This window comes from Narcine bancroftii, chromosome 2, assembly GCF_036971445.1.
Source record: "Narcine bancroftii isolate sNarBan1 chromosome 2, sNarBan1.hap1, whole genome shotgun sequence".
Classification (NCBI taxonomy): Eukaryota; Metazoa; Chordata; class Chondrichthyes; order Torpediniformes; family Narcinidae; genus Narcine; species Narcine bancroftii.
In genome coordinates this window covers 274,876,294-274,948,382 of record NC_091470.1, presented here as the reverse complement: position 1 = coordinate 274,948,382, position 72,089 = coordinate 274,876,294, and the positions used below count along the sequence as shown (strand labels likewise).

The 72,089-nt window shown below is 39.3% G+C and overlaps 1 long non-coding RNA gene across 1 annotated transcript; it reads left to right on the top strand.

Annotated features, from left to right (window-relative positions):
- The first annotated feature begins 30,554 nt into the window (after positions 1-30,554).
- On the top strand, positions 30,555-60,440 carry LOC138752684 (uncharacterized). Its single transcript, XR_011350835.1, has 3 exons — positions 30,555-30,937; positions 57,170-57,276; positions 60,277-60,440. It is a non-coding gene; the product is annotated as an uncharacterized lncRNA (long non-coding RNA).
- The last annotated feature ends 11,649 nt before the right edge of the window (positions 60,441-72,089 follow it).

Here is a 72,089-nt window from a genome sequence, read left to right as displayed (position 1 = left end):
CTGGATACACAGGCTATACATTACACCTCAAAAGTTAAATAAATGGGACCCAAAAGTATCTGACAAATGTTTTCGTTGTAAAAAAGAAATGGGAACAACAATTCATGCAATCTGGACATGTGAGAAAGTAGAAAAATTTTGGGAAGATCTAAACCAGATATTAAATAAAATTACAGAAAGCAATATACCAAAAAATCCAGAGATCTTCCTCCTAAGTAACATAAAAAACAAAGAGTTTGGAATTGATTTGGATGGTGCACAAAAAAGATTTGTTAAGATAGCTCTAGCCGTAGCAAAAAAATGTATTATGTTAACCTGGAAATTGGAAGATAATTTGAAAATACAACAATGGTATATAGAAATGAATAAATGTATTCCATTAGAAAAAATAACATATAGTTTAAGAAATAATGTTGAAATATTTGAACAAATATGGGAGCCTTACATGAAACACAATAGAGAAAACCTACCGGGGACATTCACTACCTAAATTAACGAAAGGAGAAGGAAATGAAAAGAATTGACTCAGTGGAATTTCTTGTTTATTTTTATTGAATGACATTGTTTGACTGGTTTAATGTATCTTAGATTTTGTACTTTAAATTGATGGGGGGGGAGGTAGGGAGGGTGGGATGGGAGGAGGGGGGGAAGAAAATGACACTGTATACATTTGAAAAGGAAAATGTATGTATCATGGTTAATGTGGTTTATAGTGTGAAAAATAAAAATTAAAAAAAAAGTTTTCAGAGAGATTTGTTGCTCGTTGGACACCCACAACTTATCCCTTTCAATCAGCCACCAGTGTGTTGCCGAAGAAATTTGCCCCATCAGAGTTTTCCAGATGATAACCTCTTTCTTTCAGGTTACCAGAGTTCCTTTTTGTTTCCCTTATTTCAAGTGAAACATTACACAGCTAGCCTCTTGTATGGACCACACGGGCTTTGACCAGGCTGAAATAAGATCTCACAACCCATCTTCAAAATGGGATTTTTTCCACAAGCTTGCCAGCTTGTCCTGTTCCAGTCCCAGCTGCTGCTGCTGAACTGCAGAACTGAATTCTCTCTCTCTCACTCACTCAGAGAAAACCACATGACCCTCTTAGAACAGCCAACTGCACTCAGACTGCGGCTCTGGACCTAATCTTCCAAGTTCGTTCATCTGTTGCTTTCCAAAACAATAATCCATTATGCCACAGCATGTCCAATTAACACCTACTTATGAAGTCCTTATAGGCATTCTTCAAAAGTTTTTGCAAAGGCACCCTGGGCCTGGACTGTCTGGCTTGAACAGAGCTCTGGCATTTTAAGTGAGGTCTGCTTTGAAGTGTTTGTATGTGACCTGCACTACAAAATCTGCCACAATTCATCTCCTTTAAAATTTATCTATATACAATATAAAATATAACATAATCTGTCACACTACCATCTGGCACCACCGGGGGTGAATATGTTGATACGACCACCAGCCTACTGCAGGCGGTGATTTCTGTACCTGCAGGAAGACCACCTAAGGGGCTGACTCCACCTGGCCAGCTGTCAATCAGCCGACCTGAATATAAACCTAAGCCAGTCACACGGGGAGCTACCAAGGCATGAACTGGTGTTCAGTCTTTTACTGGAATAAAGCCTGTTGTACGGTCTTTTTTGAGTTTGTGCTTGCTTGCTGCTACCTCAGTGCACCACACACACCTGGAGATCTTGGTATTCAAACCCTTTTGCTGTATGCTGGTCAGTTCATTTGCAACTTTACCATCTACAGATTTTATCTCTAGTTCAGTACAATCAGCTTCTTCTTGCACAAGAGAGCTATTAGTGGGACTGCCAAATAGCTCCAGGTCATCTTGAATCACATCAAGCACAAGAGAATCTTCTTTATAGGCCTTTACAATATCAGGCATCTCCTGAACAAAATGCTTCTTCTCACAGTGGCTTACTTTGTCTTCTCCTATTTGTATTACAACAAAAGGCTTCTTTCAAGATTTAAGTACTTGCAGGTCTTCTAATTAAGATAAACTCCTCTGAGCACGTTCCTTCCAGGGCTTTTCAATGTTGTAATTACCATCTGGACATAGATAATGAATGATCATTTACTCCCACACTTTTCAATTTACTCATTGTTTTCTGGAGCCAATAAAGGAAAAATTGCTTTAAATCCCTCACTTTCAGCTTGTTTACTGAGTTCAAGATGAGACTGGACATCTCAACCCTGCAAAATGCATTCTGATAAGCATGGTTTGCCACTGGTTGGATATTACTTACTTGCTTCAAGCATTCTTTGCTTAAAGTAGATTTATTCCAAATTATTTTGTGTCCTTGGCAGTTTAAGGCTGCTTTTGCTTCTGACCCATTGCACAAAATATCGTGGAGTTCTTGCCTTTTCTGCAATGCTAGTGTCTCAACATAGAGAGCAGATAGACTGATCAAATACAATTCACTTTTCCTGATTGGACATTTTATTCCTTCAGTGACCCAGTTTTTAATTTTAGAGCAATCTGGTACATCGTGTGCACCTTCTAACTCTCTCAACATTCTTTTGAAATGAGGTGTTGAACCGGCGGCTCTGGTCTACTAATCTGATCTTGCTCAAAGGATGTGCAATTGTTGCAACCATTGGTGGCTCTAAAATTGAAAACTGAGTCACTGAAGGAATAAAATGTCCAATCAGGAAAAATGAATTGTATTTGATCAGTCTATCTGCTCACTATGTTGAGACACCAGCATTGCAGAAAAGGCAAGAACTCCACGATGTTTTGTGCAATAGTTCAGAAGCAAAAGCAGCCTTAAACTGCCAAGGACACAAAAGACAACATTGAAAACAGGTAAACAACATTCTCAACTGACTCCAAATTTTCTTGATGGATGCAATCCTCAATAGGATACCACTCCTGATGTTGCATCATAATGCCAATCACCCATTTCTTCTCTTTTGCAAAACCATGCTGAACCAAACCAAAACTTTGTGAACAGTTTTGATCTCCTGAATAGCCTAATTCGAGCTCATGTATCCAGAGAAATAGGAATCGCCTTGACACAATTAAATTGTGAAACACAAGTTTTAGAGCGTGTATGCTCATTCATCTTTTGTTCCCAGCTTTCATAAGGTATTTTAGGTTCATGTAGCATTAACAAGCTAAAGGTTAGTAGTTGGTTCCATTCCTCTCATATCAGACAATGTTATTTCCTGTTCTAAAGAATTTCTTGTCATATTTGTTGAATTATTTTTTTATCCCAGTCGTAGTTTTGTGGCATGTACATTACCAAGCAAAATGTTTAGGATGGCAAGATAATTCTAAAGATTCTGTTTTAGAAGGAACTTCAGGAACATTTGATATATCATCCTTTTCAATATCACTTGATGGAGTATCAGACTCCAAACATACATTGGAGGGTTTAAGATACAGTATTCTTTTCTGAATTACTCCAGAGAGTTTTGTTGTCATATCATGCACTTTACAAACCCTGCTGACCTGTTCCTTTTGACACTTCCTAGTTTGGCACCTTTTGTGTTTGGGACCTATCATCTTTTTACTGGGCAATTCATCATCATCTTGATTAGAGAAGTCATATTTCGAAGACTGTGGGAGACAACCATGTTCTTCAAGCAGAATGTATTTATGCACATTAGCAGGTTTCATCATCCTGAAACATACAAATGCATTATATACTACTGACTTACATTTCATGCAATAATTTTTATTCCAATTATACTTTATTCATAAATAATTCAAATATTCAATAGACTACAACTTGTGTACAAGATTAACATTAAATCATTAATTTATCTTTTACGTACATGCCATAAATTTTTAGTTTTTGTCCCCTAAATATATTTTAACTATAGCATCCAAGAAATACAAATCAGGACAGGTCATTATACTCACCTTAATCCAATGTATTAACTTACAATTTGTCCACTTCACTATTGTTTCATCCTTAAGTACTGCATCAGTGAAATGTTTGAGAGGCTGTTACACTGAAATCAGCCTCTTAGTGCTCAGGGGGTGTCAATGCATCCTTCAGCTTGTACTCCTATACCTTGGAAAGACCTGTACTTGCACTAGAAGGCCAACAAGTTTCGGGCAGAATGAAGTGCATCTTTCACTGAGTTGATCTTCCAACAGAAGTAAGCATCCCCAGAAACAGCACATATAGCACAGAGATTTATGTCATCCACCTGCTCAGGATGAACCTTGACAAAAAACTTTGCCTTTCCAGACCTTGACGAATGCACAAAACACAAAGGGACTGATGGTTATCTTATCCAATCTGTAGTGACATCAAGGCTTCATGTGTTGGGATTGAAATTTCAGCTGTACACAAAGGATCTGATGGGAAGGACCCTGCCCACCAGTGATGGTTTAAGGGTTTTTTTTATGATGAGGCAATCTCCAAAAGCTGATCACTGTGTATACTTTTGAGCTGAGGGATGACTGGCAGGCTGACTTTCAGTAGCTCCCACAGGGCAGTGTGGGGTTGGGAAACAATGAGATTGGAGACTGTGCCAGGGAGATGACTAGAAGTGATGAGACAATGTTATGATAAGTTTTGGTGGTGTCCCTTTAGCGGGGTAAGTGAGGTAAAATGTCTGAGAGTGTCTTCTGGTATTGGCCAGAAAAGAGGTCATTGAGCGAGGCCTTAACACCATCACCCTTGCTTGCAGGTTTAATTGTAAGGTTGTGATTAGTGCAGAGAGTGCAGGGCAAGACATTCCAAGGGGGTGAGAGAGGTGGTGAAGTTGAGACTGTTAACGTCTGGAGTTCTGGAGCTACACCTAGAGTATCACTGAAGACATTGCATCCTTTTCTACTTCCATGAGAACACTGGGGTCTGTCTAGTTGTCTCAATTATGCTGCCAAAGCCACAAGATGGAACAATTGGCCAGAAATTCAGCATTGGTGGGAGCTGCTGAAAGTCATCCCTCAGATCGGAGGTATACACAGTGATCAGCTGGAACAGAACATTTCTGTAAGGAGACAGCTACCAACCATCTCTGACTCCAGTAAAACACAATCTGTTGGAGGAACTGAACAGGGCCTTGCAGCGTCAGCAGGGGAAAAAAGAATTGCCAGGCAAGAACACTTCATCAAGATTAAGAGTGAAGAAGGGAGGTGGCCTTCAAGGACAGGGTGGGAGGTGGCCTTCAAGGACAGGGTGGGAGGTGGCCTTCAAGGACAGGGTGGGAGGTGGCCTTCAAGGACAGGGTGGGAGGTGGCCTTCAAGGACAGGGTGGGAGGTGGCCTTCAAGGACAGGGTGGGAGGTGGCCTTCAAGGACAGGGTGGGAGGTGGCCTTCAAGGACAGGGTGGGAGGTGGCCTTCAAGGACAGGGTGGGAGGTGGCCTTCAAGGACAGGGTGGGAGGTGGCCTTCAAGGACAGGGTGGGAGGTGGCCTTCAAGGACAGGGTGGGAGGTGGCCTTCAAGGACAGGGTGGGAGGTGGCCTTCAAGGACAGGGTGGGAGGTGGCCTTCAAGGACAGGGTGGGAGGTGGCCTTCAAGGACAGGGGGGAGGTGGCCTTCAAGGACAGGGTGGGAGGTGGCCTTCAAGGACAGGGTGGGAGGTGGCCTTCAAGGACAGGGTGGGAGGTGGCCTTCAAGGACAGGGTAGGAGGTGGCCTTCAAGGACAGGGTGGGAGACGACTTGGGAACCAATTTACAGAACACCTAAACTCTGTCCACAATGGCCATCTGAGCTCCTACTTAAATACCACTTCAACTCCCCTAACCATATTTATCTGTCCCTCTTTGGCCTATTTTGCTGCCAAAGTGAAGTCCAACACAAACTAGAGTTGCAACACCTCATATTCTACCTGGCAGTCTGCAGCCCAATGGTATAAACACTGAATTAACCAATTTCAAATACCCTATTTTACGCATATAACGTGCAAATTATATGCTTTTTGTTTTACAATCTAGGTGCCCGCTCCCACCCCCCTGCGCATTATATGTGTGTGTACTATACTAGAATGTTTTTACATGTTGTAACAATGCGCACAATTTATAGTGGGCATGAAAAAGTCACACCGGCAATTTATAGCAAGCGTGGGAATGTAATAGCTGCAATGAAAGAACTCGTACAATTTATAGCAAGTGTGGGAATTGGGTACATACAAAATGGCAAAATTCAAAATTTTGATTTTGGGAATATCTCTTTGACCTAAGTGCTATGGTATTCCAAGAAACAGGATATTCTGGCTGGGGCATTGAACCTTATCAATGTTAATTGCTCAGACCCGTCCCCTGAGGGAGGAGATTAACACATCAAGTCACATTTATTTGTCATTTATTTGTAACCATTGCAGTGTACAGTGAAAACGAGATTGCGTTTCTCTGGACTGTGGAGCTGGTTGTTTACATGGCTAAATTACATCAGAAACTTTTTTATAAATAACATGTCGCTTACGAATGTCAAGTTACATATGCCAAGCCTGTGTCCCCGGAGTTCAGAAGCCTCACAGCTTGGGGGAGAAAACTTTTTTGCAATCTGAGACAACATTAGGATGATTCTGCCCAATGGCATCACTTTAATGATCCTCATTACATAAAAAAAAAACAAATTTCTCAATTGCACACTATTTTTAAACAAGGTATGGTTTCTTTTAAAGAAAGGCTTTTAAATCATGACAGAATTAAAATCCTGCTTAACTCTGAAGCTTATCTTTAATCTATTTGATTTCCCTCTAAAGCTTGTTTACATGTAGCAGGAGGATATCATCTATATAATGGGTGATTGACATCTCTGAGGAAGTTGAATGGGAGTAAATCACAGTAGATTAGCTGTGGCAGATAGTGGGATGGAATGTGTTTTGTCTCCTGACCCAAGTAAATGCAAATTGCTCTTGTGAGTCAGAATGTAGAATGCTACACCTGTGTGATATAAACATGTGCTATACAAAAATATTTTTACTCAATTTATAATTTACTGTGCATTATATGCATATTCGTGTTATATGAGTGAAATACAGTAATTGATTCATCCCCTCTCTTCTTCCCATTTTCTTCCTTGCTTTCCTGTTCCCCATTCACCACCCCTATCTGGCCTGCATTTCCAGCCACACCTACCTACCTCACTGACAAAAGGCAAAGGAGGAAAAACCCAACACCCAACCCCAACCCACCAATTTTCCCCTGCAACCGCTGCAATCGTGTCTGCCTGTCCCGCATCGGACTTGTCAGCCACAAACGAGCCTGCAGCTGACGTGGACTTTTTACCCCCTCCATAAATCTTCGTCCGCGAAGCCAAGCCAAAGAAGACAGTAATTGATTCATCCCCTCTCTTCTTCCCATTTTCTTCCTTGCTTTCCTGTTCCCCATTCACCACCCCTATCTGGCCTGCATTTCCAGCCACACCTACCTATTCTCATCTCTCCCTCTGATTCCATCTTATGATGCAGCTCTATAAATATCTGGTGAGACCATACTTGGAATATTGTGTTCAGTTCTGGTCACTTCATTGCAGGAAAGGTATGGAAGCTATAGAGAGAGTGCAGAGGAGATTTACCAGGATGTTGCTTGGATTTGGAAAATATGTCTTCTGAGGCAAGGTTAGTAGATCTAGGTGACTTAAGAGGTCTACAAGATTATGAGAGGCATAAGTAAGGTAGAGACTCAGCACCTTTTTCCCAGGGTGGGAGTAGAAAACACCAGAGGACATCTGTACAAAGTGAAAAATTTTTTCCCCACAAACAGTTGTGGGTCCTGGAATGTATTGCCAGGGGTGGTAGTGGAGGCTGGAACAATAGGGGGATTTAAGAGACGCTTAGACAGGCACCTGGATGAAAGAAAAATAGAGGGTTGTGAGGTAGGGAGGGTTTTTTTTGGTAGGTATATTTGGGTCAGTACAACATCATGGGCTGAAGGGCCTATACTGTGCTGTAGTATTCTATTTTCCATCTTATCAGACTCCAGTAGTGGCTCTGAACATTAAACAAAAGTGACATCTTTTTACTACTAACAATAGTTCTTCTTAATTACAGAGAGGTTTATTAATTATTATGAGATTAATACTCCACTTTTCATCTTCGAGGCAGAAACCTCTCAATTAATTTTTATTAGTATATTTTTCTTATAATATTCATTAGCTAACTTCCAGACAAAAATTTTTTACTTCAATTCCTCTTTTGAAACTCATTGGTCTAATGGATCTTTTGGTTAAATGCTTTCCAAAAACTACATTGGAATCTCTGATGTTGAAATCTGTCAGAATCCATCACATTAGTGGAAAACAAAGAATTGGCCTTACTTGAATTCTTTTGTTTAATCTTCATTCTTTGAACAATTGCTAGCAATGAGAAAAGAATAGTTAAATTTATGAACAGGATACAATTCAGACAAATATGACTATCCATTAAAGTTCACTCTTCAGAACATTAACTGCCTTTATAACGTTGAACAAGAATAATTTTTCTAGCAACTATTTGAAATTTAATTTTCACCTTTTTTTACATCCAACAGACTTTTGTACAAGTTTACAGAGTGATGCTTAGGAGAGGAAGGTGGAGAGGGTACATAGTTAGAGTCAGGAGCTGGAATGGGGAGTGGGACAGGGATGCTTGTAAGTCTAAGACATTTAATTTGAAACTCCATAGTGTGGCAAGAATCATCCATCCACATCAGAGTTTCAACTAATCAGTAGTCTGTCCACCTCTCCCATCTTTTGCCAATGCCCCACCACCTTTTGGACCCTCCCCAACTCAATTCCCCCATCATGTATGTAATATCATCCCTTTTTTACTTTAGTTTCAATAAAGGGTCCTGGCCCAAAACACTGCGTGGATGTCATCTGACCCGCTGAGTCCCTCCAGCACTTCACTGTTTGTTCAAGATTCTAGTATCTGCAGCCTTTAGGTTTTCTCTTCTTTAAAAGCAAAGTGCACAAGATTACAATTTCAGTCAAGGCACATTTGCATTTAATCGTACAGATTGCACCATTTCTTATAGGTAGTTTTAGAAGGCCTGAATATCATCCAATAGTATGATAGGTACAAAAGCTTTATGTTCTTCTTGCCTGACTTTGAAGCCTTTTATATCCGGATGCCTTCCTATCATCTTGGCCAGTGGTTCGAAAGCTAAAATAAAAAGCCCTGGGGACAAGGGGTATCCTTGTCGAGGGGAACACTGCTGACATCTGATTATTTGTTATTATTTTAGGTTGTGGTTTATGGTATAAAGTTTTTAACCAATTTATAAATGTTCTATCTATACCAAATTTTTCCAATGTTTTAAATAAAAAGGGCCATTCCAAAGAGTCAAATGCTTTTTCTGCATCAAGGGAGACTGTAATACTTGAATTATGTTCAATTTTAGCCATGTGTACTTTATTAAATAATCTTTGTAGACTATTTGAGGAATGAATTGTGACAGATTATGTTATGTTTGTACTGTATCTAGATATGTTTTTGGAAGATAAATTGGGGCAGTTTTTTTTTAAGTGTAGGTCACATATAAACACTTTTAAACAGATCTTATTTAAAATACTGGAGCTTTGCTCATGCTAGACAAGCTAGCACCAAGAGCCTTTGCAAAAGCTTTGGAGAGTGCCCAAGAGACATCACTAATGGATTGTTGTATTCAAAAAGGCAAAAGATGAAAGAATTCATCAGCACTGCAGGTTGTCTGGAGTGGAACTTGCTGTTCTGAGAGTCATGTGGTTTTGCAAGCAGAGAAAGTAAAACAGGCTTTCTCTCAGATAGAGAGAGAAAACGCGCGAAAGAGAGGGCGAGTGGGTGAGGGTGAGGGGGGCGTGGGCGAACGCGAATGGGGGAGGGCTTGTGGAAAAACCCCATTTTGGAAGACAGGCTGTGAGTGCTTAGTTTAGCCTGGTCAAAGCCCTTGTGGTTCATACAAGAGGAGAGGACTGGCTGCCTACGGTTGCTCTTGAAATAAGAGAAACAAAAAGGAACTCTGTGGTGACCCAAAAGAAACAGGTTATCATCTGGAAAACCCTGATGGGGAATATTTCTATGGCAAGACACTGATGTGGCTGATTAAAAAGGATCAATTTTGTGTCCCCAGGAACAATAAATCTGTCTCTGAAAACTGTCAAAAACCTTTCTAAGTTGTAACCATTTCATATATGAAATTGTGGTTTTTGCTGCTTTTGCCCTCATTATTGGGTCGAAGAAGAAATGAAAGTCTCCTCCAACTAATATATTTTGTCTTCCCTCTGCTATTTTTAAGAAGATATCCTTTATAAAGGCTTCATCATCATAATTCAGGGCATAAACATTTATAAATATCTATGCTTCTCCATAAATTTTACAATGTGCCATTACATACCTTCCAGCTTGATCAATTGAGGCATCTTCTATTAACAATGGTGTAATTTTATTAATTAGAATAGCCACCCCCTCTTGTTTTGAACCAAAGGAAGATGATATTATCTGTCCCACCCATCCTCTTTTTAATTTATCATGTTCCAATTTGGTAAGATGTGTTTCCTGCAAAAAAGATTATATTCACTTTTAATTTCTTTAAGAATGCCAAGACCCTCTTCCTCTTCAAAGTCCTGTTTATCCATTAACATCAAGACTAATAAACTTTAGTATTTAATCCATAATATTTTCACACAAATATTGTACAACAATATCATCTTCACAATTTTCTAAATATGGTCATAACATTTCCCTATTAAAAGACATTTCCAACACATACATTTTCCCTTTAAGGAACTCACACACATCCCTAGCTCTGAAGGTGATGTTGACATTAGTACCCAAAGGTCCACGGGTTTTTCTGAAGAAGAAACAACCCTCCCTTTGGCATCATCTTTTAAAATCGCTCCTCTCCTGGTGCCATCTCCCCACCACCCAAGTTGGAGTTAACACCTTTCAGTCTTTTCAGAACTCTCCATATAAACCAATGTTTTTTTTTCTTTTAACAATGAAAACAAGATGGCTCCGTACTATTAGCTTAAATAAAAAGATACATCTTTCAGTTGGTCCCGTTTTGAAATGGTCTTTTAAGCTGGTGACTTTAATCTTTTCATAACTTTCTTTAAAATTCTTCCACTTCTTTATTCTTGAAAATTCATCATCTTGAGACACCCACCCTCAGTGTTGCTGGATAAATCATTGAATATTTAAAGTTTTTAGATCACAGTTTTCTCTTTACTTTGTCAATTTCCTTTCTTTGTTTGACCAACGCAGGGCTGAAGTTCTGGAAAAACATTACTTTTGCATTGTCCACCACTAATGGACCATTATTATTTTTTGAATATTGATATGCTGCTCCCAAGATTACATCTTTCTCCTGGTAACTTAAGTCTTACCAGGACTGGTCGTGGTCACTGTTCGCCGGTTCTTCTGGGTCCAAGGGTCCATTGAGCCCTTTCAATTTTCAGCTTTGGATTTAACTCATTTTGTTCCAGCATTTGTGGGATCCATGTTTCAAATAAACTCACCGTGTCTTTTCCCTCTATTTCGTCTCTCAGTCCAATGATTCTTACATTGTTATGTCCACTAAAATTTTCCATATGGTTGATCTAGTCCATCGGTCCTTTCTTTTCTGTGTCCCATATTTTTGCTTTTCTTCCAGTGCCTTCAGCCTGTCTTTTGTTTTGTTCAGCTCAGCCTCTCAATGAGTCATTCATTCAAGTCTTCCACAACTTCTTTCATTTCCATTACCTTCTCTGATATACATCTCTCATCACTGATTCCACACTCGCAATCGACTGCATAAAGTTTTCATCATGTTCAGGATGGTGGATGCATCTTGGGCCGACTTCCCAGCTCTGCTGGCTTCAGCCGATCCCAAGGTCCCTGCTGAGTCACTCCTCATCAGGTTTCCACTCAATATTCCTGGCTGAGATGTTGCTGCTTCAGTTTTTGTTTGGGGTTGCTCCAGCTGTTTCGCACTTGTTTTATCCATTTTTTGACAATAAAATTCTGTTTTTATTTTGAGCTTTTAAACCATCTTTTTACGACTTTTTGTGGGGACCTCTTTCAAAACATTTCTGCTCATTAGCATGGCCACACCCCCACTTTGGTTGCTGATTGAAGGAAAACAGTTTGCTTGTCCAATGAACATCTCTCTGCACCCACCAAAGACCTTCCTGACTGGTAAGAACTTAAGTTAAGGCACCAGAGCCTGTTGAATGTAATGACTGATTAACTCTCTGCACAGTACCAAAAACTGCTGATACTAGTAAACTTGGAGAAGTGAATAGTAAATGACCGGACAGTGAAAAAGAACCATGTTGAACAAACTCACACACAGACACACACACACTTAGAATTAGGAGAAGTTACTATCTTACTATTTGGTGTTAAGAAAATAAAACCAGTTTTGTTTAAGTAGCTATCATCTTGGTGAATTTCTGTTACTGCTGGTTTTTGAGTCCTTAAGGCTCAAAACAACATCACACATGTACGCTTGACAATAAATCAAAAATCAAACAATTCCACTGTTCACAGAGGTGTCAGGTTGAGAGAGAAAACAAACAGGGATTTGTAGAAGCTATGAAATGAAAGTCAGAGCTGTTCCTGAGATCAGAAACTAAAGGGAGCATGCTGAAAATGACCAGATCTGATAATGTCTGTGGAGAGACTATCAATCTTACAGCAGAAATGGTTGGTTCTGATACAAACAATTAGTGAATCACCACTTCGCCTGAAATGATTGTTTAGATTCCTGTATGGTTGGAAATGATAAGATAAAAAGATCAGGTTATACATTTCCTTTGGATGCTAAGAAACCCAATGTAATAAGAGGAATGGTTGGTGGGGATGGAAAAGAAAACCTGGGAGTCATAAAAGGTGGAGGTCCTCTTCTACCTCCTCCTTAAGATCCACAGACAGGTATGTTCCATCATTTCAGCACCAAACTTATTTTTTCATCCATCTCCATTTTTTCTTCCCTGACCTTGTGCCTTCTCACTATCTCTGTTTCACCCTCCATCACTCTTGAGTTTCCAGCTTCCTTGCCTCACCCAATTCAACTTCACCATGTACATGCAAACCCCAAACATCTGTCTTACACAAGCATCGTTTAAGAGTTATCTATGACTTTCTTGAACTGTGGACAACCAATTCCCCTCAACCATCAAACTCATTTGCCTGACAAACTGTTTTCAGATTAATCATCTTCAACTCCATTCAGTTTTACCAAATCAAAAGCTGTAGCCAAAAGCACTCATTGTCCCAAACCACTTCTATTACTTTATGGAATTTGCAGAATTACCCTGGTTCAGTCTGATTCAGGCCCCTAACATCAACCTTTTCTCTAATGCACTGATGTCTGCATTGGTACCTCTTCCTGATTTTGTATAGAACTTGAAATTTTTGCTGTGTGCAAGGACTCCATCTTATTTTCCTAGTTATATACCTGTCTTCAACTGCATCACCTCTAATTCCACCTTAATTAACCTTTGTTATCATCTCACTTCCCAGAGAAAGAAGAATTACACAAAATCTGGTAAAAACACTGAAATGCTGGAGGAACTCAGCCGGTCTTTTCAGCATCAAAAGGAGACAAAGATACATTGCTGATGTTTCAGGCCTAAGCCCTTCTTCAAGGAATAAACAGAATATATCTTTGTCTCCTATAGACACTGAAAACATTGGCTGAGCTCCTTTAGGATTTTAGTGTATTTTTACTACAATCACAGCATCTGCAGACTTTCATGTTTCACACAGAATCTGGAGCAATTATCTGCCGGAGGAACTCAGCGGGTGGAAAAAAAATAAAGAGAAGAATTAGGCCATTTGCCCCATCAAATCTGCTCTGCAATTCAAATCATGCCTGATACATTTTTCCTCTCAACCCCATTCTTCTGTCTTCTCCCCATAACCTATGGATACTCTTACTGATCAATAAAATGGAAACTTCCATTTTAAACATACCCAATGACTTGGTCTCCACAGCCATTTGTGACCACAAATTCCATAGATTCACCACCCTCTTGCTGAAGAAATTTCTTCTTGCCTCTGTTCTAAACGGATGTCCTTTTATTCGGAGATTGGTGAAATTTCAAGCCAGAACCCATAAACAAGTCAGAGTGCAGAGGAGAGATAGCTAGATGTGGACAGGGTGGGAAGGGTTAGACAGATGATCCAGGGAGGGGAAAGGATGGCAGATCAAAGAAGTTGACTGGCAGATGCCAGACAAAGGCAAGAAAAGGAGCCAGGTATCATATCAAGTGGAGTGAGAAGTGGAAGCAAAGGCTGCTGGAACAGAAATCTGTTAAGAGAAGGTGTGATGGTGCTATAATGAATGCTATTGGGGGACAGCTATTTGGAAAGTCAGATGGGCCAGGTTACATTATCTCCTTTCTGTATTTGTAGTCTTGACGGGTTCTACCCTAAAACGTTGACAATTCTTTTTCTCCTACTGATACTATTTGACCTGCTGAGTTCCTTCAGCAGATTAAGATCAAGAATATTGTACTCACCTACCACCTCTGCAGCCTCCATCTTCAATGGTTGTCCTTTGACATTTCTGCCACCTTTACTATTAGGTCCACTTTCAAATCTACTAAACATTTTCCTTCTCATGACACTTTCCCAAGCAATTGAAAAAAGTCAATTCAAGTTATTTTTTCCTTCATCACCTTTCCAATATTCAGGAACTCAAATAGCCTTCCCAGGTGAAGCAGTCTTATAGCTGCAACATTACCTCACGTATCTTGAATTTGATCCCATGGTTAATGAAAGCCAACACACCATATGCCTTGTTAATAACATTCTGTGCAGCAGGTTTGAGTGACCAATGTACACAGTCCCCAAGTTCTCCTAGTTCTTCCACATTGCTCAGAGTCTTCCCATTAACATTATATTCTGCCATCAAATTTAACCTACCATGCTGAGATAGGGAGGGTGGTATGATGGTTATAAATAATAGTTGTCCGTAAAGATGGGGACAAGCAGAAGGTAAGATGTGGGAAATCTCTGAAATGCATTTACTTTAATGCTTGGAATATTGTAAGGAAGGTGGAATAGTTGAAGGTGTGGATAGATACTTAGCAGTATGACATGGTGGTGATTAGTGAGACGTGGTTGCAGGAGGGATGTGACTGGGATTTTGCTGCTTTAGGTGTGATAGAATTAGAGGGGTAAGGGGGGGGGGATGTGGCATTGCTTGTCGGAAAACATTACAGCGGTGCTGATGTGAGATAGATTGGAGGGCTCGTCAAGGGAGGAGGTATGGGTGGAATTAAAAAATGGAAAAGGAGAAGTTACAATTATAGGGGTGTATTATAGACCACAGTGGGGACCAAGAAATAGAGGAGCAAATTTATAAGGAAATAGCTGAGATTTGTAATAAGCTCAGGGTTGTGTTAGTGGTGGATTTTAATTTTCCAAATATAGATTGGGAAACACATCTGTGAAGGGGCTGGATGGATTAGAATTTGTAAAATGCATGCAGGATAGTTTTTTTGCAGCAATATGTTGAGGTACCCACTAGAGAAGGGGCAATGTTGGATCTACTGTTGGGGAATGAGATAGGGCAGATGACGGAGGTGTGTTTTGGGGAGCATTTCGGATCCAGTAATCATGGTACCATTAGTTTCAATATAATTATGGAAAAGGATAGGTCTGGTCTGAGTGGGGGAAAGCAAATATGATGAAATGAGAAGGGATTTGCAAGGAGTAGTATACGCTGATTTGTTTTATGGGAAGGAGGTTGAGGAGAATTGGAGGGTGTTTAAAGGTGAGATTTTGAGGGTACAGAATCTTTATGTTCCTGTTAGGATAAAAGGCAGGGCCAGATGTTCGAGAGAGCCATGGTTTTAAAGGGAGATTAAAAAGTTGGTTTGAAATAAAAGGGAGGCCTACATTAAATACAAGAAGCAAGGTATGGATTAGATGCTTGGAAAATACATGAATTGTAAAAAGCTTAAGAAAGAAATTAGAATAGCAAAAAGAAGGTACGAGGTGGCTATAGTGAACAGGGTGAAAGTAAATCCGAAGGGTTTTTACAATTATGTGAATAGTAAAAGGAGAGTGGAGAATAAAATTGGTCCTTTAGAGAATCAGAGTGGACAAATGTGTGCTGAGCCGAATGAGATGAGGAGTTCTTCGGTATTCTCTAGGGAAAAGGGTATGGAATAGTGTAGGATAAGAGAAGCAAAAGGGGTGATTATGGAAAATTTAGGGATTAGGAAAGAGGGGCTATTGGAACATTTGATGCAGATAAAGGTGGCTAAATCTCCAGGACCTGACTAGATTATCCCCAGGACCTTGAGAGAAGTCAGGGAGGAAATAGCACAGGCTCTGACAGTGATTTTTCAACAGTCACTGGAGGGGGGCATGGTGCCACAGGATTGGCATGTCGCAAATGTGGTTTCTCTGTTTAAAAAGGGCTCCAGGTGTAGGCCCAGCAATTATAGGTCAGTAGGTTTGACATCGGTGGTTGGTAAACTAATGGAAAGTATTCTTAGAAATAATATGTATAAGTATCTGTAGGGGTATCAAGGACACCCAACATGTATTTGTGCAGGGAAGGTTATGTTTGACAAATCTTGTTGAATTTTTTTGAAGAGGTGACTAGGAATGTTGATGAGGGTAGAGCAGTAAATGTAGTCTATATGGATTTCAGTAAGGCCTTCCATAAGGTTCTACTTGGAAGGTTAGTAAGGAAGGTTCAGGCACTAGGTATTAATGTTAAGATAGTCAGATGGGTTCAACGGTGGCTAGAAGGTAGATGCCAGAGTCATGGTGGATAACTGTCAGGATGGAAGCCAGTGACGAGCAGTGTGCCTCAGGGATTGGTGTTGGGTCCCTTGTTGTTTGTCATTTACATTAATGATTTGGCTGATGGAGTGGTAAATTCGGTTAGTAAATATGTGGACGATACAAAAATAGGGGGAGTTGTGGATAGTGAAGAGGGTTTTCGGGGACTGCAGAAGGATTTGGACTGCTTAGAAGAGTGGGCTGAAAGATGGCAGATGCAGTTTAATATCAATATGTGTGAAGTGCTTTATTTTGGGATGAATAATCAAAACAGGACATATGCAGTGAAGGGGAGGGTATTGAGGAATGCAGAGGAACAGAAAGATCTTAGAATAATGGTTCATCATTCTTTGAAAGTGGATTCTTAAGTGGATAGAGTGGTAAAAAAGAAGGCTTTTGGTATACTGGCCTTTATATATCAAAGCATGGAATATAGGAGTTGGGAGGTGATGTTGAGACTGTTCAAGGCATTGGTGATGCCAAATTTGGAATACTGTGTGCAGTTCTGATCGCCAAATTATAAGAAGGAGATCAATAAGGTAGAGGAGGTGCAGAGAAGATTTACTAAAATGTTGCCTGGATTGCAGTATCTAGAATACAAAGGAAGATTGAGTAGATTGAGCCTTTATTCATTGGAGCATAGAAGGTTGATAGAGGTATTTAAAATTATGAGGGGGGAAAAATAGAGTAGATGTGAATAGGCTCTTCCCCTTGAGGGTAAGTGAGAGATTGGTCATAAGTTAAGGGTTAGGGGGGAAAAAGTCTAGAAGTAACATGAGAGGGGGCTTCTTCACTCAGAGAGTGGTGGCTAAGTGGAATACCTTCCGGAAGAGGTGGTTGCAGCAGGATCAATTTTGTCATCTAAGAGAAGGTTGGATAAGTGCATGGATGTGAAGGGATTGGAGGGTTATGGACAGGGAGCAGGTAGGTGGGACTAGAGATCACTTAAATCGGTGCAGACTAGAGGGGCCGAGATGGCCTGTTTCCGTACTGTAATTATTAATAGTTAGATAAAATGAACCATTTCACATTTTTCTCAGTTAATCTCCGTCTGCCAATTCTCAGCACAGGAAATTGGAAAGGGCAAGTAGATGAACCTTTTGTGGATGAACCTTTGGGGACCAATGACCATTGTTCTATCAAGTTTAAGATAGTTATGGAGAGAAATAGGACAGGACAATGGGTTAAAATTTAGAATTGGGCCAAGACCAGCTTTGAAGTTATGTCAAGAATTAGCATTAATGAATTGAAACAGGCTGTTTGAAGGAAGAAGAACATTATGAAAGTGGGATTTTTTTTAAAAATTGCTGAGAGAGTGGGAGAACATCTAGGTCCTAGGATGTGCTCGTTTCTGTTAGAGTGAAGGGTCAGACATGCAAGCAAAGGGAAATTCAGGTTTTGGTCAAGAGCAAGGAGTACTTTAACTCAATGTTATTAAAAAGACCAGATTTTCGTAATTTTGCTAGAAGGCAAATTCAGATTTTCCTTGAGAATAATTCTAATTCGGTTAATGGTAAATTTATTTTATGGGATGTGATGAAAGAGCATCCAAAGGTTCAATCTATTAGTTATACCTCTAAAATTAAGAAGAATTATATGAAAGATTTGGATCAATTGGAAAAAGAGATAAAAGGTTTAGAAAAGGATTTGCAAAGACAGGCCTCTGAGGTAAAATGTAAAAGGCTTATAAATAAACTTTAGTATAAAACATTACAAACATATAGAACAGGGAAAGTAATAATGAGAACTAAGCAGAGTTACTATGAGTTAGGTTCAAGGGATCACAAGGTTCTTGCTAGGCAATTGAAAACAGAACCAGTTTCAAGAACTATTAATACAATTAAAACAGTGGAATGTGATTTTTTATAAATCTCATTAAATGAATGAAGCTTTTGTTACAGAGTTCTGTGTTGTGAATTGGCCTATGTGTTGTGTGGTTTTATGTTAAAAGGTGACAATTTGTCTTAGAGAGCCAAGGTGAAGGTGGACTGCTGAGAGAGTGGGAGACGAACTGAGCATGTGCAGAACAATAATCTAAAAATTTCTGGACTTGGACGATAAACCACCACTGGGGGTGCTGTGGAGTGGAAAAAGGCCCTGAGCATGAGTCATGGTCTGGAGGACAGTTTAGAATGTTGGGATTTCAAAAAGGATGAACATTCCGAAGGCAGCCAGAAGGACTCTCTCAGCAGTCCACCTTAACCTTGGCTCTCTAAGGCAAAATGTCACTTTTTAACATAAAACCACACAACACATTGGCCAATACACAACATAGAACTCTAACACTTTAAACAATTTTACTCTCATTTATATAAATCTGAGTCACAGCAAGATAATAATAAAATAGATTTTTTTGGTCACAAATAAGGTTACTGATATTGACTTTACAGGAGTAAATGGAGTTGGATGTTCCTTTCATATCAATGGAAATGGGGGAAAGCATTGAATTCATTACGAAGTAAGAAATCTCAGGGAGAGAATGGTTTCCTGTCTGAATTTTATAAAGAAATTAAAGACTTATTAACTCCTTTTATGGATGTATTAGGACAGGCAATGGTAACACATATGTTCCTGGCAACTTTCTCTACTGTGATAATAATATGAATATGATCGAGACCCTTTAAAGCCATCATCCTATAGATCAATTTCCTTGTTAAATGCAGGTTACAAGATAACTGCAAAAACTTTAGCAAATAGATTGTCAAAGTTTTTAACCCAAGTTGACAAATGTGAACCAGACAGGGTTTGTGAAAAAGATAAAACCTACAGATAATGTTACTAGATTATATTTAGTCCAAAAGAGAGGAGATTTAAGTGTGGCAGTGGCTTTGGTTGCAGAAAAAACATTTGATAGATTAGAATGGTATTTTTTGTTTAAGGTGTTTAAAAGATTTGGGATGGGGCGGGTATAAATTGGGTTAAAGCTTTATGTAATACTAAGGCTAAAGTTCAAATGGTTTTAAATTTGTTTGCATTAACTAGATCCAGTGAGCAAGGATGCCCTTTATCACCTGCTTTATTTATTTTAGTGATTGAATCTCTTGTAGAATTAATTTGGTCTGATTCAGACATTAAAGGGTTTAAGGTTAATTAAGAAGAATACAAAATTAATTTATTTGCTGTTGATGTTTTTATCTATTTGATAGTACCAATAGGTTCATTATGCAAATTATATTTAAGATTGGAGAAGTATGGCAAGATATAGGGTTATAAAGTAAATTGTGATAAAATTGGAATTACACCCTTTACTATAGGGGATTACACTCAGTGTCAACAAGATATCCAATTTGAATGGCTGGTGAATGGAATAAAATATTTAGGCATACAGGCAGATAATAAGTTAGAGAATGTATATAAATTGAATTATGTACCTTTACTTAAGAAAATTGGTGAAGATTTCATTAATTATAAGATATTGCCAGTAACATATCTGGGTAGGGTTAATTGTGTTAAAATTAATATATTTCATGAAGTACAATATTTATTTCAAACATTACTAATAACAATACCACAAAGTTTTTTCAAGAATTAAATAAATACATCAGAAATTTTCTTTGGGAGGATAAGATGTTGAGAGTTTCTTTCAACAAATTGACATGGAAATTTGAATTAGATGGTTTATAATGACCAAATTTTAAAAATTATTATCAGGCAGCTCACATGTGATTTTTGACCTTTTTTTGATGAGGAAGAAAAACCAGCATGGATTAAAATAGAAATTGATAAAATTGAAGAGATTAAATCAGAAGTCTTTATATATAAATGGGATTCAAAATTATAATCTGAGGAGAGGGAAGCACCCTTTTTGAAACATTTGATTAATATTTGAAATAGGGTAAATGACAAAATTGGAATGAGTGCTGTCCTGCCTAAAATATCTTTAATACAAAATCAACTTAATCCATTCTCAATGGATAATCAATTTTTAAATATTTGCTCTTAGAAAGGAATTAGATATATAGAAGATTGTTATGAAGGAAGAAATTTAATGTAATTTGAACAATTTTTTTAAAAAAATACAGGATACAAAATAATACCCTTTTTTGTTATTATCAATTATGGGCTTATTTACTGGTTAAATTGAGCCCAACAATGCTATTACCAAAATGTGGTGATGTAGAAATGTTGATACGTGGTAGATATAATCAATTAATTTATTTCAGCTATGTATTCTTTATTGCAGGAGACTTTTAAAGAAGGGACACATAGGTCCAGACAACGTTGGGAGACAGATCTAAATACCAATATTGATCAAATAAATTGGTCAGATTTGTGCCAGGAGAGTATGATATCAATACATTACACCACAAAAATTAAATAAATTGAAGTCAGATCTATCTGATCAGTGTTTTAGATGTGGTCAGGAGATAGGCACTTTTTTTTAAACATTCTACAAGGTCTTGCCCCAAAGTGAAATATTTTTGGTAAAACTTGGCAATTTATTTTGAACGGATTACTGGAATTAAATTTCCACAAAATCTGATGCTGTTTTTATTAGGAAATATTGAAGGGATAAAACCCAAATTGAAATGATCTCTGTATCCAAAAAAAATTCTGAAGATTGCCTTAGCAGTAACAATAGCAAGACAATGTACAGCAGTAACACGGAAATCAGATATCCATTTGGGTCTGGAGAGATAGAACACAGAAAGGCAATGCTGTGTTTCTTTGGAGAAGATTACTTATAATCTGAGAAATAAGTATGATGTATTTTTGAAAATTTGGCACCCATATTTACAAATTGAAGGTTTTAATTTATAGACCTTTTCCTTAAACTTCGAACCTTGTCAACCTCCTTGGACACATTAAAAGATACAATTGACTAATGCTGTGTGGTGAGGGGAACCCTCTGGCAACCAGGTCTCTACTCTTGCCTTCTTACTTTTCTTTATTCTTTTTCTATGCTTTTTCTTAATTCATTCCTTTTCTTTCTCTTTCTCTCGGGGTTTGTTTAAAGGGGGAAGGGGTTGGGATTTATATTATTGTGTAATGGATTTGACATTAATATTTGATTATATTTTATATCGGGCTATGATTACATGTATGGAAAACTTTTAAATAAACTTTAAAAAAAAACAAGGAGTATGTACAAGCAACTGGGATTGTGTATACTTGGAGGGGTTCCATGAAATCAGGACAGAAAAGGGACAAGAAATAGCTTTAACATTAAGGATAATCCCAAGAAATTTAAATAAAGGGAAAAAGGGTAACCAGAGAAAAAAAGTAGGATCTTTCTTGAATCATTGTGGCCAACTCTATGTGACGTTACAGGAGTCGGGGAAGGTCTTTAACTAGTGCTTCTGTTTTTAACTATGGAGAAAGACATAACAATTGGAGAACTTGGGACAATAGTAGTGTCTTGAGGTCAGTTAGCTGAGGAAGTGCTAAAGATCCTGATGCATATGAAGATAGACATCTCCTGGGCCTGATCAAGTATATCCAAGATCATTGTGAGAAGCTAGAAAGGAAATTGCAGGTGCTCTGGCTGAGATTTATGAGCCGTCATTAAGTACAGGTGGGTTGTCAGAAGACTGGAGAGTGGCAAATTTTATACTTCTATTCAAGTAAAGTTGCTGGGGAAAAAAAACTGGGAACTACAGGCCAGTAAGCTGAACATCTGTGTATGTTATTAGAGAGTTTTCTGGGGATGTAAGGATAATTGGGATGATTTTGTAAGTGGGAGATCATGCTTCACAAATCTGAGTTTATTTGGAGATATGACTATGAAGGTGGACAAGGGCAGAGTTATATAAAATATATATGTGGATTGGCTGCGCTGGAAGTTTAGATTGCTTAGAATCTAAGGAGAGATTGCAGAATGATGATAATTTTCTATTCATGATAGAAATAACAGGGTAATAGTAGAAGATTGTGTTATGGAACATTCATGTGTGTGATGTCAGATACAGCTTTGTATTGGGGGACACAGTAAAACTATTTTGGATTAAAAAAAGAACACAAAGGATTAACCACGTCTTGTGTGTTCTACAGAGAGAGGAATACACAACAAACTAGCAATGAGGATAAAAATAAATGTTGTCCCAAACTCCAAATGTTGGAGGGGGAGAACAGAAGGTTTTAAAGTGAAACTACAACGACTTCAAGGTGCCGAAGCTCATTCACAGTGAAACAAAGGAGAATTCAAAAATGACAGAAGGACGTTTTGAAGAGTACAAGGAATCAGAAAACTGGAATGAGTATGTTGAAAGATTCAATTTGTTCTATACTGCCCAGGGAATAAAAGGTACAGAGTAAAATTTAAGAAAACAGGCAACATTTCTAAGCGAAGTGGGAAGCAGGACATATAGCCTGATAAAATTCCTAGTGGCACCTGTAAGCCTAGATTCTATGTCATCTACTGCTCTGTGTGTCATAGTGGGAGGGAATCAGTCTCCAAGACTAATAGTGACGGCAGAAAAATACCAGTTTTGGACTAGAAAGCAGAAACCAGGCGAAACCGTGAACCAATATATGGCTGAATTGTATAGGTTATCGAAAAACTGTGAGTATGGAATATTCTTAAATGAAGCCTTAAAGGACATGCTGGTCATCAGTTTGGCCGACCACAACAATTATGGAGTAAAAGATTTTTGATTAGACATTGACACTGACATGAAATAGCGCTGAGTTTCGAAAAGGTCAACTGCAATCAGGGTATTATACAAGGAGAGCAGTGGGAACATCAAATAAAGAAAATGGGATGCTGAGAATGTTTCTGCTGTGGGAAAAGTAATCACAGTCCGAATAAATGTTTCTTCAAAAAAGTCAAATGTTACCCATGCTACAAAAGCAGCCCAAAGAGGAGGGGGAAATAGGCAAAAAAGAGGATCGTCCCAAGGAGGGAAATCAGAAGTCGAGAAATAAAACACGCAAGGTGAGGAACCTCAAGGAGGAAGAGGAAAGTTCCAACAGAAGTCTCAGCAACGACCCAAGTGGCTCTGAAGAGGACAAGGTGCTGGAAGTAATGCCATGTTAATAATGTGCGAAACCACATTTTGGAAATCTTGATTCCTGTTAACATTAACAACAAACCAGTTCAGATTGAACTGGTCACTGGGGCCGCAGTGTCCTTATTCCCAAAGATCTTAAAAATCAAGAGTATTACTCAATCTCAAGGTGGGACAATCCAACGTGGTGTTGAAAACAGTCACAGGAAAGAAAATCAAAGTACTGGAAAAATGCAAGTTGACATTGAATACATCGGACAGACGTCTAAAAGATTGTCCCTTTATGTCGTGGACACAGAAGGACCTGCTTTAATTGGAAGCGATTGGATGTCACAAATCCAATGGGATTGTAAGGACACTGGGCCAAAAATCAAAAAGTGCTCCAAAAGTACCAGATAGTATTTTGAAAAGACCTGATGAAAATCTAATGAGTCCAGGCCAGACTACATATGAAACTGGAAGCCAAACCAAAATCCTTCAAATCAAGGATGATTCCTTTTACGATGAAGGGAATTGAAGCTGAACTCAACAGAATGGAAAACGAAGGAATCATTGAGAAACTCCAATACAGCAATTGGGCTGCCCTAATAGATCCTGTTAGAAAATCCAATGGTGAAATTTGAATTTGTGGTGACTACAAGGTCATCATTAATCAAGCTTTGCAAGTACTCCAACATCCAATTCATAGAATGGAAGGCTTGTTTCAAACATTGAATGGTGGGAAGAAATTCACGAAATTGGATTTATCACAAACGTATCAGCAAGTTGAATTGGATTCTGAGTTGAGAAAATATATGGCAATCAATACTCACTTAGGATACCAGAATTCCGTATGGAATATCAGCAGCACCCACAATATTTCAATTGATAATGGATAAGTTGTTGCACAGAATAAATATGGGATGTTACATAGATGACATTATCATTGCTGGTTGCGACGATGCAGAGCACTTGCCAAACCTGGAAAAAATACTAACCTAACTGAAGGAAGCCAAGGTCAGACTACAACAAGACAAATATGGGTTTATGGTACCTTCAGTAACGTTTTTGGGATTTACAATCGACAGTGAAGGAGTCCGGGTGAGCACAGCAGGTACCAAAGCTGCCCACAGGGCACCTTGCCCCACAAATTGAGTGGAATTACAGTCATTCTTAGGTTGGGTGAACCATTATCGAAAACACATCCCCAACATTGTGCAACCCGCTTAACCAACTACTAAAGAAGGAACAACAATGGTGTTGGACTACAGAAAGAAAGAAAACATTCAAGGAGTTGAAGAAAATGCTGACCTCTAAAGAAAATGTTCTTATTCACTATGACCCAGGCAAAGAAATGACCCTGGCAGATGATGCATCACCAGTGGGTTTAGGAGCAGTATTATCACAGGTCACAGAAAAAGGTGAACAATCTGTAGCTTATGCTTCTTGCTCTTTAACACCCTGTGAACGGAATTATGCATAACTGGAAAAAGGACTGGCCATAATTTTTGGTGTCAAAAGATTTCATCAACACCTATATAGTAGAAAGTTCACCTTAGTGACAGACAACAAACTGCTGAGTTTTATCTTGGGCCCAAAGAAAGGTATTCCAGTTCTCGTGGCCACAAGAATTCAAAGGTGGGCAATGCAGCTCGGAGCATATGATTATGATTTAAAACATAGTCCAGAGAAAGAAAACTGCTATGTGGATGCTTTGTTGCACCTGCCTCTACTAGAGACAGAACAAGTAGAAGGATTGATCAACTGGACAGCAGACGCCACAGCCATTAATCAAGAGCAACTTTGATATTTGTCAATTACAGCAAAAACTATCGGTAAAAAGGTACGAAGTGAGGCGACCCTATCTAAGATCCTGTACTTCACGTTTAATGGATGGCTCAAAGCCAAGAGGATTAGGCCTGAAATAAAACCTTCTTATATTCAACGCAATGAGATATCGATTGATGAGGGTTATTTATTGTGGGGAACAAGAACAATCATTCCAAAGAAATGGCAAGCAACCACATTAGCCGAACTCCACAACAATCAAATGAAGTCTCTAGTGCGCATGCATGTCTGGTGGCCATCAATGGACATGAACATTGGACAGACCGTGAGAAGATGTCACATTTGCCAAGAAATGACACCCAAAGCTAACACCTAGAAATGGCCTTCTGATTTCACTGGCCCATTTATGGGCACAAACTTTCTGATTGTGGTGGATGCACATTCCAAATGGCCTATAGCATCCCAAATGCAGACAACAACAGAAAAAAGACAATTGAGAGACTAAGGAGTATTTTCACAAATTAGTTTGCCAATAGAACTGGTCTCCAACAATGGATCACAATTTGTGTCTGATGCTTTCAACCTGCAACAACAAAAGACACATCAGCACCCTATCATCTGATTACCAATAGAGAAGCGAATGCATAATATAGACTTTTTTTAAAAAGCCATGAAGTCATCAAACAAACGTGGGATCACAGAATTGAAAATTTTCTGTTAACATAAAGGACAAGCCTCCTCTCTACAACAAAACACACAACAGCAGAACTGATGTTTGGACACATCTTGAGAACCATACTTTCTGTAGTACACCCAAACATGGGGCTTCGTATCCAGCAATCAGCATCTCTTGGTAAACCAACCAGAATTCTAGACGTTGGACAACAAGTACTGATGAGAGATTACTGAGAGAATAAAGAAAATGGATAAGAGGAATGCTTCTGTACAAGTGGGAGAAATTGTATGGAAATGACACATCGACCAACAGATACATCAGGCTCCGTTTCCAAGGTGCATGATCTATTTGACACATCAAATCCAGAGTGGGTTTATGCCAACAAGGACACATTGGATCTGATTGCGCTACCATTTCCGGAGATACCCTCGCTGTTGGGTACACAGGAGAGTGATGAGCCGCCATCAGATATCCCACCAGTAACTACCCAATCTCTAGGGTCAGCTGATAAGGAAGCGGTACATTCTCCTGCGAGATGAAAAGTTTCCCCACAAAGACCAAAGGATTCTCCTGAGAATTCAAAAAGTCCTCCAAGTCTTCCATCGCTGAGATCTAAATGTGAGAAGTGTCCTCCGTTACACTTGAAGGACTATGTCCCATGATTGATTGAGAACTACAGTGCTTCGTAATTTACTTTTTGCCAATGACTTATATTGTTGGTATTCTTAGTTTAGTTTTTATTGGGGGGAAAACAGTGTGACATCAGATAACAGCTTTGTATTGTGAGACATGGTAGAACTATTTTAGGTTAAATAAAGAACACAAAGGTTTAACCACATCTTGTGTGAGTGTGTTCGACAGAGGAATATACAACAGGCTACTTTTCAGGCAAGAGCCTGTGAATAGTAGCTTGACCCAGGGTTCGGTGATGGACCCATTGCTGCTAGTTATTTATATCAATGGTTTAGATGAAAACATACATGCATAATTAGCAAATTTGCAGATGATACTGAAGTGTCTGGATAGGATAGATAGTGAAGACAGTGGCCATAGATTATAGCAGAATCTTGATCAGTTGGACAGATGAATGGTTGATGGAATTTCATGGAGAAAAAAAATTCAAGAATTGAAATTGAAAATTATAAGTAAAAGAAACATGAGAACTGCAGGCAGTACAAATTTTATATATACATATACATTAATTTATATATTAATTTTTAAATATAGATATATACACACATACATGTGTGTGTGCATGTCTATGTATATTTAGATCACTGGTGTTGATGCATAAGAACATTTGTGTGGTAATTATCTGAAGCATAATTTAAATACAGGGTGTCATGATAATGAATATGTATGAGATGTACCGGAAGTCATGTGGTATGAGAGAGAGATAAGAGCACAAGCAGGAGAACAAAGGAAACTGGAAAATAAAGCCACTGAGAAGTTTACCTGATAAAACTTGTGTTTAATGTTTTAATAACTTCATATTTCGGGCCACAAATGTGACATTGGCGACGAGGATGAAAGAAGCTTGAAGAAAATTAAAGACTAAACAAGATTACAGAGGATTACAGACAACTTCAAGGTGATAAGAATTTTCTCTTGTCTCAGTACTTTTGGGGCTGGAATATTTCCTCATGGCTGGTGCAGATGGTGACTTTCTAACAAATAGTGGAATTGCTCATTTTGACCCAACGGGTGATGCAAGCACTGTAAGTGTGAAGTGGAAGGCATGGCTGGAAGAATTTGAATCCTACGCCGACAGTCGTGGCCTATTTCTAGATACCAGTACGGTTGAACAAAAAGCCCAGAGAAGGGCGTTACTTCTTTTCACTGCTGGACCTGCAGTTAGGGAAACATTTAAAACACTTTTGAATACTGGAAGAAAGGATGAGTACCGGAAAGCGGTAGATGCATTAAATGCACACTATGTAGTGACACCGAATGCTACATTTCAACGCCATTTGTTTCGGAGAACGAGACAAGAAGATGGCCAGACAATTGCTCAGTACGTGACGAGACTACGTCAGCTAGCTGTTGGATGCAATTACACGCCAGCTGATTTGGACAACCAATTATTGGATCAAGTCGTACAGCACTGTAGATCAGATAAACTCAGAAGACGTCTACTGGAAAGAGGGAGTGAGTTGGAACTCACTGATGCTTTAACCATTGCTGCTGCATTAGAGGCTGTTGAAGGGCAATTTCATACCATGACCCTGAAAGACAACTCAAGCCAGCAAATTAAGAGGCTCTCACATCGCCATAACCAGCCAAGATATACGTCGACACAGGACGTGGAGTGTTATAGATGTGGAAACCGAGGTCACTTTGGAAAAGACCCATATTGCCCGGCCAAAGGCAAAGTTTGCAAAGAAGTGCAAAAGCAAGTCCAATGCAAACCAGAAGAGGAAGAGTACAACTTCCAAAGGCAAAGCCTGGGGGAAAGGAAAGTATCCTGGAAAGAAAGATACCATTCGCCAGGTAGACGGTGATGATGATGATACCCAGGAGGAACAGAGTTGTTACCAATTTACGTTGAATGAAGTACATCATGAGAAGGTTCCAGTGATCATTGGTGGAGTGACAGTGCAGGTCATTGCAGACTCAGGCAGTGACAGTAATATGATTGATTGACATTTATGGGAGAAGTTGAAAAGGAAAAAGATCATCTGTACCTCAAAGAAGTGTTCCAAGAAACTGTATCCATACACAGCAACCAAGCCATTGCAGACCATTGGATGTTTTACTGCAACTGTTGAAGCTGGAGATAAGTACACCGAAGCAGAGTTTATGGTTATAGAAGAGAGGGGAGAACCATTGCTGAGTAGAAGCACAGCGCAAGACCTGGCAATACTTCATATTGGAGCTTGTGTCAATTCAATTCAGTCATACGAGGATATGAAGCAAGAATTCCCCGCAGTCTTCCAAGGAGTAGGAAAGCTGAAAGGTCGACAATTGAAGCTAGCGGTAGATGAAACGGTCAAACCCAAGGCACAACCAATGCGCCGAACTCCGTTTGGACTTCGTGGGAAAGTCGAAGCCAAAATTAAAGAATTGATTGAACAAGAAATTATATAACCGGTGGAACATTCGACACAATGGGTCCGTCCCGTAGTGATTGTGCCCAAACCAAAGGGTGACATAAGACTATGTGTTGACATGAGAATGGCCAATGAAGCTATAATTAGAGAACGACACCCTATACCAACAGTGGAGGAAATACTTCAAGAACTAACTACCAGCAAGGTATTCTCAAAAATTGATCTGAAATGGGGCTATCATCAATTAGAGCTGGATCCAGGTTCCCGAGATGTAACAACATTTGTGACTCACTGTGGATTGTATCGTTACAAGAGACTATCATTTGGAATTAATGCAGCTTCTGAGATCTACCAGTATGAAATCCATCGAGAGATTCAAGGCATTCCTGGAGTTGCCAACATTTCTGACGACATCATAGTCCATGCACCAACGAAGGAAGAGCGTGACAAACGGTTGAGGCGTGTACTATCTAGACTACAGGAGGCAGGCCTTACTGTGAATGGAAACAAGTGCCAGTTTGGTGTGTCAGAAATGGACTTCATGGGACACAGACTTACACGGGAAGGACTAAACCCTGCAGAGGCCAAGGTGAAAGCGATTGCAGATGCACGTGCACCTCAGAACTCAACAGAGGTGAGGAGTTTCCTGGGATTGGTCAATTTTTGTGCAAAGCTCATTCCTAATTTCGCTACAGTGGCAGAACCACTAAGGAAACTAACCAGGAAAGGTGTACCATTTCATTTTGGATCTGAGCAGAAGAAAGCGTTCACAGCGCTGAAGCAAAGCCTGACAGATGCAAAAACTCTTGGATATTACGATCCGGCGGCATCAACCAAAGTCATAGCGGATGCCAGCCCGGTTGGTTTAGGAGCCGTGTTGGTCCAGATGCATGATGGGGGACCAAGAATCATTGCCTATGCCAGCAGATCGTTATCAGATGTGGAAAGAAGATACTCTCAGACAGAGAAAGAAGCACTCGGACTTGTATGGGCCTGTGAGAGGTTCCATGCATATTTATACGGCATTGAATTTGAACTCATCACAGATCATAAGCCATTAGAGGTGATCTATGCACCTAGATCCAAACCATGTGCCAGAATAGAGAGATGGGTACTCAGACTACAACCCTACAAATATAAAGTAATCCACATTGCAGGGAAAACAAACATTGCAGATCCGCTGTCCAGATTGGTGAAGGATGGATGTGGGGGGGTGAGGGAGGGGCCGTGGGGGGGTGAGGGAGGGGCCGTGGGGGGGTGAGGGAGGGGCCGTGGGGGGGTGAGGGAGGGGCCGTGGGGGGGTGAGGGAGGGGCCGTGGGGGGGTGAGGGAGGGGCCGTGGGGGGGTGAGGGAGGGGCCGTGGGGGGGGAGGGAGGGGGTGTGTTTAGATAAATAAAAGCAAATGAATTAACTTCAAACCTAATTTATTAACTATATACATCAAGGATGCAAAGTAACAGAACATGGCCACTTCAGTGCACTGGCGTAAAGAATCCCCCAGAACTCCAGTTACACAGATATACAGGATATGAACACAGTATCAGGTCTACATCCCCTTTCCTTAGGGGACAGTAGGGCCTGTGATGACTCTGGTGCTGGGGACTAGCATTTCTGCTGTCCCCAAGATGAGTGGGCAGCCTTCGCTGCTACAGCGAAGTGCGCCAGGCTTGGTTGAATGGAATGATGGCACTGAAGAAGAAGAAACTGGAAGTCAGGCCAGAAGTCGGGTGGGCCCATCCAAGTCAGTGTCGGAGGCAGAGGTTTTATCTTCAGGCAGTGAACATGAAGATGATTTATAAGAATGTACAAGCCGAGCCAATTTCCCAATTAAAGTAAGTAATGTAGACATATTAAAAGAAATTGGAAGTAAGAGAAATGATATGAATGATGAAATGAAAATAAAATAAATAAAGTAACAGAGGTTATAAATAAGCTGAAATAATTGATGAATTAAATCAAGAATTGAAAACAGTAAAAATAAGATGTGGAACAAGTTAGAGTATCTCAGATAGAAAACAAAAACATTGTCAAAAAGTGGAAAATTATAGTAGAAGAAATAATATTAAAATAGTGGGTCTGAAAGAGGGGGTGGAATAACAAGATATGTCTAGTTTTTTTTCAAAAATGTATTCCGGAAGTACTTGGACAAGAGAACTTTGTGGTAGATATTGAGATTGAAAGGGCTCACAGGCCCCTTGGAAGAAAACTAGCCCCAGGGAAGAACACACGTTCAGTTCTGATAAAATTCCTGCGATATCAAGACAGAGAAAATGTTTTGAGAATTACCGCTCAAAAAGTTCAACAGAAAAAAGGTCCACTTGAATTTGAAGAAGATAAAATTTTATTTTATTTAAAAGGAGAAAAGAATTTAATCCTGTGAAAAAGACCTTATGGGAGAAAGGATATTGTTCATTTTTCCAGCACCCTGCAACCTTGAAAATCTTTTTGCCAAATAGCCAGAACAAATTCTTTGTGAGCTGACTGGAAGCAGAGGGATTTGTCCAGGGTTTGCCAAGATTATGGACTGGATTAAGAACTTGAAGTTTGTCTGCGACATTTAACTTTCAGAATTAATTTTTTTTAATTGGATTATATATTTCAGAAATATCTGAGTATGTGACAAATTTCAGGAGGGTGGGGAGTACTAACTTCTGCTGATGCATGTGTGTATATGTGTCTTCTGTCACAGCCCACACAATGGCAGGTAATAGGACAGAAGTCTCAAAATGGCAGAGGTAAAGTTTGGAGATTTGTGGAGTCTGAAGAAAAACTGGTTTAATTATGTAGAAAGATTTGATCAAATATTGATGAGGCACCGCCTGTAAACTGAAAGCGATGGCTGTTTTTGAGTCTAATGGGCAGTAAGACGTTTGATCTATTCAAATCTCTGCTAGCACTTGAGTATATGGAAATGAAATTGTACACACAGTTGTGTACAACAATAGGGGCACAACTCAGTCTCAAACCACCGGTTATGGCTGAAAGACAGACTTTATGATAGAATGCAAAGAACAGGCAAATCTGTAAGTGAATTTTTGGCTGCATTACGTAGAGTACCAAAGCACTAATCAATCCTTAAGCCAACTGTTATGAGACCATTTATTAAGAGGGTTGGCTGACTGCAATGCCAAACAAGAGTTATTAAGTATGGATGATATAACACTTGATATAGCCTCTGGTTCAGAAATGGCTGTTTTAAAAACTTGGACATCTGCCAAAGAGATCTAGAGGGGAAACTTTCCCACCAAGAATGCTTCCACTGTGGAAAATACGGACGATTGTTATTTCAAGAAATCCAGATATCATCTCTGTGATAAAGAAGGACACCATATATACAAAAGATTGGTGTGGTTACTTTATAATTAATCATATTAGGATTATTAGTTAATTTTGGGGTAATCTGTCACTCCCTGTCCTCATCTTGTGCTGTAATATGCTTATTTTATATTTTATTCCATATTGAAGGTATAATTTACATTTATTATAATTTTTGAAATTTCTATACATATTATGTACTTATTGTTAGGTTGTTTTACAGTGATATCCAGTATTATTATTAAATTAGTTCTCTCTCCTTTCTCTTTTTCCTTCCCCTTTTTTTCCTATTTTCTTTCTTTGGGGTTTTTTTCTGTGGGAGCGAGTGGGTGGGGGGGGTGGATAAAAATGCAAAAAAGCATGTATGTCTTTTCTTGACTAGATTAACTTTGATATCTGTATGTAATTTTGAATACATGTGTTAATAAAATACAAATTGAAAAAAAATCCAGATGTCACCTCTGATAAAGAAGGACACATCAGGGCCAGATGGCCAATGGGGAGAATAAAAAAGAGAAACTGGATAAAAGACAGAAACCAAAACACTGAAAACGCCCATCCAGGATAAAAACTGGAAGAAAAGGATGAAAGCCCCAGTACTAGCAAGGAAACAAACAACTTGGAGGAAGACAAGAAATCGAAGATTATATATGTTTTGCGGATTAAAAGATTAAAAACCCTGCAATCTATGACCAGTTGAAGATCAACAATGAACCTCTTTAAATGGAGTTGGATACAGGGACAGCAGTGTCACTAATGCCACTAGTTTTAAAACACCAACTGCTACCCTGTTCCCCATTAAAATAACCAGTACTATTTTAAACACAGTCACAGGGGATAAGGTCACAGTGTTTGGGAAGTGCAACATGAATGTACAATATAAAGAGCTTCCACCAAAAAGATTACCCCTCTACCTTGTGGACACAAAGGGGCCAGTGCTGTTTGGAAGAAACTGGCCAGCACACATTCAGCTAGACTGGGTAGAAATTGGATCAGTAATGAATTTAAGCCAGGAAGAGAAAGCCCACCCAAAACTGGAACAAGTTCTCAATAAATAACAAACGGTTTTTTAAAAAAAATACCTAGGAAAAATCCAGGGAGTCCAGGCTAAATTACAAATTACAACTGAAATTAGTGTAGAACCTAAGTTCTAAGCCCAGAATGGTACCAATTGGAAATTAATAGATTGGAAAATGAGAGAATAGTGGAACGAATCCAATGCAGTGATTGGGCAGCTCCCATCTTGCCAGTGCGAAAAGTCAATGGAGAAATCTGAATTTGTGGTGACTACAGAGTCACCATTAACCAGGCTATGCAGATACCTGAAGATCCTATGCCCAAAGCAGAAGAATTATTCCAGGCTCTGAATGGGGAAATAAATTCACAAAACTGGATTTATTGAAAGCATATCAACAAATGGAATTAAATGAAGACTCGAAGAAATATGTGGCAATAAATACTTACTGAGTGTTATTCACCAATACCCGAATCCTATATGGAATATTCGCAGCCCTGGCAATATTTTAAACTGCTTTGGACAAATTATTACATGGCATCAATGTAGGATGTTACCTCAATGACATAATAATTACAAGTTGGTAGGACTCTGAGAATCTACCCAACCCAGAAAAGGTCCTAACTCAATTGCAACAAGGAAACATCTGTCTGTGACAGGACAAATGTACATTTATGGTACCCTCCATGATATATTTGGGCTTTACAGTTAACAGTGAAGGAGTCCGAATGGACTCTGCTGGTACGAAAGCTGTCCGCAGAGTATTATACCCAACAAACTGAGCCAAATTGCAGTCATTCTTGGGTTTAGTTTACCATTTTTGGAAGCACATTCCAAATATGTCAATGCTCTGCAACCCACTAAATTGATTGTTGAGAAAAGACCAGAAATGGTGCTGGAATAAAGAGACTAGTAATGCAGTGAATCACTTGATAGAACTACTGACATCCAGCGACAATGTTCTCATCCACTGTGACCCTCTAGAAGAAGTGTGACCCTTGTGGTGTTTGCTTTGCTAGTGGGATTAGGAGCAGTGTTGCCACAAGTAACAGGAAAAGGGGAACAACCAGTGTTTTATGGTTCCCGGTCTTTGATGACTTGTGAATATAATTATGCCTAGCTGGAAAAAGAAGGGCTTGCCTTAATTTTGGTGTCAAACAGTTCCACCAATATTTGTATGGTAGAAAGTTTACCTTAGTAACAAACAACAAACCACTAAGTTTGATTCTAGACCCTAAAAAGGTGGGCCATGCTGCTAGCCGCATATAAATACGATATGAAACATAAACCAGCAACCTAAAACAGTCAAGTGGATGCTGTATCTCACTTACCTCTACCAGAAACAGAACAGGAAGAAAAAAAATAATTAAATAGTCAGAAGAGTCTACAGCCATTAATCAAGAACAGCTTCATCGTCTACCAATTATGGCAAAGATAATCAGGAAATAAGTACAAAAAGAAACTACACTGTCAAAAATTCTATTCTTCACATTAAATGGGTGGCCTGAGGCTGAAGCTATCTCTGTGGAACTGAAACCATATTATACACAACACCATGAGATATCAATTGAAGAAGGTTGTTTATTATGGGGGACAAGGATGATCATTCCTGAAAAAGCCAGAGGGCCATATTATCAGAGCTCCATAACAACCACCCAGGAGAGCTTAGGATGAAAGCGTTAACGTGTATGCATGTCTGCTGGTCCTCAGTAGACATTGATATTGAACAGATGGTAAGATGTACCACTTGTCAAGATATGCAACCCAAAGCTCCTCAAGCCGAAGCTAACCCATAGAAATGGCCATCACAACTATGGAATAGGATTCACACTGATTTCGCTAGTCCTTTTATGGGAGAAAACTTCCTTATTGTTGTTGAAATGACCAGTAATATCACACATGAGAAAAACAACAACAGACTAGACAATTGAAAAACTATGAAACATATTTGCATCATATGGATTACCTATTGAACTGGTTTCCAATAAGTGGCCACAGTTTGTATCGGATGCCTTTAAGGAATTCCTACGCAATAACAGTATACGACACATTTTATCAACAGCCTACCATCCAAGCACTAACGGGGAAGCAGAATATTTTGTACAGACTTTCAAAATGGCCATGAAAACTAAGAAACTCCAAAACACATGATGGAGTCTGTTAGGTCTGCTTTGTTCATGAATGAGTGAGACAAACACCAGACTGAGTCGAAATCAGGGTTCTTTGTTCTTTATTACCGGATTGTAACACTTGCAACTAACCATGTTAGTCGGAGAATGCATTCTGCCGTTATCAGCAAAATGGTGATTTTTTATACCCTTGGATATGTGCTTAGAACATCATATCATTACTTGTCCAATGACTAAAACTGTTGCTATCCTTTCCCTGCTAGCTTCCTGCCTCTCAATCCATCAATGTCTCTCTTATCTTGTAAGTACAAGGATGCATTCACATCTTGTTACAGCCCTGCACATTCCCATCTCATGATGTTTTACCTTACAATCCCTCCTTTGTCCTCTTTAGAGGACAATCTCGCCCTGACTATGCTACCACCGCGTTACATTAGTTCGCCTATTATTGCCAAGCTCTATACGGGTTCTGTTCACAGGGCAGTTCGGCGAGGGCTCCCCCAACCCTCCTTTGCGTACACCCCCCATCCGTCACCCCGATCCCATTGCCCGTTTACAAGTTTCATCCCATTTGCCCCCAAGCAAAAAACTAGCTAACCCCCCGTACATTAGTAAATTCCCAAGTTAACATATGGTCTACAATCTAATTCATAATACTTGTTCTACAATCTGATTAATAATGTTTGTGTTACAATCAATGTTATAATATTTGTTCTACAAGTCACAAAATCACAGATTTCCTGTTAGGATATAGAAACACACTGCACTCTACAACTAAATGAACACCAGCTGAATTAATGTTTGGGGTAATTTAAGAACAATACTTTCCACAGTGCACCTAAACATCAGCCTTCACCTAGAGCAATCAACTTCTCCAAATAAATTTACCAGGTCTCTAGAAATGGGATAATGAGTATGGGACTATAGGGAGCTGTGGGTGAGAGGTGTGGTACTTTAAAAAAAAACTAAGTCTGTTCTTACTCTATACTGGTGGGAACTAAAATATGGAAATGGCACATTGACCCGTTGAAAGCAGAGGATGACCCATGGCCACGCCACTGCTCACGACCCCATTGAAACTCCAGATGAGATTCCATGGCCTTATTGTACTGTCTACATTCCAAAAATATCTTTGGGAAGTGAGTCCCCTTCTTTGTTGACTGCTCAACCGAGCAGCCCTCAACCAACCAGCTCCATGGCTCAACAGAACACCTATACTACATCTTGTTCAACAGCGCAGTCCTATACAAATTCCCAGTGGGGTTCACCAAAGACTAAGTTCACAGTCCTTGCCACCAACTGAAGTACTACCCCAGAAGCAAAGAGCCCAGTAAAGTCAAATTATCCTGACAGATTCTACCTTTCTGAGACAATCCAAAAGGGAGAAACATCTAGAATGACTGAAGGACTATGTACAGGGATCTGTGGGTTTATCATCTCATACTTGTGTTATACTCTAATTGTAATCTTTGCAGACGATGCCGCTTTAGTTGCCCATTCAGAGCCAGCTCTTCAGCGCTTGACATCCTGCTTTGCGGAAACTGCCAAAATGTTTGGCCTGGAAGTCAGCCTGAAGAAAACTGAGGTCCTCCATCAGCCAGCTCCCCACCATGACTACCAGCCCCCCCCCACATCTCCATCGGGCACACAAAACTCAAAACGGTCAACCAGTTTACCTATCTCGGCTGCACCATTTCATCAGATGCAAGGATCGACAACGAGATAGACAACAGACTCGCCAAGGCAAATAGTGCCTTTGGAAGACTACACAAAAGAGTCTGGAAAAACAACCAACTGAAAAACCTCACAAAGATAAGCGTATACAGAGCCGTTGTCATACCCACACTCCTGTTCGGCTCCGAATCATGGGTCCTCCTCCGGCATCACCTACGGCTCCTAGAACGCTTCCACCAGCGTTGTCTCCGTTCCATCCTCAACATTCATTGGAGCGTTTTCATCCCTAACGTCGAAGTACTCGAGATGGCAGAGGTCGACAGCATCGAGTCCACGCGGCTGAAGATCCAGCTGCGCTGGGTGGGTCACGTCTCCAGAATGGAGGACCATCGTCTTCCCAAGATCGTGTTATATGGCGAGCTCTCCACTGGCCACCGTGACGGAGGTGCACCAAAGAAAAGGTACAAGGACTGCCTAAAGAAATCTCTTGGTGCCTGCCACATTGACCACCGCCAGTGGGCTGATATCGCCTCAAACCGTGCATCTTGGCGCCTCACAGTTTGGCGGGCAGCAACCTCCTTTGAAGAAGACCGCAGAGCCCACCTAACTGACAAAAGGCAAAGGAGGAAAAACCCAACACCCAACCCCAACCAACCAATTTTCCCCTGCAACCGCTGCAACCGTGTCTGCCTGTCCCGCATCGGACTTGTCAGCCACAAACGAGCCTGCAGCTGACGTGGACTTTTACCCCCCCATAAATCTTCGTCCGCGAAGCCAAGCCAAAGAAGAAGAATCCTCACCATTATTCTGGGGGAACCACATAGATATCGTAGTTTAATTTAAGTGCTGCTCTTATGCTACTTTCACAAAGCATATATTTTGTGGGAGGGAAGTGTTATGGTCCCAGAGGACTCCAAAACCCAGCAGCAATAGAAATTCACCAAGACAAATGGTTACTTAAACAAGTTGTTTTTAATTATCTTTAAACATGAAAGCAGGGTCAAACTCTAATTTATTATTATTAACTTAACCTAATTTAATCCCCTTCTAATTCTAAGTGCACATGTATGTAATGTGTGTATAAGTTCAGAAAAGTTCTTTGATTCACATTTCAATCTCACTTCTCACTCCTCCAAGTTCACTGGTATCAGGCAATTCTTATACTGTGCACAGAATTTAACATTTATGAAGTTCACCAGGCTTTGCTGCTTGAAAGATAAATGGTTACCGCTCAGGAAGGTTCTTGTTGATTTTAGAGAGAGATTTGTTGCTCGTTGGACACAAACTGATTCCTTCTGATCAACCACTTCAGTGTCTTGCCAAAGAAACTTGCCCCATCAGGGTTTTCCAGATGATAACCTCTTTCTTTCAAGTCACCACAGTTCCTTTTTGTTTCCCTTATTTCAAGTGAAACATTACACAGCCAGCCATCTCCTCTTGTATGGGCCACAAGGGCTTTGAACAGACTGAACTAAGAACTCACAACCCATATTTGGGGTAATTAAAAAACAAAACTTTCCACAGTGCAGCTTCTGCTGCTGGACTGTAGAAATGAATTCTCTCTCTCTCTCTCTCTCTCTCTCTCTCTCTCTCTCTCTCTCTCTCTCTCTCAGAGAAAACCACATGACCCTCTCAGACCAGCACTCTGCACTCACAGACTACGGCACTGGACCCAATCTTTGAGTTTGTTCATCTGTTGCTTTCCAAAATAATAATCCATTATTCCACAGCATGTCCAATTAACATCTCATGGGCATTCTTCAAAGTTTTTGCAAAGGCACTCGGAGCCTGGACAGTCTGGCTTGAGAAGAGCTCTGGCATTTTAAATGGCCTCAGATCTATTTTGAAGTGTTTGTATCTTTTTGTGACCTACACTAAAAAAAATCTGCCATAATTTATCTCCTTTAAAACCTATCTCTATACAATAGAGATAACACTCTTCCCCCGTGACAGATTATGTTATGTATATACGCCTGGGTGCATATGACATCATCATGTCATATTGTGTGCTGTGGGAAACCAAGTTCAACTTGTATTGAACCATGAAAGAAGCATCATGTCTCAGTTGCTGATATATTACTAAACCACAAATACATAACACCGGGGGAAAGAGAGGATGTGAGGCAGGAGGGAAAGGGGCATGGAGGACAGGAGAAGAGAGCAGGGAGGATGAGGAGAGAAAGGGAGCAGGGAGGATGGGGAGGGAGAAAGCCGCTTTCAGGTGGCCAGAATACTCCAACATAAAGCCACATAAAATACCTGAATGCGGGTGTTGGGAGCCCACCTGAAAGTGGAGAACCCTGTCCTGAGGAGTACTTACCCAACCCTCCTCGCATAGGTGTATTTTCTGCTTCTGAGCACTCCCCGTAGGTAACTAAAAGCAGCAGGACTATGACCACAGTTGACAGGAGCCGGCATTTGCTCCACGGCACCTTTTCCTGCTGCAGAATTTTCAGGTTCCAGAACAGGGCCTTCAGTGCTACCACCTGAATGTTGCTTCGCACACACCCGCAGTCGGCACCGGAGCCACATACTCTCAGCTATTCCACCTGAAAGCAGCTATAGAAGGGGAACAGGGAGGATGGAGGGGGAGAGAGAAAGGGAGCAGGGAGGTGGGGAAGAAGGAATATTGGAGGGAGAAATGGAGGAATGATATGTTGGGTGAGCAGAGCAGGGATGTAATGCCTTTTTGCCATCTCTCCCTCTAGCCACTTCATCTTCCCCCCCCCACCACCCTCCCCCCCCCCCCACCACCCCCACCCCCAGTCTAGCTGCTTCATCTCCCCATAGTTACAGAAGGGAGCATATGACCTATTGTTTCCATGGCCATTTGAAAATAAAACCGCCCAGCCTAACTCCTTTCCAGCACGTACTCCAGAACTAGTAGTTTGAGGTCAATGACATAGCTGAATGTTACTTCTTCCACTGGTTGGTATATAAGAGAATATAATGTAACTGTCAGCAAAAAAATATATAATAACTTTAGGAGAAATATTAGAGGATGCTTTTTCATTCAGCGAGTGGTGACAGAATGGAATGATCTTCCATTTGAGATAGTTGCAGCAGGGTTCTTTCTATCAATTAAGAGAAGGTTGGATGTGTACATGGAGATGAGGGGGTTGGAAGGTTATGGGAGGAGAGCGGGAGGGTCGAGCTAGTGGAGTTGTTCTAGTGAATCGGTGCGGACTTGAAAGGCCGACTTGGCCTGCTTCCGCGCCGAAAATGGTTATATGGTTATTAGATATCATAATTGTAGGCGGAAAGTTCAATTTTCCACCTCAATATCGTTGTGTTGATTTTACATTGTTGCTGGTTGTTGAACATGAAAGCCCATGGAATGCAAATGATCTTAAAAAAGAGGTATGGCACACCTTAGGCCACAGGGAGAAGTTGCTCCCGATCTCATTTAACAACAATGAATCTTAGAACAGAGGTTGGTTTCACTCCCTGAAAAAATGATTGCAGTGATGTACTCGCTCCACGTTTCTACCTATATTTTGTACTCCATTCATATTCCTTGAATATGAAGAATTCACATTCTTCTCAATCTTCAATTTGAAATTAAAACATGGCCCAGTTTCACTTTTGCTCCGTGGAAGAGAATTCCAAATTTCCTTTAAGCTTTACGTGTGAAATATTTTGTAAAGTTATTCCTGAATTAAGATCCTATTTCTGAGCTACCCAGATAACAAATAATACATCTTAAGCTATCTGATGTATTTGATGGCTTAAAATGATCAATTCATCCCTTAATCATCCATCTACCAGGTAATGTAATATTTCAGTAAGATCTCAATTTTTAAAAAAATAATCTTTGGAGTCCAGCTATCATTTTGATTAATCTACGTTTTGATGTGGTTTAGTCCCTAAAGCTTCACACAGAGCTTTAGGTGGTTGTAAAACCATGGCTTTAGCAGTAGCATAACCACTACCCCTTATTTATAAAGGTTTTGACCACTATGCAAGAAAAACATTATTTTACAGATACAGCATGATAACAGGTCATTCCAATCTATGAGCCTGTGTTGCCGAAATATAGCAATTAACCTGCAAACACTATACGTTTTTAGAAAAATGTTAAGCCTGCAAACAAAGACAGAAATCAAAAGGTTGCTCCCAGTGAGAACAATGTTCTGAGTTGCATCTATTTCAGTGTAAGGAGTAATGTAGAAAAGACGGATGAGCTGAGAACATGTGGAATTATGAGACTGAGGTCATAGTGAGACATGATTACTGGATTGACAGCCCAACGTTCCAGGAATCCATTGGTTTAGATGTGATGGAGAGGGAGAAGTGAAAGGATGTGGGGTGGCATTGCTAGTCAGGGAAAATGTCACAGCAGTGCTCAGATAGGGCTGACTAGAGGCTTTTTGAGTTTTATTTTTGATTTTTTTTCAAAAAGATACATTATTAAAATTTTCAATATCACAATATATTAAACTTTTTCTTACAAACAAAAAAAAGCAGTCTCTCCCTCCCTCCCCTTCCATACATATGAATTCACACACTGTCAGAGCTTGCATATCTTTTAAATATATGTGGGAAACCACATTTAAATATATATAATAGTTGCATTTATAGCCCTTTTTCTTTTTTATTACTGTATTTGGGCTCCTATGTGCTCCACGTATGGCTGCCAGACCTTTACAAAAGTGTCATATTTATTCTTAAAATCATATGTTTTTTTTTCCATAGGTAAACAGCTGCTCATTTCCACAGTCCATCGTACTGTGAGTAAAGGGGAGTCAGACTTCCAAGTGATCGCAATGCATTTATTTGCTACAACTAGTGCTATTTTTATAAACGAGATTTGATATTTATTCAATTTGTTGCTTAATTCCATAAAATTACCTAATAGATATAGCTCTGGGTCACCCATGAAGGCCACTCCTGTTATCCTGGTTAATTTTTCTGCAATGTCCTGCCAAAATGGCCTCACCTTCCTGCATAACCACGTAGCATGTAGAAAAGTTCCTATCTCAGTCTCAAATCTGAACCACATCTCTGATATTTCTGCTTTTGATCTATGCAATTTCTGTGGGGTAAGATGTAATTGGTGTAAAAAAAATGATGCTGAACCAATCCATATCTTGCATTTATGATTGGTGTCATGCTGTCTTTACACCAATCTGACCAGCTTCTTTCTGAAATCACCACACCCAAGTGTGATACCAATTTTTCTCTTGACCTCTGTAATCCTGGTGTTTCACTTTTGCTCTGGAGAGCATAGTACATTTTTGTTATAAATTTGGTGTATTCCCCATCCAGGCCATTCATTCAGTTTCACTAATTTCAGGTGGGGTCAACATTGGTCCCCATCTTTCTCTTAAGAACGATCTAAGGTGGAGAAAACAGAAGAACGTCCCGTTGGCCACTCAGTATTTGTGTTTTAATTGTTTAAAAGTTCCTTCCGTGTAGCAGTCTTCAATATATCTTATACCTTTGTCATACCACAAATTTAATATTCTATTGGCCATGTTCTTAGGCAATAACACATTTTTGCACAGTGGTGCTTTTATTAATATCTCTACTTTTTTCCTATATATTCATTAATTTTTTGCCACATTATAATCATATGTATTAGTATGGGATTATCTTTTTTTTCTAGTGATTTGACACTCCATTTCCTTTGCTTCCCCCTCCTCCATTGAGTACATTCCCATCCTTTTTCAAGAAGGGGTTGGGGTTGTCTTCAATGAAGAAGGCTGCGAGAAAGCTGTGCAGCTAAGTAGTATTTTTTTTAAATCTTGAAGTCTAAGTCCTCCCAGCCTGTAGTCCCATGTCAGTTTTTCCATTGTAATTCTTGGTACCTTATTATTCCATAGAAACTGTCTAATGTGATTGTTTAGTAGTTTAAATAAGTTTTTAGGTAATGGAATAGGCAGCGATTGTAAAAGATACAATCTTTTCATTTTAGATGGAATTAACCCTTCCCACTAAAGTAATCAGTAAGCCTCTCCATTTCTGCAGGTCCCTTTCTAACTTCCAAAGAAGAGGAACATAATTTAGTTTGTACAGATTTTGTAAGTTATTGTCAGTCGCTATTTCAAGATATTTTATTCCATTTGTCTTTTATTTAAGCTTACTTCTTTTTTGGTATCTTTCATATTTAAAATTTGTTAATGGCATTATCTTGCTTGTGTCCATATTTATTTTATAACCTGATATTCTTTCATATATTCTAGTGTTCCTTGTAATTTTTCCAAAGTTTTAGCCAGGTCTGATAGGTATAGTAGCACATCGTCAGCAAATAGACTGATTTTATGTTCTTCTTGTCCAACTTTGAAGCCCTTTACATCCAGATCCCCTCTTATTATCTCTGCCAGCAGTTCAGTCACTAAAATAAAAAAACTCTGGGGACAGAGGGCATCCCTGTCTCCTCGATCGACTCAAGGGGAACACTGCTGACATCTGATTATTGTGTTACAGAGTTCTGTGTTGTGCATTGGCCTATGTGTTGTGTGGTTTTGTGTTGGAAAGTGACAGTTTGCCTTTAAGAGCCAAGGTGAAGATGGACTGCTGAGAGAATGGGAGACGGACTGGACATATGCAGAAAATGATCTAAAAATTTCTGGACTTGGAAGAAAAACCACCACTGGGTGTGCTGTGGAGTGGAAGAAGGCCCAAAACATGAGTCATTGTCCAAGAGGCAGTTTAGAATGTTGGGTATTTTAAAAGGGATCAACATTCCGAAGGCAGCCAGAAGGATCTGGACCAAGCCATTGTTTTCTCTCTCTGCAAGCAACACAAGAAGACAACTTTGAATTTTGTGCTCTCGCTCTCTCTCTCAAAGATCTTTTGGCTTCAGTTTACCAAACAAACTGAATTTTGTTTATGATCTTTGCTTTGGTTGAGATTGAAGTTTTGTGAGTCTTGTGTGTTTTGTGTCTAAGTTTTTCTGTGGGCTGGTTGGAAATATAACTTAGACTTTAATTACATATGTTATATTTAGACTGGGGAATTTATTAGTTTTACACTGTTACAGAAATTTGCATAGTAACCAGTGGGCATTGTTATAAAAGGGGGATTTAATTTTAATTTATCGTGTTCCAATTTGGTAAGATGTGTTTCCTGCAAAAATATTATATCCACTTTTAATGCCTTTAGCATACAAGACCCTTTTTCTCTTCACAGACATGTTTATCCCATTAATATTAAGACTAATAAACCAGAGTTTTATCCATACCATTTTTCATACAAATATTGCGTAACAATAAAACGTTTCCAATTTAAAAAAATACTGTAACATTTCCCTTTTAAGAGACATATACATTTCCTCTTTAAGAAACACACACACATAAATCCCTAGCTCTGATGTTGATATTAACAATAGAACCTGGAATCCCGCGATAAAAGCCCATGGAATCTTCCAAAGAAGAAGAGCCTCACCCTTTAGCACCATCTTTTAAAACTGCTCTTCTTCTGGTGCCATTTTACCCCTTAAATTGGAATTCCCATCCTGCTACTTCCTTCACCACTTTCCTTTCTTTCCAGAGCTCTCCATGTAAATTACAATAATTTTTCTTTTAGCAGTAAAAACAAGATGGCTTAGTACTACTAAATATAATTTAAGAGAAAGATGCGTCCTTCAGTTAGACCCATTTTGAAATTGTCTTTTCAGTTTTCTCATCTGGCAACTTTAATCTTTTCATAACTTTCTTAAAAATTCTTCCATTTCTTCTTTGTTCTTAAAATTTCATTGATTACCTCAACATCACTGGGTAAGTAATTGAATATTTCAAGTTTTTGGATCGCAGTTGTCTCTTTACTCCATCAAATTCCTTTCTTTGCTTGACCAAGGCAGGGATAAAGTCTTGAAAAAACATTACTTTTGTATTGTCCACCACGAATGGGCCATCCCTCTCCCGGTAACTTAAAAGTCTTACCAGGACTGGTCATGCTCGCTGTTCACCGGTTCTTCTGGGTCCGAGGGTCCAGTGAGCCCTTTCAATTTGCAACTTTGCATTTAATTTGTTTTGTCCCAACATTTGTGGGATCCCTGTTTCAAAGAAGCTCACTGTTTTTCCCCTCTATTCCTTCTCTCAGTCTAATGATTCTTACATGTTATGTCTGCTGAAATTTTCCATATAATCGATCTTGTCCATCAGTCCTTTTCTGTATGTGTCCCATGTTTTAGCTTTTTTTCCTAGAGCCTTTAGCCTGTCCTTTGTTTTATCCAGCTCAATCTCCACTTGAGTCATTTGTTCTATTAAATCTTCCACAATTTCTTTTATTTCCAATATCTTTTCTGATATGTCTCTGATCGCAGATTCAACACTCATGAAACGAGTGCACAAAGTTTCCATCTTATTCAGGATGGTGGCTGCAACTTGGGCTGACCCCCAGCTCTGCTGGGTTCAGCCAATCCCAAGGCCCTTCCTGAGCCGCTCTCCTCATCAAGTTTCACTTGATGTTCCTTGCTGAGTTTTTAATTTTGGTTGGTTTGGTCATTTAGCAATAGTTTTATCCATTTTTAATGGTGAAGTTCTGGCTTTTGAGCTTTCAGACCATCTTTTTAATACTTTTTATGGAGAACTCTTTTAAAACCAGTCTGGTCAGATCCTCAGCATGGCCATGCCACCAGACTGACTAGAGGCTTGACTACTCAGGCTAAGTGGGTGGAACTGAGGAATGACTACATTAATGGGAATATAGTAACAAGATGAACAGCTATATGGAATCTTGGTTTTTGAAAGGAGGTGCATAGCAAGGAACAAATGAGGTACTTGAATACAAGAAATGCAAGAAAACACTTAAGTAGGAAATCAGGAGAGATAAAGAAAGCATGAGGTTACTCTAGCAAATAAGGTGATGGAAAATCCTAAAGGGTTCTACAAAAGGATAAAAAGGAACAAAATTGATCCTCTCATTTCAGAGCGATAACCTTTGCATGGCACTAAAAGAGATGAGGGCATCTTAAATTGCTTCATTTGTGTTTACTTACACAGAGTCAATCTAAGTTAGGCAAAATATCAATGAGGTCCTGGACCCTATACAGATGACAATAGCATCTGCTGTCTTGAGGCAAATTAGGGTAGATAAATCCTTAGGGCTTCTCAAGACCCTCTGATCTTGAGGAAGGGCATTATAGGGGCCTGGGTAGAGGTATTTAAATGTTCTTGGCCATGGGTGAGGTGATGGAGGATAAATAATGTTCCATTGTTTAAGAAAAGCTCTAAGAATAATCTGGGATGTTGCATACCAGGCCGGTGAGCCTGACATCAGTAGTTGGTAAGTCATTGGAAGGTATTCAAATAGATCTGATATACAAGTACCTGTATTTATAACATAACATAACAATTACAGCACGGAAACAGGCCATTAGGCCCTTCTAGTCCGCACCGAACCAAACACCCCTCTCTAGTCCCACCTCCCTACACAATGCCCATAACCCTCCATCTTCTTCTCATCCATATACCTGTCCAACCTTTTCTTAAATAATACAATTGACTCCGCCGCCACTATTTCTCCTGGAAGCTCATTCCACACGGCTACCACTCTCTGAGTAAAGAAGTTCCCCCTCATGTTACCTCTAAACCTCTGCCCCTTAATTCTTAACTCATGTCCTCTTGTTTTAATCTTTCCTCCTCTTAACAGAAATAGTCTATCCACATCCACTCTGTCTATCCCTTTCATAATCTTAAATACTTCTATCAAATCCCCTCTCAACCTTCTACGCTCCAAAGAATAAAGACCTAATCTGTCCAATCTCTCCCTATACTCTAGATGCTTAAACCCAGGTAACATTCTGGTAAACCTTCTCTGCACTCTCTCCACTCTGTTTATATCCTTCCTATAATTAGGCGACCAGAACTGCACACAGAACTCCAAATTAGGCCACACCAACGTCTTATACAATCTCAACATCACCTCCCAACTCCTATATTCCATGCAATGATTGATAAAGGCCAGCATACTAAAAGCCTTCTTCACCACCTTATTCACGTGAGTTTCTACCTTCAGGGAATGATGTACCGTTACTCCTAAATCTTTCTGCTCTTCTGTATTCATCAATGCTCTCCCATTTACCACGTATGTCCTGTTCTGATTCTTCTTACCAAAATGAAGCACCTCACACTTATCAGCATTAAATTCCATCTGCCATTTTCAGCCCACTTTTCTATGCAGCCCAAATCCCTCTGCAATCCTTGAAAACCTTCTTCATTATCCACTATTCCACTATTTAGATAGACAAGAACTGATTTGAGACAGTCAGCATGCCTTTGTGTGGGGTTGGTCATGTCTGACCAATTTGATTTTTTGAGGAGGTTTTATTTATTAGGAAAGTTGAAGGCTAAGCAGTGGAAATTGTAAACATGGACCTTAGTAAGCCCTTTGACAAGGTAGATTGGTCAAGGAGGTTCAGGATGAGGTAGAACATTGGATTAAGTGTTGGCTTTGCAGAAGAGGTCAGAGTGTGCTAGTAGATGATTGTCAGTGTCTCATAGTGTCCTTCAGGAATCAGTGTTGAGTCCATTCTGTTTGCCATATATTTCAATGAACTGGATGATAATGTGGTAAATTGCATCAGCAAATTTTCAGATGTTACCGATATTGGGGGTAATGGACAGCAAGTAAGGTTTTTAAAGTTTGCAACGGCATCTGGACCACCTAGATAAATGAGGTGGAAAAATGGGAGATGGAATTTAATGCAGATAAATGTGAGGTGTTGCACTTTGGGTGGGAAAGCCAAGGTAAGACTTCTACAGTAAACATGACACTGCAGAGTGTGGTAGAATCAAAGGATCTGGAAATTCAAATGCATAATTTTGTGGAAGTGGCATCACAGATAGATAGGTTGTAAAGAGAGTTTTTTGCACATTGGCCTTCACAAATCAAAGTATTGAGAATAGGAGTTGAGATGTTATGTTGAAGTTGTACAAGACATTGGTGAGGCCAATTTTGGAGTATTGTGAGCACTTTAGGTCACCAAACTATAAGTACATCAATAAAATGGAAAGAGTGCAGAGAGAATTTACTGCTGGGTATTGCCAGAACTTGTGGAATTAAGTATAGGGAAAGGTTGAATAGGTTAGAACATTATTCCCTGGAGCTTCAGAGGATGAGGAGTGATTTGATAGAGATGTATAAAATTGAGGGTACAGATCAGGTAAATGTAAGCTGGCATTTCCACTGTGATTGGGTGAGTCAAGAAGTGGGTGAAGGGTGAAAGGTGAAATGTTCCCCTGAAACATTTGGGGGAATTTCTTCACTCATGGTGAGAGTAGAATGTTTTGCCAGTGGAAATGGTGGATGTGACTTTGATTTCAACATTTAAGATAAATTTGCGTAGGTCCAGGAGCAAATCGATTGGATGAGGCAAAATAATTGTTTGCCATAGACTACTAGGCCAGGGGGTCTGTTTCTGTGCAGTAGTGTTCCATGATTAAATTTTAAATTTAAATTTAGATATACAGCATAAAAACAGGCCAACTTACACCCAATTAACATACACCCCTGGAATGTTTTGAACAGTGAGAGTAAACTGGAGCCCCCGGGGAAAACCCACGCATGCATGGGAAACATGAACAAACTCCCTACAGACAGCCCAGGATTTGAACTCTGGTCCTGATCGCTTGCCCTGTAAAGCCATGTGCTAACCACTATGTCAACCATGCTACCCAGACCATGATTTTTGTGAGTCCATGGTTCTCATTCAATATCCATATCCATTTCCTTGGGACATCCATGTACTGTTTCATTTCCATAAACATTAATGCAAATTAATTATTCCAACATATCCATCATTACTTTTATTTGTACTACCACTGTTTCGGGCCCATTGTTCATGGAACAAATAAATATTTTTTAAATTTCAGAAATTATAATAATAACTTTTAATGATTCTGATATTATTTTGAATTAGGATTATCAATTTGACCAGAAGTTCTCATCACGTGACACAAATTCAAGTTACCACATCATATACTCCCACCACATGTTCACAACATCTGTTAAATCCATATTGTTATCCACTTCAGATTCATGATCCAATCAATCAGCATTTCCGCAGGTTGCTTGCCACATTGTCCTGGAAATTAATCTTCTAATAGACTGTAGGTCTACGGTAAGGGAACCTACTTGGATGTAAGGTAATTGCAAGTTTTTTTTTACAAGAAATGTGACGGAAATGCTAAATTAAGAACTTCTAGGCACAAAGCAGATGATAATACTGCTTTACATAAAAATGAAGTTGGGTTTGCAGAATAATCATTTACCATTTTTCTTAAGACAAATTAAAGGATCATGTAATATCGGGATGTATAATTCTCTTCATTGATAAGAATATGAATGTAAATCATTATATTTGATGCCCATAATATTGTTACTCGATTGGAACAATTTCAAATATTGGGCATACATCAATTAATCTTCCATATTTTAATATAATTTCTTATCCTTTAAACTCGGCTTCAATGCCCCAAGCAAAATGCAAGGTAAGGATTTCTCTTGGATCTTTCCACAATCTGATGCCAATTGTCCTTAGTAGTTGAGGCTTATTGCAACCCAAAGCGCATCACAGCTCATTGCAAATTTGTGTGTGTGGTTATTTTTATAATGTGGAAAGCACAGTAACCAATATTGGCTGAAACAGTAGGGAGTTCACCCCATTTCTCTTCTACAGAACCACAGCCTTTCAGATCTGTTATCTTTTACTTATGTGAAATTATTTTTTTATTTTTCTCTTTCCAATATTTTTATTGAGCTTTACGTGTGTGTCTGTGTGTGTGTGTGTGTGTATATACAAGGACTGCCTAAAGAAATCTCATGGTGCCTGCCACATTGACCACCGCCAGTGGGCTGATATCGCCTCAAACCGTGCATCTTGGCGCCTCACAGTTCAACGGGCAGCAACCTCCTTTGAAGAAGACCGCAGAGCCCACCTCACTGACAAAAGGCAAAGGAGGAAAAACCCAACACCCAACCCCAACCAACCAATTTTCCCTTGCAACTGCTGCAACCGTGTTTGCCTGTCCCACATCGGACTTGACAGCCACAAACAAGCCTGCAGCTGACGTGGACATTACCCCTCCATATATCTTTGTCCGCGAAGCCAAGCCAAAGAAAAAAAAATATATATCGAACAAATTAAAAAGTATATTAACTGTAAGCAACCTATGAAAGAGATGAAAAAGCTAAAATGTATAAAAAGCAAAGAAATTTTATTTTTAAAACTCACGAGGTAGAACCTACTTTTTTGTACTCCACTGGGTTTGTATTACAAGCCACCAAAGTACTTGTGAGGGCTATTTTTATTTTTACAGGAATTCATTAGAATCTTTAAAATAATTAACTGCTCTCCATGTAAGCTTCTACACATTTTAAGCTGATTAAGAAAGCCAAGTGAAATCTTAGCAGTGAAAGTGAATGAACTTAAATTCTCAGATGCTCAAGGTCATTAATTAAAACCAGGTCAAACTCAAAATAATTTTGTGTTGCTCCATCAGGGAAGAAATATTTTAAACAGGTGGGAATCAAAATAGGATATATTTAAAAGCATAAACCAAGTGATTTGATCTATAGTGAAAGGGCAATAACTCAATACTGTATATTCACCCAATGAAATGATGTGCTAGTGTTGTCAGTGGTCTGGTGCAACCCTGGTGTTATGAAGTAGCCGGTTGCTTAGTGGAGACGGCCTGATTCACAACACCAGCTGCAGCACCTAACCAAAAGGTCAATGGTTGGACACAGACTTGCGATTTATTGACAACTGTGAACTTCCAGTCACCTGCACAGATATGGATGGGAAAAAAACAGTCATCATTGAATATAATAACAATAAAAACCCATCTGCTAATTTCATATACCTTAATTAAGAGCCTTGTTTTAAATCTTTAACCTTGATTTATCAATGTGATGAAATAACTTATAAACAGGCATGTTGGACTAGCTGGGGCAACAGAACAGTGTGGCACCACAAGGTGGCAGAAGAGGTTAAGTTTTGGCCAAACTAATCTCAGATCATCCACAACATGGTCTTGGGTCAGATTCCCAATTTAGGATTTATTCTCTTGACTTAATCTGAAACTCACAAAACTCGTCATGTGTTCAGAAAGATAGTGGATCAGCTCACATGGGAGAGGGAGTGTGGTATTTTGAGTAGTCTGGTTGGTATCTGGAGTAGAGTTATATATTGAATTGTTCTACATAAATTTCAGGTAACTGAGTGTGGGATCAAATGATGTAGCATCTCAGAAATAATATCTAGAGAGCATTTCCTTATCACAAATGTGGTTTGAAGAAAATAAGCCATGTATATTGGTATACCGGTTAGTGCAACGCCTTTATAACACGAGCGATTGGGACCAGGATTTAAATCCTGCACTGTTGATAAGGAGTTTGTACGTTCTTCCATGTCTGTGGGTTTTCCCCAGGGGCTCTGGTTTCCTCCCACCGTTCAAAATGTAGCAGGGTTATAGGTTAATTAGGTGTGTATGTCTAAATAATAAATAAATAAATAAATTGAATTTCAGGGATGGCCAAACCACAGCTCATAAGCCCCATGCAGCTCTTTAACGTGCTGCTCACAGACTTATGTTGGCTATGTAATGTTAGTAGGCATGGCTTGCAATCATGTGATTATAGTGTGTGTGGCTATGTTGTAGGTAATGAAATTAACAGAGTGTAAGTGCGATCCAGACCTCCCGCCCTCCGGAGCTCCCGACACCCTGGCTACCTGCTCATCCGCGGTCCTGACGCTGCGTCTGCCCTCTCATCCAAGGTCCCGAAGCTCTGGCTGCCCTCCTATGTGAGCTTCCGAAGCCCTGGCCTCCCACCCACTGGAGTTCCAGATGTCCCCAGACTCTCACCTAGGCCCCAGCTTCCCGTCCACCCATCATAGCTTCCCACATCTTGAATGTGGATTTACCTCCTGGTCTTGGCTGCCCACCCATCCAAGCTCCTAATGCCCCTGACAACACAGTTACTTACCGTGGTCAAATGTTGTATGTGTGTAATAATTGACCCCTTAAATTTTACCCTAAAAATTGGTCCACAGAATTTTACTATTACATGAGTATATGTTATGTGTACATTTTGATTATTGAAACTAATATAGATTAATAGTTTAAAAACTAAATACATGAATAAATGTTATTATATACATGTATTTCTTAATATTTATATAATATTTTTGTTACAAATATGCATGTGGAGTAAAAACGTATGTAATATTTTTTCAAGTCTTGCAGCTCTCAAACATCTGAAGTTTATTGTATGCGGCTCTTACCTTCAGCAAATTTGGTCACCCCTGACGTATATGATGAATCTGGTAAAAATGCTACCATGTGACAGAAAGGAACAATTAGTGTTTGGGTTCCTTCCATAGATATCAGAACCTTCAATTCATTTGCTCTAATGATGATATTTAATCAAAATTGTGGAATTAATTGTATCAGATAAGAATCTTGAGTGACTAATCCAGATACCCATGTGACACATTCACAGTTTGATGTCCATTTTTACCTTTTCTGCATGTTAAATCATCGCGTGTACATTATCTCTCAAATATTCAGCTCACGTCGGGGATTTGTCTGGTATTCACTGCTGTCTGGTTCTCTTGCTAATAGAAGAGAGCTGTAAACACATTTAAAAAAAAAAGCAAGAATGCAATTTGTAGCAATCATGTTGACATGGAATAGAATCTCAACAGTAGCGGGAAATTTAAATTCAAGCAGAAACTGCTTGAAGAAACTGGTCGAAATGATGACGGCCATAAATCTATGGGTTTGTAAAAGTCTATCAAGAGTTCTTCAGGGAAGAAAATCTGCTCTCTTCAATCTATTTGACAAATATTTGATTCCATGGCAGTGTGGTTGAATTTAATTGCCTTGATTTTTGAAGCAATAAATGCCAAAATGCCAGTGGCTTTCCAATTTGTGAGTGAATTTAAAAAGATTGTTTAAAAGAAAGTGGAAAACCAGTAACTAGCAATTTAAAGCAATTTTTTCTGTACCGTAGCAAAGTACCCATTTTATTTATAGAAGCCACTGATGAGAATTCTCTGGATGAATTGCCCAATATCGAATAATCAGATTTTACTGAGATTGAAAGCGGCTAAGTGTAATTAGTTTGGAACAATTAGTTCCCTATATCTACTTATGTTGCGTGACCTGCTGAGTTTGCAGCCCCCTTGTGTTTTGCACTTTACTCCAGTATCTGCAGATTTTCTTGTTTGAATATCAATCATTGAAATAGCAATAATAATGTGGTCAAATAAGTAATACCTTATGGCTCTTGTATCAATATTTTTGTGAGTTTCATGAATGATATACTTAGTTAAGCAAAATTCTTCCATGAAAATATTCCATTATATATATTGAAAGTTTGAATTATAAAAATTGCTTTGAAATTGCCACTGTTTCCATAGAAAGAATGTGAAATAAACTGGTTAATCCTACTGATGTATTTCTGGAGTAAATTCTGCAGTGTTGATGCAGCATGAAAATAAATGTAACAATCTCATGAAATTCACCAATTGCTGTTGTGCTGTATGCAATTGACATTGTACATTTGATGAGTTCCAATATAGCTTCCCTTGGTTAGAATCTAGAAACTGTCGTTCAACAAAAACATCTCTAATTTCATCTGGTGGCTTATTGACACAAAGTATCCTTGGATACCTCACAGGAGCTTAATTTTCAAACAAAGTTTGATATTTAGTTGCATAACATTGGGCTAGGTTTCCAAAAATTAGTTGAATAAGTAGGTTTGTGACTGTCTTCAAAGGAGGAATGTAAAACTTTGTTTTGGGTGGGGGGGGGGGAGTGGTGTTGATTCTTGAGTCTTGCATCTTGGTAACTGAAGGCTTAGGCACTGGTGATAAAAGAGACATTCCATAAGCAGCAAAAATAAGAATTTGCAGAAATATGAGAGTGAAGGAATTGGAAAATTGTAAAGAGATTTCTATTCATTGAATGGAGGGAATAAAAATGCAAGATGCTACCACCTTTCAGTGTTTTCAGGAGGTGCTGCTGTACATTGTGCAAGATTTAATACAGTGGTTCTCAACCTTTTTCTTTCCACTCACATACCACTTCAAGTAATCCCTATGCCCTGTGATTAGTAAGGGATTGCTTAAGATGGTATGTGAGTGGAAAGAAAAAATTTGAAAAGCACTGTTTTAATCGTACCTAATTGACTCGTTATGTGCTCAGTTTCATAACTCCAAAGGAAATGGACCAATAACAATTTTTCTTAAGCAAAATATTTCAGTAACAATTGGATCTAGAGCAGTGATTCTCAACTTTCCCTTCCCACTCACATACCACCTTAAGCAATCCCTTACTAATCACAGAGCACTGAGGGCATAGGGATTATTTAAAGTGGTATGCGAGCGGAAAGAAAAAAGTTGTGAACCACTAATAGAGTGGAAGTGCCTGCAGTAGCTGAAACCATGCAGCTGAAAGGGCAGTGGCTAAGTATTGCTCAATACAGGTATATTTTTGACCTTCAGAGTTGTTTACTACTCCAAATTGCTTGCCAAAGAATCACAGCACAAAAAAATGGCCAGTTGTCCCATCATTGCGTATGCTGACCCTGACCCGTGACTGCAATGCCAGATCCAGCTCCAACATAGTCATCAAGTTTGCAGATGACCCAAAAGAAATTGGCCTCATCAGCAACAATGATGAGTTGAAATACAGGGAAGAGGTAGAAAATCTCATGAAATATTGCGAGAATAACAACCTGAGTCTCAATGAGGACAAAAAGGAGATGATTGTTACAAATTCTGTTGCCCCAGGGCTTCTTTAAGATACTCAACGCATGTGTCAGAAAGTTCTTGTGGAACAGTAAGGTGGCAAGAATCTCCAGGGATAAGTTGACTTGGAATAACAAATTAGGGGGGTTTAAGATTGCCAGATTACAAAAAAAAATTACTAGGCAGCCCAGGGTTTATTACCACATTTTTTGAGAAAGGGGAACCCCCTCCCCACTCTTGCTGGGAAGTAATTGGATTGCATCAGGTAAGTGAAAAGATAGCAGGAGAGATTATATATAAATGGGACACAAAATTAATTTCAAAGAAAACAAATAACCCCACATTAATGCATGTAGTTCAGACATGGCAAAAAATAAATCAACGTAATGGATTGAAGGTAGGGATATCTCCAGAAATGCCCTTGATCCAGAACAACAATACCCATGAATCTGGACAATAAGATTCTGGACACCTGGTGCCAGAAAGAGATCAGGTTTATCGAGGATTGTTACATGCAGCTCATGTCATTCGAGTGGTTGAGGAATAAATATGATTTGTCTAATAGAACATTTTTCTGCTATCTAAAACAAGTTTTTTTTAATGGACAAATTGGGAACACCAATGACCCTGCTTATGTGTTATGACATAGAGATTTTAATTTGAAGGGGGTACGTGTGTAAGTTTATTTTTATGATGTATTGCATATTCCAAAGTGAGAGTCTGAAGCTGGGCTTACACAGGTTGAGGAAGTCGGATATGGGCACAACAATCCATGAGCAGTGCTGGTCAGATCTCTGTCTGGACAGCATGACAGTAATATAATTTCCTGCATCAACTGTACCTCACACCACAAAAATTACATAAATCTAAATTAGAAATCTCAGAAATGTGCTTTAGGTGTGGTGTGGAGATTGGAACATTCATCCACTCAACCTGGCTGTGTACAAAGGTGAGATCCTTCTGCGGGACATTCTGGAAAAAAATGACAAAGGTGGATTTTCCACAGGATCTGGAGTTGTACCTCTGGGAAACATGGACGATTCCCATCTAAATATTTCATGATGGAATACAGAAATGCAGAGTTGTATTCCCCTGGAGAAAATCACGTACAATTTAAGGTGGAAATATGACACATTCATTAGGGTACGGCAACCTTTTTTGAAACTTCTAGGTACACAGATATAATTTTCACCCCTTCGGAATGAAAGAAATGAAGTAACCTGTCCCAGCAGGGATATGATTGGGATCAAAGAAGTGGGATGTGGCACAGACAATGTGCTTTTGGTTTTTTTTCTTTGTATTTGTATAATTTATATAACTTTATTCTTGGTTACATTGGGGCATAGGGGTAGGGAGGTGAAAAACTGACTCAGTATGTTATGCGTAGTGTGGTAAGAAAGTGGACTGTTTTCTGAATTTGTATGTCTTTGAAAATTAAAAATAAAATATTTTTTAAAAATGAAAAAGGAGATGATTGTGGATTTCAGGAGGACCAGGGATGACCTCACTTAACTGCACATTAATAGCTTGGTAGTGGAGAGCACCAAGTTCCTCAGAGTTCACTTAAGAAGTGATCTATCTTGGATGCATAACATCTCACTTGTCAGGAAGGCACAACAGTGACAGGACTTTCTTAAAAGGCTGAGGCAGACAAGGCTACTAGCCACCATTCTGTCATCTTTCTGAAGGAGTTTAATTGAGAAAGTCCTGGCTGGCTGCATCACAGTGTGGTTTAGTTGCTGTAATGCATTGGATCGGAGGTCAAGCCACAGGTCCATAAAAGTGGCAGAGAGGATCACTGGGGTTTCCCTCCCTTCCATCAATGGGATTAACCGGGGTCATTGTTAAAAAAGGGAGGTCCTATACCAACCAGCTACTCCCGTCAAGAAAACGATACAGAGGTTGCAGAGCTAGAATCTCCAGGCTGAGAAACAGCTTCATCCCACAGGCTATGAGACTGCTTAATGACTTCTAAAACAACTCTCTGCAACTTCTATTTATTAAAAATGTTTATTTTAATATATGTATTGCTTGTATGCATGTTATGTCTGTCCATGTGTTTTGCACTGTTCTCTACCATGGACTGGAAAATGCTGCTTCATCAGGTTGTATCTGATCTTTGAACTTCGTATTGGTACAATCGGATGAAAAATAAACTTGAACTTGAAAGAGTAGTTCAGCTTAATCCTTTTGATTCTTTGGTCTGTGGTTTCCTTTTCCATTTCAGATATGGCAAGTAGACTGCCTTTCCAAACAACAGAATCAAACCCAATGGAAATGAAGAACTGGAAGAATTAGTGTGGTTTCTGGGGTACAGCCATGACTATGATTAAGGTACTACTGGAATAGTATAGGCCTTTATGTTGTGTTTGAAGAGGAATACCTCAGAGCTATAATTCCTTGTACAAAACACAATTTATTATTTTCTGGTGAACTACCTATTTGAATCTTCCTGGACCCTTCTTTGCAGTAGGGGAATTTAGTATATTTTAAAGTTATCACATTAAAAGGTCTCTGTCTGGCATTGCCACATCCAAGGATTTGTGTTCCCAGGAACAATTTTAGACCTTGCAATGGAGTAGTGCCTTCATTTTGCTTTAAGAGTAAAGTAGCACGGAAGCTTCATGAATGATTTTCCATAAAACAATGCTTTCGACTCTTAATTTCATATTTTTTTCAGGGTGGTATAAGGATGAAAACAGTTATCAGTCAACAGTTACCTGGATACTTCTATTGAGTGGAGCCACAAACAATATTAGGCACCCAATGGACCCCAGAAATCTCAAGGCTAGAAATTTTGAATTCATCAGGTCTTTTCAGTGTCCACAAGATTATTGGAGGGTATTTTCTACTTCCATTGACATTCAGTTTGTGTGTGACCATCAACACTTTAGAGATGAATGATGGGTATCCAAACAGGTGTACACCTTGAGTAAGGTAGAGGTAGTCATTACAAGTAAATATCCAGAGCTGCTTAAGTATTCCCATTATGTTGCCATGCCTCTGAGGGTTACACTCTGGTTTCATGTTGAGAACCACCATTGACAGTTTGAAGTAACGCCTTTGGACTTGGGATATATCAATGGAGTGATATGCTTCCTGAAATTGTTTCACACATTGCTGTTCCCATGTTAATATTAAAAGAGAAATTCCCTTGAGAATTATGAATGAAGTCAATAAGATATATTGGCAGAGAGATAAACATTGGAACTAGGATGCCATTTTGAAGTAATATCACGGGCTTGTTGATGTCTGGCTGAGGCTTCAATTTCATATTCAAAATTGGAGGTGCCTCCAACAGTACCAGAAACTGGAGTTAATATACTAGGGCTGGCACTTCTTCTCCAAGCTGGAGTCTTGAGTGCTGACATTAGTATATTTGCTATTTCTGGTACAGGTATTTGAAATCCCAGTCTTCTGACCCAGAGGCACATTTGCGATGCACTGCAGACTTGCAGAAGCAGCTGGCTGCCTTCACACAGATGTTTGATAGCAGAATATCGCACTTCGCCAATTAATAAGGATCAGGACGAAAAAGTTGGTGAGTATGGAGATTCAGCTGCTGAAGGTATAGCCAAAATGAGATAAGTAGAAGAGAGGGGTTGCACATATTACAATCAGAAGAACAGAGTTTGAGGGTGGTAGAATTATAGAGCTGTAGAAAGAGAAGCCATTGGAGGGATTAAAGCATTGAATCTGAATTTCAGGGACTAGAGATTGGAATCAATGGTTGTTGGTAGCTGATAAATAAGTAGGATGGTACAAGATGATGAAGGTAGAGAGTTTTGGATGACTGATATATACATGTAGGGGGTGAAGCTGTTCAGTAGAGCACTTGTGTATTCAAGCCTGGAGGCTAAAAGGGTGAAGAACAAGCTAAGGCAAATGAGTTTCTGGATGTAAAAGCAGTTGAAAATTTGTGATATCTTGGAGTTAAGTATAATACTTTTATTCATTACAATTAATACTCCTATTCCTCTATCAGTGGTAGCTTTATTGATAGTGAAATAGGAGTATTGTAATCCATTTCACTATCAATATAGATAGCTACCATGTTTTAACAACTATCAATAGCATTACCAATCCCGGATTTAGAATTATATTTATGATTGTTAACCTGAGAGCCATCAATACATACTCCACTATTACTAACAATAATATTGGCCCAATATGTGCAGCCAATAAAGACACCTTCTAGAGATGTATAAAATCATGAAGGACTTAAATCAGATTACCATAGTCTTTTTTAAATTGAGTTGGAAAATCTAAAACTAGAGGGCAGAGATTAAAGGTGAGAGGGGAAAAGATTTAAAAGGGACTTTATGAGCACCTTTTTCTCTCTGTGGTGGGGAAAAGGAACATGTTGGTAGAAGAAGTAGAAGAGTTGGATATAATTAAAATATTTAAAAGACATTTAGATCAGCCATTCTCTATGGGGAGCCTACAGCATGTTTAAGTAAAAGCCTTGTTTTCTTTTCATGTCACATAACATATATATTTTGTATATTTTTATTTAGTCAGTCGGAGAGAAGTATGGAAGAAATCAACTAAACAACTGCTTCATAGGGAAGGGGCCCATAAACTTTGAGTACAGTCCTAGGGGGGATCACAGTTAAAAAAAAAGGTTGAGAATAATTGATTAAGATGATATGGGCTGAACGCAGGTAAATTAGGGAAGGTTGGTTTGCATGTACAAGTTGTGCTGAAGCATCTTTTTCCATACTCTAAAATTTTTCTATGATGACTAATAATATCCAATAGTAATGCTAATCATATAATAATTAATGCTACATGTAGATTAATTGCCACTAATGTTGACCCCACATCTTTATCATTAATGCTATCCAATTGTTCATTACCATTGATGACTAGCGTATATTTAATATTGGTCCTATTTGCAAGCTATTAAATGTTCATGCTGGATTTGCTAGTACTAATGTTTGCATGCATATCCATAAATTCTAGATTATCGCTGCTGATATACATCATATCTGCAGTAGTCCTAAATGCATCACCAATATACTAGCATTGCATTTTATACAATTAATGCCAATCTAATGTCCAGTAACGTTATACAGAACAACTCCACTAATCCAAAATAGGCTTCTCCAAAATCCTAATTTATATGACAAAAATTAAACTTTGGATAAATGAATATATCTAAAACAAATATTTATCCAAATTTTTTTCAGAGCCAAACTGACTTCACAGGTTGAAATAAAATTCACTCGACATGAAATTAGAACTATTGTCCTCGTTTCAGTTAACTCCCTCCCCTCTCTCTTTCAATTTCTTCTTTACCTTCCCTTATTGACTTTTCTCTCCAACTCCCAGCCACAAGCAGTCAGAAGAATCCTTGTTCCAGCATCATCAAGGAGATAGGCCTCCCGGTAGCAGTGGGGACGTCGGGCTCCCGGGCAGGAATGGGGATCTCGGGCTCCCAGCAGGAGCGTGGCCTCAGTGGGAAGGTGTCGGTGATCGGCAGTGGCCAGCATTTTCTTTTGGTGAGAAATATTTTAATACTTAAAAAGCCTTCCCTTGTTGTTTATGTTGTTTAAACACTGTTACAAGTGATTTGCTGTTACTACAGGGCTGTTTTTAAAAAAAAAAATGACCAGTTATCCAAAAAAATGTTTATCTGACATAGGTTTGGTCCCGACCATTTTGGATAATTGGAGTGGTACTGTACTAGTTAAATACAGTAGTTGTGCATTCTGAACAAACAATGCATGACATTTTTAGGACTGGTTTTATATTCATTTTCATTAATGCTAAGTCTATATTCCATTATTGTAAATGTCTGATAAATTCATATAAATATATTGGCCAAGTATTTTTTAATCATGTTCTGTAATACTACCCTTGCATTTATTAATTGCCTATTATAAAAGCCCTTCCATTTTTAATCACCCTTATTTATTAACATCAATCTTTATCAAGTACACTTTTGCATTAATAAAATCCTTTCATGAATAAAGTTCAACTCTATGTATTATCATTTTTGCTTTCTTCCCCTGATTATCAATGGAACTCTTCTGATATGATATGTAATGAAAACAATCCTATGCTCATCATGAATAACTCATCAGATTTTTAAAAATTATCATTTGTCATCCATTGGCAGTATCATTTAATAATATATTAATGGTTGTATATCTATTGTAGCCTTTACTGATTACCAACAATACATATAGTATTTAGAGTTACAACAAAATTTTATTCCACCAAATTACGCTGGTATGATTCCAACTGGGTGGTTTACTTGGCATTAGCTTTATGCCAATGATGGATCACTAGCTGTTTCCTGCTCTGTTGGCTGAATGAATAAATTGATTGACAGTGACTTTGCAATTCCAAACTAGACTGGAAAACTGAACCACAAGAGGTTCAGAACTGAAATGTGCCTGTTGACTCCATACTCTTGTATCATGTGCAAACGTCACTCAGGTCCAGATGTAAGAAAAGTGGGATGGACACCTTCCTGAAAGGTTACGGCATAGATCAGACAAAAGAGATGACTTGCATTCCTACACCTTTTATGGCCTTTTGGATGTCGCAAGGCCTTTTACAATCAATGAAGTACTTTTGAAAGTATAGGTAGGATAGTTGGTAGGGAAAAGTGTTCAATAAAGTTTCGCAAATGGCAATGAAATAATGACTAATTTTTGTAGTAATGGCAATAAATATTGGTCAGAAGTCTGGGGAGAACTGCTTTGTTACATTTCTATAGCAGCCAATTCAAAAGGAAGCAAGAAAGTGATTCAGTGTCACTCAGAGATTCAACCACCTCCGAGAATGTGCAAGATGCAAAATTTGAAAAGCCTGTCAGTGTTTATTCTTTAAATAGGTTGGATAATGAACAGGCATTTATTTTGCTGCAGGTAACTGCCAGCTCAAGCTCATTCCAACAGCTAGAAAAGAAACAGCACAAAGGAAACCTACAGGGATCCACAGCTGTCCAATATTCTACTTTCCTTGTTAAAAACGACTTCAGCTGAAATCCAGCAGATGTACTTTCCAGACAGAAATCGCATAAGCCAATCCTGATAAATGGTGCAGCCATTCCACTTGCAATGCGTAATTAATTTTGTTACTGTTCATCTGCACTTGTCAGGCTGTGAGAGAAAAGCAGTCATGAATTGTGGGGCAGGGCAGGGTGAGAGAAAGAGCTGTAATGAAGGGGTACACACCTAAAACCATATTTTGTCTTATTCCTCTGCGGATGCTGACTGGTCTGCTGTGTATCTGCAGCATTTTATGCTGCTGAGCAAAAAGCAAGGCGTAGTGTCTGCAGAGCCTCACACCGAATTGATGATGCATAGAAACATTTCATAATTTCTTCATTCTTGACCTACATATACAATAGCAATTCCAGATTTCATTTTTGAGACTAACCAATTTTAACAATAGGCTACTGAATAACAATAGGAGCTAGCTTTTATAACACAGCAGTAATTAAAAAGCATAACATGGCTGGGTTTTTTAAATAACCATTGTGATTCTAATTTAATATATCTTAATTTTGTTTTGGTTGATACGAATAATAGCAACATGGGTAAGTACAGATTGACAGCACTGTGATTAACTGAGGGCAAAGAGTGTGGGAAAATTCAAAAAATCTTCAAAATTATTCAGTGAATATTGCATTTTAATTCAAAACCATTAAAAAAAATACTGTACCTATGTCCTTGTGTTCTTGGATCATACATCTCTTTATAAGACTCACCTGTGTGTTGGTCTACATGTTCTTGCCAGCATCTTCTGATATCAGGAACTATATGCAGCTCTGCCTGCAGAATAAGATGAGTTTGCTACACCCTGGTACTGCGATCAGAGTGACACAAGGAGTATTTTATAATATGCTGGCCTGCACCAAGCTCAGTGATGGCAGGGGGGGAAACCAGCAGGCTCAGAATAGAACCATTGCAGGTTAACCAGCTGTACAACACCCTCCCTAATAAGTGGTTCGGATCTGAAGTCATTCCATGAGCAACCTGATTAGAATTGCTCACCTCCCCCATTTAAAAAAAACAACATGATACAGCAGAATAGGAGGGCTTGCAAATTGATTTCTGAAATTTTCCAGCAATTTACCCCTCCCTTTCCCAGAAAATGCAGGGTTAGCTTTTTAATCACGCCACTTCACATCAGTCGTGTGAGGTTTGGAAGACTAATACGTGGGAAATATCAGTGTCATTGGGTGTGTGTGTGAGATCTCAGGATTAAAAACAGTTAGACTGAAGCCTCTTTTTAAAACAAGAGGAAACACCAAGTAATGTGCATAATTTTAGTCTCCATATTACTAACCAGATACAGAGGCACCGAGGAAGGTGCAAGAAATATTTGCAACAATGATATCAAAATCGAGAGATTGCAATTATCATGAACAATTAAGGGGTGACGTGAATATTGCTTATGACATGTTGTAAAGGTTCATAAGAAATTTGGGAAGCTGTTTCCATTCCTAGGGTATTTCAAAACTGGACCTCATAAATTTATATTAATAAATTAATATATATTTACTAACCATCTATTCAGGAGAAACTTCTTTATCCAGAGAGTAGTAAGAATGGAAAGCTCTCTGCCACAGAATGTAGTGAAAGAAAGTAGAAGAGATGAATTTATGAGAAGACTGGATTTGCAAATGTGCAAGGAGGAAGGTAGAGTGAAATGAAAAGCTTCAGTTAAGCATAAATACCAGAATAAACCTGTTGGGCTGAATGGCCTATTCCTGTGTATCAGATTTTCTGTACCTTCCTCTTTTAACAGAATTCCTTTGGAATTTCTTCTGTAACAAATGTACCAAGAGGAAGGTTGCTGGTGAAAACACTGGGAAACATTTGATCTCCATTATTTCCCAGAGTTGAGAACCAAAACAAAAGGTTTGGTGGGCAAATGCCCTTTCAGCCCAAATCAAGAGTAGGGGACTTCATTTTTATACAGGAGAAATTATTTCGGCCTGCTGAGCTTCTCCAGCACTTCTGTGTATTGCACTAGACCCCAGCATTTTCACTTGACCCAGCATCTTTTTTTTGTCAGTTTTGCTGGCAGAATAACAAACAGCAATGAGGAAGTGTACAAGAGTGAAATGGATCAGCTCTGAGTAGTGTCATATCAACAACTTTGCGCTCAACGCAAGCAAAACCAAGGAGATGATTATGGTCTTCAGGAGGGAGTCAGGAGACATGACCCAGACCTCATCGAGGGTCCAGTAATGGAGAGGGTCAAGAGCTTTAAGTTCATGGGTGTCATCATCTCCAATGATCTGTCCTGGAGCTTCCATGTTGATGCAATCACGAAAGAGACCCGCTAACAATTATACTTTGTGAGGAGCTTGAGGAGATTCGTTATGTCATGGAAGGCTCTTGAAAACTTCTACAAGTGAACTGTGGAGAGCATTCTGGCTGATTGCTTCACTGCCTGGTATGGAGGCACCAAATCTCAGGACAGGAAAAAGCTTCAGAGGGTTGTTAACTCACCTGCGACATCACAGGCACCAGACTTCACTCCATCTAGGACATCTGCATGAGGCGGTATCTTAAAAAAGCAGCCTCTAACCTTAAAGATCCCCACCATCCAGGCCATGCCCTCTTCACTCTGCTACCATCGAGAAGGAGTACAGGATCCTAAAAACAAGCACTCAGCAGCACAGGGACAGCTTCTTCCCTGCTGCCATCAGATTCCTAAATGATCAATGTCTTATTTTTCGTGCACTACTATTTTAATTTTTTTATATATTATTGTTGGAAGGTGGTTCATAATATAAATGTTTGCACTGTGACGCTGCCACAAAACCCCGAATTTCAGGACTTGTTCATGACAATAAATTGTGATTCTGATTCTTGTTTAATTTCATACTGTACATTTCCTTCTAATATTAGTACCAGTAGAATTCCAGGTCCAATTCCAAACCCAACATTAATAGATGCCCTGAATACCTGTCAGAACCAGCTGCTCACCCTAGTGAATTTAAAAGGCTGAGGACAACGACTCAGTCAACAGTTTTATGACTGGCCTGTAGTTATCATGAAGAAGGACATAGAAATTAATGAGTTCAGATATGGGAACAGCATTATCTTGCAGCATATCAAGATCTTGCAGAAGGTGGTGTTGGAAATCTTGAAGTGCACAAAGGTGGATAAATTCCCAGGACCAATGTATTTAAGGCAGACTTTTACAGAGGACTTGGCTGACAGAATGGGTGTGTATATATTTTGTGAAGTGGTGATCCTTCTGCCTGGTAAGCATAGCTTCTGGCTACTCATTATGCATATTCTTGAGATTCTTAAAACCATCACAAATTGCTCCTTCTCCATTTTCAACAGTCATGTTGAAGGCAGGAGATGGTGGGTGGAGAGAGGAGACAGCAGCAATGAGGGAAGGGAGGGGAGACTGGAAAGGGAGAGGGGAAAGAAAAGGTGAGCAAGTTTAACAGAAAGCAGAGAAGTCAATGTTAAGGTCATCTGGCTGGAGACTGCCCAGACCAAAAATAAGATGTTGTTCCTCCAATCTATGGGTGATTAAGGAGGGATAGTACACAAGGCCATGGACAGACATGTGAGTCTGGGAGTGTGACTCAGAATTGAAATGGTTGACTACCAGGAGATTGCTGTTGTTGCGGATGCAGAGGGAGGTGCTGAGTGAAGTGATCTCCCAATCTGTGACTGGTTTCTCCAATGTAGAGAAGGCCACAAAGGGAGCACCGGATGCAGTAAATAAGTCCTGTGGATGTATAAGTGTTGTTTCACTTGAAAGGCCTGTTTGGGGCCCCGACCATAGTGAGGGAGGAGGTGCGGGTGCAAGTGTTGCAACTCCTGCAGCTACAGTGGAAGGTGTTGGGGGAGGGGCAATATGTGGGGAGGGCTAAATGCACAGGGAATCACGGAGGGAGCAGTCCCTATGAAGACCAAGAGGGGAGAAGGAAAAATGTGTCTGGTGTGGAATCCTATAGTAAGTGCTGGAAATTCCAGTGGATTATGTATTGGATATGGAGGCTGGTGGGGTGGTAGGTGAGGATGAGGGGCCATCTGGGGGCCGAAGGGGCCAGGAAAGATAAGCAGGAAATGGAGGAGATGCAGGTGAAGGCTGAGTTGATAGTGGTGGAGAGGAAGCCACATTTGTGGAAGAAGGCAGTCATTTCAGATCTGGACTGGAAGACCTCATCTTGGGAACGGAAAAGGAAAAATGGAGAGAAGGAGATGGAATCCTTGCAGGGGACAGGGTGTGAGGATTGTAGTCAAGGTAGTTGTGGAAGTTAGAGGGTTTGTAGTATATGTCAATGGAAAGCCTGTCTCCCAAGATGGAGACAGAGAGACCTAGGAAAAGGAGAGTGTTATCAGAGGTGGACCAGGTGAGTTTGATTTATCTCCAATAAATCCAACTTCCACCCCGATCTCAAACTCACCTGGTCTATTCTGTTAGTTTTAAAATAGTTATGTGGAAAGATAGACTGGTCCATGAGTTAAAATGTGGAAAAGCTAATTTTAATGATAGTGTGCAGGAACTTGCTGTGGTTGATTAGAAGATTAGAAGAGGTTGCTAGCATGCAAAGAGACATTTGAAGTAAATAGCAAGGCTGGCAGGATTAAGGAACCCTGGTTGACACAGGATAGCAAAAATGTGGAGGATGTTTAGACAACATTTGTATGGATTCTCGATAAGTATGTCCCAATGAGACAAAGAATGGTCAGGTGAAGGAACCATGCATAACAAGAAAGTTAAGGAAGCATATATAATATATAGGAAGCAAAAATCAGGCAGGACTCATAAATTAGCCAGGAAATAATTTAAGAGAGCTCAGATAGATTTGGGAGAACTAGAAATGGGGATTAGAAGGGCTTGGCAAGTAGGATTAAGGGAAGCACCAAGATGTTCTATATTAAGATCAAAGACCTAAGGAGAATATAGATATCTATAAAGATCAGTGTGGTTGTCTATTTGTGGAATCATGCAAGATGGCCGAGGTCTTAAATGAATACTTCATGTCTGTATTTACTGTGGAAAAGCTTATGGAAGATGGGGAGTTTAGGAAAGAAAGCAATGATGTCCTACAACATACTGATATTATGAAAGAGGATGTATGGCAGTCTTGAGGTGCATACAAGTGGATAAATCCTTGGGGCCTGACCAAGTATATCCCAGAATATTGTGGGAAGCAAGGGTTGCTGTGGATCTGGCAGAAATTTTTGTATCTTCCTTAGCCACAAATTAGATACTGGAAGATTCAAAGGGAACTAATATTGTGATTTTATTTAAAAATGGCTGCAAAGACATGGCAGAAAGCTACAGACCAGTGATCCTAACATCAGTGGTGGATAAGTTATTGGAGGGATATTGAGAAGCAGGATCTATCTGCATTTGGAAATACTGAATAAAAATAGTCAAAATTAGTTTATGGGATTTATTGCCACAGATGGCTGTGGAGGCTAAGTGATTGGAAATATTTAAAGCAGATATTGATAACTTCTTGACTAGAAAGGATGTTAAAGGTTAAAGAGAGAGATCAGGAGAATGGGGTTGAAAGGAAAAATATATCAGCTTGATTGAATGGCAGAGCAGACTTCATGGACCGAATGGCCTAATTCTGCTCCTAAGTCTTATGGAAGGAATCAGAGGGATGTGAAGGGATGTTTTTCAGATTGAAGGCCTATGACGAGAGGTGGGTCACAGGAATCAACACCCGATTCCCTGTAGTTCATCATTTAAAAAATTTGGGTGAGAATGTAGGTGGCATGATTAGTAAGTTTGAAGATGACACCAAAATTAGTGTCCAGTGGATAGTGAAGGCTGACTAAACTTACAAAAAGATATTGATCAAATGGGAAAGTCAGCAAAGGAATGGGAGATAGAATTAATGTTGGACAAGTGCGAAGTGATGCATATTGAAAAGTCAAACCAGGGAACAACAAATGCAGTAAATTACAGGATGACAGGGTCTTGAAGAGTGTTGGACAGGGTGGTGAAGGAAGTGTTTGGCAAGCTTGGTTTCATTGGTCATGGCATTCAGTACAAGAATTGGGACATCTATAAAGCACATTGTTGAAACTGCATCTGGAATAGGAATAATGTGTGCCGTTCTGGTCACTGTATTCTAGGAAGGACATGATTAAGCTAGAGAGGGTGCAGAAAATATTTACTAGGTTGTTGCTGGGACTTGAGAGCTTGAGTAATAAGGACAGACTGGATAAGCAGGTTGTTTTTCACGGAGTGAAGAAAGCTGAAGGGTGACATTATGGAGGTATATAAAATCATGAGGAACATAATCAGTTAAAATTAGTTGAGAAGGAAAAGATTAAGAGGACCTGAGGGGCAGTTTTTCCACACAAATATGGTGGGTAAATGGAACGCATTTCCAGAAGAAGCAGTAAAGCAGGTACAGTGACAGTGTTTGAGAGACATTTGAATAGGTTCATGAATAGGAAATGTTTAGAGCATATGGCCCAAATACAGGAAAATGGGACTAACTCAGGAAGGCACCTTGGTTAACATGATGAGTTGGGCTGCTAGGCCTGTTTCCTTCCTGAATTACTGTGCCTCTGGTGGCTAGTAGTGCCTTCTGCATTTTTCTTGGTGTTGTAATTAAGACTCTGTCCACTGTGCCTCAAGATGGACACAATCCACCCTTAGCCAGGGAGCAGCAATTTGGCTATGGAGCAGTTGATCATGTTTGTTTGGAAAACAGCAGAGACAATTCTGTAGTTACCATAGTCAAACATCTCATTTCTCAAAGATGGGCAGGATTCAGGTATGTCTGAGGCCTCCTGGTATTTCCTCCACTTTGCAAATGAGGACTGAAGTTGTAGATTTTGATTAAAAGCTCTGCACCACCAAGTATTTGGATTTCAACAAAGATTGCATCTCACACAAGGACTGCTGAGTTTCTACAGCACTTTTGTGCTTGCTACTTGAGAGTTGATCAGTTCATCAATCATGAATTCATTGAGCTTTTTAATTTTAAAAAGTTTTATTTAACTGAAATTTATACAAAAAAACCCCACAACAAACAGTGCATGGCTTTCTTTATATTTAGTGTCTCGTGGTCAATACATTTATAATGTTTGTACTTTTTATATGCAGGACCCTATTTCCATTCATATGGCTTCTCTGGACAATACCCACTTTGAGGCTTTACACTGAGTAGCAATCCAATCGTTGACTCATAGTGCTTTGGATTCAAGTCTCATTGAAGACACTTGTACGAAAATTTAGGCTAATGCTTAGCACCACCAACTGAGTGCTGTATTGTCAGAGTGCCATCTTGTTTTCTAAGGTGCATGTAAAGCATCCAACAGCATCATGCTGTTGTGCTGAATAATTATCAGGATCACAAGACCCAATCCTCAAATCATGACCAGACTGGTATCTGCAGGGCCTTTCTAAATTTAAATTAATGATTGATTCCATCAATTATATTGCCAAGATCAAGTGCACCTGACTGGCAACTTTCACAGAGCCCTGTCTCAGTCCCGAATTCTTTAATTAAATTGAATAAAACTCTCATAAGTGCTCGAAGATATTTGAGTACTTTAATATATTAAATACATTAAGGCACTATTACAATTCATAAATTTGCAACACTGGATCCATTTGTACCAGCTTATGCTTAATCAGAATTGAACTATCAATGCAGATGGAAAAACTAGCTCACAATCCCTGAATTTTTGCTTTAACAATATCAGACCTCTACTAACACCTAAAGGGAGACATGGAACTGAAAACAACTGGAATTTAAATTAATTTCTCCCTCTAATCTTGAAAAATAAGAACAATGGATCCATAATCCTTTCATATTGTGAGCAGCCAGTGAACCATTCTTAGGGTTTATTAGTACTTTAAATCTAAAGGTCTGTGCCAGTTTCTGGAAATCTGACATAGACAGAAATTGTTGGGAACATTCAGTGGTCAGGCAGCATTGAAGCAGAGTTAATGTTTCTATTTGATGACCTTTCATCAGTAGGTCATTGACCTAAAATGTTAACTCTGTTTCCCTGCAACCCTATTTCCCACTCCATTCTTGCTCCCTGATCTGCTGGATATCATAAGCAATTTTGGATTTTATTTCTAGTTAGAACATTGATTGCAAACCACCTAGGAATACCAGATTCAGTCAGCTTACTACCTGGGGAAGGAGCTATTAAACCAGAGGAGGAAATTCATGTTCCAGCAAGGAATTGTGTTTAAAAATGTTAGAAAATTTTCATCCACACTTCACAGAAGTCCAAATGAGTGAAAGTAGGTTCTGAGCCTATGTGAAGAGAGTGACCAAAGATCATGTTCACCTTCTCTGTTCCTGGAGAAATGGGATTGCACACTCCACTTCTCATTGAAACTTCCATACAAAGCCAAAGCTGTCACTGAACTTCACCAATCTTGCCACATTGAAATCCTTCTTCCATATTTTCACTGAATCTGATTCTCATGGAGTCAAGTCATAGACATTACAGAAAAGGAACCTTCAGCCCATTGAGTCACCACCAACCACTGTGAATTTACACTCATCTCATTTTATTTTCCACACATTTCCCATTAATTCCCCCCAGACTCTATCACTTGCTACACACTAGGGACATGTTATAGTAGCCAATTAACCTACTTCTTTGACAGGATACTATAGCAAACCATGACATCACAGAGCATTAGAGGTCTGGATCTAACCTGAGTCACTGGAGCTATGAGGAATCAGCTCTGTAAACTCCAAAAATCAGTGCATATAACTTTTATTGCAGTACAGGATCAGAGTTAAATTATGAGCAAAATAGGCTCATATTCCCTTGATTGATTAAGATTAAAAGATGACCTGATTAAAGTGCTTTAGATGATTAAATGATACAACCAGGGACGGAGAGAAACTATTTCCTCAGGTGAGGAATCAAACACTAAAATTAGACCATGGTCATTCAGGAGTGATGTCAAGGAGCAATTTTTCACCTATGGGGAGTGAAAATCTGGGTTTCTTCCCCAAAGGTATCTTGTGGTTGAGGGTCAGTTGAAAATTTCAAACTACAGTTGACAGGATTTGTTGAATAAGGCTGGTGAGGATGTCAGAATCAAAGCTTGCTGATAGAGTTCAGACATAATCATCCCATGATCAGACTGAAGGACCGATCAGACTGAAAGGGCTGAATGAATCTGTTCCTGAGCTGCAGGATGTGTTGAAAACCAAAAAGACAGCTGTCTCTATTCTGCATTTATAATTATTTAAATCACTGCAATACACCAGCTTCACAGATTTAATTGAAGCATGATCATCTGTGATTGGGCAGCAGAAGATCTAGTTCTTTGGGCCATGGAAAAAGAAGCTCACAATGAACACAGTTATTAATCAGCCACTTGTTGAGTTCAGTTTGAGCACTGGATCAAATCATGGGCTCTACCTTTGGTAAGTATGATAATTTGAACCAGATACCAAGAAAAATGCTTTAATTATATTTTCACAAACCGAAGCAAACATTCCCAGGTCCATTACGTGCTCTAATCTCCCATCTATTCCAGAAATCTATGAAGGCAGCCAATATCATAAAGGATCCCCATTACCCTGATCACAACCCCTTCACAATGTACAAAAACCTGAAGTCCAACTCCTCCAGGTTCAATAACAGTTTCTTGCCACAGCTATAAGGCACTTGAATCTCCCCTTCGTACACTAATCATGGACTTCTTTGAGACCACAAAAGAACTGGTTGTAAAATCGCTGACTCACATTTTTGTACATGGATAACTGAATGTAATTTTTTTTGTTATTGTCTCTTTTTAATTCAATTAAGTATACTATTGTAGTTTTTTTTAAAAACAAAGTGTCTGTTCATTTGTGGCAAATAAGAATTTCAATGCACATAAACATTGTACAATGTATATCATAAATATTTTCAAAGTCTCTCCTTCTGAGATAATTCCTGCTTAGAAATTCTGTTTCGTTGCGGTTGAATTGCAAACTATTGGAACTTTTTCTTGTCTGCAAAACATGAAGGCAAATTTGATCCTACAAATTAAATGGTGTTGCTCTGTTTTTTGCATTGCTATGAGATTGAAAATGTTCTTAGCACAATGTGAAACATTTTTGACCTACTTCGTGCTCTCCTGAAATTCAACTGGATACTTATGCATTGAATTAATTGCTTTTGTGTGTCCAATGTGATTTCAGTCAGACA